Here is a 72,089-nt window from a genome sequence, read left to right on the forward strand (position 1 = left end):
ATGATTTTTTCCTCTCGTACTTTCCTTGACCACCTCTGACAGCCCGAGACCGACGCCCCAGAAGATTCCCCCGTCTATTCCGTTTCCGTCGTGTGATTAGTTTTATTCGTTGCATCGTCGTGTAGTTTGCATCATCGCATCATGCATGACATCATGTCATATGTGCTTGTCTGGTGTGGCTAGTTGCACCTCGTTGGTTGAGTGTGAGCGCATGTGTGTATGTGCCCTAGGGCCTTGCAACGTGATTGGGTGCAACAAGTTCAAGCTCGCAACCCCTGTTGCACCATGTTTTCAACTCCGTTCTTTCCATTAGTTGAGGCAGATTTATAAGTTCATGCTCTGGTTCAAAACAGATGTTCCTCCTCTTCAAAATTTCTTTCTATTAATTGTGGGGCGCAACACTCATTTATTTGATTTTTTCCCTTTTGGCTTCATTCAAAACAGAGCCCCATTTCATTTAAAAGTAATTTATTTATTTTTTCCTTCTTCTAAAAATGCCCCACTTACTTTCTTATACTTTGGCACCATTTTAGTAGCCCAAATGTGTTTCTATTTTTTTTGTTTTACTCCTTTTATTTTGTCTTCTGAATTTATTCAAAAAAATCCATTTATTCTATTTTTTTTTGCAAAATGTTTTGTTTTAATTTCGAGAGAGAGGAGAAAACGGAGTGGGCTTCCTGGCCCATCTCCTTTTCTCTCTGGCGAGCCCACCTCCCTCTCCTCTCCCAGCACGTGCCTCCTCCTCCTCCCCTCTCGATCCAGCAGCCTCCTCCCGATCCCCTTCTTCCCCGCAGCTCCCTGCCATGGCGATCCCCCTCGTTCCTCCCTCCGCTCGCCGGCCTCCTCCTGCCCCCGCGCTGCAAAGCCCCTCCAGGCCCTCGTCGACTGCGCGTCTCCCCTCTCCCTCTACCCCCGCGTGCCCGCGCCGCCTCGCAGCTCCCCTGCCTGAACCCCTGGTCGCCGCGCCGCCCGCCATGGTAGCTCCTGCCGCTGCGCCCCGCCTGCAGGTCCCCTGCGCCGCGACCCTCGCCGGGCCGCGCCCCACTGTGCTCGCTTCCCTGCCGGAGCCGCGGCCCCATGCCGAGCAAGCCGCCGCCGACCTTGCTGCGTCGCCTGCTGCAGGTGTCGTCGCCGCCTCCCCTGACGAAGACGAGCCCGAGCGCGCCTTCCTGGTTCCCCTCGACCTCATTCCCCCACTCACCGGATGCTTGCTTGCCGCTATGTTGCTACCGCCTAATGATGTTGATGCCTTGCTGCTACCGATGTGCCTGCTGGCCTACTGCTGCGTGCTGTTGCCGTTTTGCTGCCTGCTTGCCTGCTTAGCTGTTGTGCCTGCTGATGCTGTTGCTTAGCCGCCGATGCTCTTGTTGCTGCCTAGTTGCTTGCTGCTGCTAGATGTTGATGTTTCTTGCTTGGCTGCTAGTTGCTAGCCGTTGCTGCGTGTAGATGATGCTGCTGCTTGCTTGCATTGCCTGATGCTGATTGCTGCTTGGTTGCCTGCCTGCCGCGTGCTGCTAGCTGTGGCTTGCTGTAGCTGTTGCGTATTGCTGTCGCTGTTACCTGCTGTAGCTTTTGCTGTTAGATGCTAGTCTAGGTTGCTAGTGGCTTGCGGTTTGTCCGCTTTCGCTAGCCGTGTTGCTGCCGCTTGCGTCGCCGCGTGCACCAACCCCCCTCCATGGAATCGATAAGTTCGTCGCAGTACCACGTCATCCTCGACGACCCCGGAACGTGTTCGACTATCGACGCCGAAGACCCGTGTTCAACTACCGAGGTAATTCGTGTTGCTTCGATGTCAAGTGGTGATTTCAGATCTTTCCTAATCTGTGTTCTCATATTTTTATGTGAATGCAAATTCTTTGCTCAATCAGACCGTCTTATCAATTTCTTTCAACCGGAGTCATCGTATCAATTCCATTCAACCGGTGTGCTTCTCTTCAGTGAATTCAATCTTCTCCAGTTTTTGCAGATCATTCTCTCAATCCTTTCCGGAGTTCATCTCATCTGTCTCAAGTTGTCTTTGTTTTTCCCCGCCCTCCCACCCTTTTTCTTCAGTGATCCAATTTTTCATCCAAGAGTTTCTTTTCATTGTGCTTCCGCTGTCTGTCCTTTTCTCTCTTACCCGGTGATTCATTGTGAAGATTCTTAGGAACTTCGTGTTCATAATTATTCAACCTGGTTATCTTCTTCCGGCGAATTTAATTCAGTTATCCGTGTTCATCATATCCTTTTCATCCTTGTAAATTCTTCCTATGTTGGAGTTTCTTGTCAGCCTATCTGGGTTATTCATTTCTCTCTATTCTATCCGGAGTGTTGAAGATATCTCTGAGTTTCTTGTTTTCGGATCTTTCATTATTTCGAGGTTCTGAACTTCATCTAGTTCTCTTCATACCGGTGCAATATCTTTCTTTCTAAGAAATCCTTTCAACGGTGGTTTCTTTGAGTGGGCCCATAACCCACAGGTTCTTTCCCACGATCTTACCTGGCTCTTTTAATCTTCTCCGGAGATCTCTAAATCGTTTCAATTATGACGTAAGTATGAATTTCATCAGTCATATTCCTTCTTCAAGTTCAATTTGAATTAATTCTCATATTGGTTCAACCTTTCATTCTTCTTTATCCCGGAGTGTCTCATTAAATTTTGGTGGTGTTGTTCTCGTCATCATTCTCAGCTTGCAAATTTGAAGGAGTGTTTCTCTCAGTTTGTTCCATTCTTGTGAAGACTTTCATCTCAGCTTCGTGTATCCTCTCATTTGTTGCCAATCATGAGTATCCCTTTCTTGCGATCCGATGCATTTCTGAGTTGTTTTCAATCTCGATCATTCGAAGGCCATCATTTCAGACGATTCTTCGTTCTCAGCTTTCAGCTTTCATCCTCAATTCTTCTCCATTGTTGTCTCTTCGTTCGTCTCTCGGTTATTCCGGTGCCTTGTTCTAGTTTTTCTCTCAGGAGGCTCATGATCTCTTCGTTCTCATGTTTCTCCATTGATTCTTGGTTTTCCATTCAACTGTGAATTCTTACCGGTGCTTCCTTCAATTATGCCTCAAGTGGTGCTTATCTCTCTGCCTCTTCAAGATTCATTTCTAGAGGAATAAGTGTTACGCTAAATCCGTTGCTTGTCATCATTTAAACTTGATGAAGGATAAGCATAACATAATTCTTATTCTTGTTGTTCCTTCTTCCAAGAGATTTCAATTCTTCTTCCGGAGTGGCTCATGATATCGATTCTTTTCTCAGGTGCTTATCTTTCTTTTCCGGAGTTCCAAGTTCTTTTAAGTATCTCTTTGTGAGGCTTCATCTTAATTTTGGCAAGGTCATAATCTTATTCTTTTCTACCTTCATATCGTTGCATCATTCATACGGAGGTCCTTCATGGCGGTTCATCATCATATCAATTCATTCTCAAAGTGTTCTTCAAGATTCTTGTTGGAGAACCTCAAGTATCCGTTCTCTTGCATTCCCAAGTGCATTTGTTCTTCCTTTATCCTTTGAGGTGGTGTTATAGCATTCTTGTTAGTGTAGGAGCCTCGAAGAGTTTTCCTTTCAAGAATAAGATAATTAAATCCACCAATTCTTTGATCATGAGATATTTCAACCCATGATTTCTTCATTGAGCTATGTTGGTTTGGATTTCACCTAAAGCTTTTCCTATGGATTGTTGCTATTATCGTACTTATCATTTATCCAAGTTCTCAATGTATCCTCTTGGTGTAAGAAATTGTCCATATCTTGTTTTCCCAATCTATCCTTGTTTCTTTTAGTGGTTGGTTGTCACCTCATATATGTTGAGATGATCTTCATAAGCCCACTACTATCTTGTTCTTTTTGTTGTTGGTTTTCCAACTACTATGTCAATTCTCTGTCCGGAGGCTCTTCAACTCTATTGTGATGATAGTTGTCATTATTTTCTTCCTTCTCTTCTTCCGCTTGAGCTAGTTCCTATTCTATTGTTCCAGAGGCTTTGTGATATTGCTCTTTTGGGTCAATCTTGTTGTTCTATCAAGATCATGGTGTTCCCTTGCTCTACTTAGTTGTTTGTTGTGCATATTGTCTAATTCTCTCTTCTTATCGAATTTTTTGTCCCATTTTCCTACCGAAGTGCTGCCGAAATTTTCCGTGAATTCTTGCTTGTTTCTCATTTCATTCCTCATCTCTTTGCAACCTTCAAGGACCGTTGGTTTCACTCGTTTGTCAAAGAAGCAACTAAGTTTTACCTGTTGTTCTTTCTCATCCTCTCCCCCTTTCTTTCCTGGATCTCGGGGCGAGATCCTCTTGTAGTGTAGGAGAGTTGTGACAGCCCGAGACCGACACCCCAGAAGATTCCCCCGTCTATTCCGTTTCCGACGTGTGATTAGTTTTATTCGTTGCATCGTCATGTAGTTTGCATCATCGCATCATGCATGGCATCATGTCATCTGTGCTTGTCTGGTGTGGCTAGTTGCACTTCGTTGTTTGAGTGTGAGCGCATGTGTGTATGTGCCCTAGGGCCTTGCAACGTGATTGGGTGCAACAAGTTCAAGCTCGTAACCCCTGTTGCACCATGTTTTCAACTCCGTTCTTTCCATTAGTTGAGGCAGATTTATAAGTTCATGCTCTGGTTCAAAACAGATGTTCCTCCTCTTCAAAATTTCTTTCTATTAATTGTGGGGCGCAACACTCATTTATTTGATTTTTTCCCTTTTTGCTTTATTCAAAATAGAGCCCCATTTCATTTAAAAGTAATTTATTTATTTTTTTCCTTCTTCTAAAAATGTCCCACTTATTTTCTTAAACTTTGGCACCATTTTAGAAGCCCAAATGTGTTTCTATTTTTTTTGTTTTACTCCTTTTATTTTGTCTTCTGGATTTATTCAAAAAAAATCCATTTATTCTATTTTTTTTGCAAAATGTTTTCTTTTAATTTCGAAAGAGAGAGGAGAAAGCGGAGTGGGCTTCCTGGCCCATCTCCTTTTCTCTCTGGCGAGCCCACCTCCCTCTCCTCTCCCTGCGCGTGCCTCCTCCTCCTCCCCTCTCGATCCAGCAGCCTCCTCCCGATCCCCTTCTTCCCCGCATCTCCCTGCCATGGCGACCCCGCTCGTTCCTCCCTCCGCTCGCCGGCCTCCTCCTTCCCCGCGCTGCAAAGCCCCTCCAGGCCCTCGCCGACTGCGCGTCTCCCCTCTCCCTCTTCCCCCGCGTGCCCGCGCCGCCTCGCAGCTCCCCTGCCTGAACCCCTGGTCGCCGCGCCGCCTGCCGTGGTCGCCGCGCTGCCCGCCGTGTTTGCCGCGCCGCCCTCCGTGGTAGCTCCTGTCGCTGCGCCCCGCCTGCAGGTCCCCTGCGCTGCGACCCTCGCCGCGCTGCGCCCCGCCGTGCTCGCTTCCCTGCCGGAGCCGCGGCCCCATGCTTTGGGTAATCTCAGAGTTGAGGTTTTCCACTAAGGAGTCTGACGAGATTGCGAGCTTCGTGATCGAGGATTTCTATGCGGCTTGTGGTAATTTGTGATGGACTAGTTGGAGCACCCCTACAGGGTTAAATCTTTCGGAAAGCCGTGCCCGCGGTTACGTGGCAACGTGGAAACTTTGTTTAACACTAGATCTAGATAACTTGAAGTTAACTTAATTAAAATATGCCAACTGTGTGCATAATCGTGACTGTCTCCTTCGTGAGTTCTTACTCCGATCGAGGACACGTTGGGGTTATGTCTGACGTAGGTAGGTGTTCAGGATCATTCATTTGATCATCAGTAGTCACGTCCGCTATGCGTAGATCTTCCCCCTCTTATTTCTTGTACTCGTAAGTTTAGCCACCAAATATATGCTTAGCCGCTGCTGCAACCTCACCACTTAACCATGCCTCACCCATTTAGCTTTGCTAGTCTTGATACCTTTGGAAATGAGATTGCTGAGTCCCCTGTGGCTCACAGATTACTACAACACCAGTTGCAGGCACAGGTAAAGGTTACTTGACGCGAGCGCGTTGATTGTTCATTTGGCGTTGCTTCTTCTTCTTCTTCTTCTTCATCGTTCTAGGATGGGTTCCAGGTCGGCAGCCTGGGATAGCAAGGATGGACGTCGTTCTTCTTTTGTCGTTTGTTTTCGTCCGTAGTTGGACCCTGCTCTTACTCTTGATGATTATGTAATGTACTGATGTGACTCTGATGTAGCTTGTGGCGAGTGTAAGCCAATTCTATTATATATTTCTTTTTTAAGTACATGTACTTGTAACGATATCCATTCTTGCGACACGACGAGATGCGCTTCTATCCCTGACGAGGCCCTCGTGCCAAATTGAGAATAAGGTCGCATCTTGGGCGTGACACCACCCTCGAGCTTGTTGACTGCCTTAAATTTTTTGTTTACCTCCTTGGATATTATTGAGTACCTTGAACTTTTGTTTACTTGCCACATAGGACTAAGTGAGAGCCACAAGTATAATTATTTATCCCGCCCCGAACAAGATCACTTTCATTTTTGGGGGAGCTGTAGTGATGGACGATTTTGTCCACATGAGGACACACATAGATACCAAACTAGTGCCAGAAAACGCGGCGCACGCCGCGCCCGTGGTAATGATCGTTCAAATATTTTGTGAGGAAGATGATATTGCAAATAACAAAACATCAAAGTGCAGAAATCACAACATATTGAAGTGTAAAATAATTTATTGGCTGCACTAACGCTAGTTTCAAAAGTAATAGATGGCCAGCTAGGGGATATCTACCCAAAATAAATCACACCCAGCGGATGATGAGTTACAATATTAATTTTAGAAATACAGAATAGGGTCAATGTCATCTCTCTACATCACCAATTTCCCCTGTTATTTGCAAATTATGCAAAGTAGTCAAATAAGGCAAAAGTTCCTCAGTATCCGGATTGGCGCAGTCGAAACTTGCTGATGGAAAAATCATCCTAACACTCTTGCTGATAACAACAATTGTTTTTATCCCGTACATCAAATGTTGATCTAAATTTCCGAAGAACAAAGAAATTATATCAGAATCAAATTCATAGGTACCTGCAGATTACTACATGGCTATGGCTTTATGGATGTATGTACAGGTTGCCTGGAAGGAATAGTAATTTGAGTTTGTAATATGTGTCTAGAAATCTAGAAACTGAGAGGTACTCTGATAGGAGAGGAAACAATATGAAAAAAAACAATAACTATAGAAATATAAAGATTCACCAAGAAACTCAGATAGCTGCATCCATTGTTGATTTTGCTGAACTAACTACTTTTGCAATATTTGAATAGCTTAAGTAATGATCACATCACATAACATGACGTCAAAATTGCAGCCATAAATTGGTGATACAAAATCAAAGTTACGCATAATCAAAGATAAAACTACGTCATCTCTAAAAAGTTATTATTCGTATGTTCATTCAATGTTTTCCCCAGTTTTTACCATTGAAGGGAGCACATAAACACCATAGCAAGAAAAAGTAACAAAGTTACATGCAGATTCCAATGTTTTTCCAAGAAAGAATACGCCTATCTGAAAACAGAATTTACCAACAAAAAAAGAAAATCACCTTGAAACAGAACCAAAGGCTGTGAATTTCTTGCCGACAGTGACGCGCGTGTCTCCATTGAACATGCACCCAAATAGCCTGCACAAAATATATGTGTATACCTTTTTCTCTGCCCAAGATTTGATTGACATTAAGAACCAACGGAAAAAAAAAATCAAAGAGTAAACTAATACCAGGAAGCATCTCATCCAATATCATAATATCTGAGAGCATTGTAAATTAAAATAGTACTTTCCAAATCATGACATGAATCCACGGAAGCATCTCACAAAGTATCACAATTCCTGCTGGGCACATGATACTGGTTGATGCAGATGGTGTGCAAGCGATGTCGACAGGTATCAAGCTACCTCCGACGCATCTAGAGATGTGGGTGCTCGGGATGGGGATCTTGCGCTCGCGTATGACAACCTTGCCGGAGATCTTGTCACGCCACCACTTGAGGAGGATGATCTGGCCAACTACGATTGTTGGGATGACCGTAGCAAGCAGTCGCCAGTCGCCAGTCGCCACCATGCATCCACCATCTTGGTTGCAGACATAAAAATGGGTAAATCAAAGTGCCAAAAGATATATATTTCATCGAGTCCATCACAACGAAATCAAATTGTAAGGACAGAATCCAGAAACGAAACGAACAAAAAATAGAGACGAAAAGTAGAGGAGAAGCTGCTAAAAGTCCCTTGCTCTGGTCGCTGCAGGTGTGGAAGGCAGCCACAGAAGAGATGTGAGGGTTAGACGGCAGACGCGCGCCCGAAGGCACATAACATGTGGACCGATGAATCGAAGAGAGGAGAAGCAGGCAAAGAGACCAAGCCGGAGGCGCGAGTGCCCGACGGCACAGATAATAGGGTTTCCGCAGAAGGCATGTCAAGTCTAGAACGGGGAGAGGATTGAGGGATTTGAAAAGGAAAAGACCAGGGTAGAGTCCTGCCGGCAGGTGACGGCACGGGAGACGGCCAGCGTCCGCCGGAATCGGAGATGGTGGCGCTTGGCTATGAGGTTGTCGAGAAAGAAAAAAGACGGGTCAAGAAAGAGACTTGGGCGAGCAGGAGACATCAAGAAGCAAAGCGTTGGGCGAGTGGAAGAGAGAAAATCTGTTACGGCAAGGATGAGAACTGCAATAAAGACAGGCACGTAATTGTTGGATAGGCCAGCCACGTAAACCTAAGAAAAACTCAAAAAAAGGAGAAAATCCAAATGCTAGCCGGTTTAGTATAGTAATAATAACTTATGTCGCTACCCAAGGGTTTTTGCATACAAGAAAACAATTGATATGTTGCCTTAACTCATGGGGTTTCTTTTCCCAATAACCCCTCTTAAGTTGTTTATGAATAATTGGATCACATTGTCAACTGTAGATTTGATACCACAAAGTCTCGTTTCTGTTCCCTTTTGCCTCCAGGTGCATCATGGAACCAATGTAAAAAAACATGTTACAAGAGGTGATGATATGCAGAAGGACCTAATGGCTACTTCACACACGAGAGAAAATGGGATATAAAGGAACTTAAAAGAAGAAATCCAGAGTACGATCCTTGTAGCATAGAAATCCTGTGTGCACCATTATTCTCGGCAACATGCAAAAACTATGTTGCAACATTTGAAACACACACATATAGTTGTGTATGCAACAAATCACTCTAATCATAACAACTTTTCAAGGAAAAAATTTCAAGTATGCAACATACAAGATAACACGTAACAACGCGAAAACACTGACATCATGAATGCAACATTTGCAGTAGATACCGGGGGTCATTCCACCCCGTCGCCCACGTGTTTGCTACAAAAAACACACATAATGTAGTAGCATGCCGAAACAAATGGAACATAAAAAATATTCAAATTAGTAACCTTCATATGCAGCACAAATTCCGCTGCCTTAGGCTTGTAGGATACTAATCAGGCTCACCGGAGCCTAGTGAGCAACAGATTTTTCTAGATATAATACCCATAGTTCAGTGCTTCCAAGAGGTCTTACAACAAATTCTTATCTTTTGAGAACCAGCTCGAAGTCATGGCAATTAGCTCCACAAGATCGATCTTGCGCGAGGGAAGCAACAAAGATAAAGTGGGGGGGGGGGGGGGGTATGGGTTGCTAAGACGGGAGGCAGATGGGCAACTGAGGTGATGTGGGCGAGGAGAAGCTCTCGTGGTGGAGAAATGGAGGAGCATCACATCGTCTATGTGGTGTAGTGGAAGATGGAAGAAGGGAACAACGGTAGGGAGCTGATGGAGGGTGGGTGGGCAGATGAGCATGAAACGGATGAAGAGATGCGCAAGAACAATTTGACCAATGTATAGATTGGCCATACCATATTGTTTCCCTTATTAAAACTGCTTTGAGAGGCTCCCATGTAGTTTCAGTAAAAAATATGCTATGTGTATGTGAAGTACACATATGGAAGTTGGCCATCAAGTTTATTGACGGTGTGCAACGTTTAATATAATTACCAAGTCATAAATGCGTTGATTACTTGGTTATTCAAAACTTTCAACTACAAGATACAACACATTGCTATCAGAATTGGTTGCATTATTTTCCATGATATTTGGTTGTACTTGTATAGAACATGGATATTTAGATTGAAATACGAGAACTAAAATTGCAAATAAATATGGTTTCTTGGATAGTTGTAATATTAATTGAATATATATAACTTCATAGAATAAAGATGGTTGGGAATTTTCCATGCATGGTTGCATGTGAAGGTCAACCTTTTATCATGCATAAATCATGTTGATGTGACATGTTTGGATTCCAAGATAAACATGTTTGTGGGGATAGTTATATAATATTTATTTTATATTCGCAGTGTATTAAAATGACAATGAGTAGTATTTTTCAATGTGCTACTACATGTAGAGATATGTCTTCTCGATGGATGATTACATGTTGACCCAACATGTTTACATGTTACAAGTATATAAGTATATGATAGTGAGTTGTAAGTATATATAATTTTTAGAAAGAGGCCCACCAGACAGAATAGATACTCGTCGCCTGCCTCTTGCCAGCTGTTGGCGCAAAAAAATTTCTTAAAAAGTGAGGGGGGGGGGGGGTTGGCATGCAAAAAAGATGAGATATAATTGAAGCAATGCCCAAGCGCTTTGTCAACACAAATTATTCGGCTTGGCGGGCCGTAGGGGCGGAGCTTGGACCACATTTTAGGGGGTGCAATGGGCGCGGGGGTGGGGGGGACCAAACAAGGCTTGGGTTAGACTTCATTCATGTGACAAAGTGATGCATGAGAGGTGACAGTTTGACATGTCGCCGAAAATGACTGTTAGTGACAAATTTAGGTTTTCACTGAAGACATGATCTTGCCCGACAGAAAAAACGGCACCGTCAGTAATTTATTTTCTATGACGGTGCTTCAGCAATGGTGGAGGTAATGTGGAAAATTTCACCACACCATATTTGATGTTGAAAACCGACTTTACATTATACAAGTGAAACGTCACATAATAATGTAACTTTTGTGGTGGAAGCAGCAAAGTTCCTCCAAGGAGGGAGTTTTGCAATAGTGCATCCCACGATAAACTTGTCAGTAACTCACACTTCAGAAGCTCCACCTCCTTTGCTATGCGATGTATCTCATGAGATGGGTCCAATACAAGACTGTTATTAGGCATCTTGTGAACATGGAACTGATCCATGACACAAAGCTCGCTTCCAGCATTGGTTGTGTCGAACTTAACTTTGAGGGCATCCCAGAAGTTCTTGGCAACCCGCATATGGAGATATACGTTAACCAACTTATCTATTATCACACTTAGAATGGCTCCCGCAAAGACAACGGTGGGCTCCCTAAATGCCTTCTCCTGATCCGGAGCAATCGTTCCCACATGAATGCCACCAACGATGCTCATCGCTAGAGCGAGAAGGTAGTCTTAGACTGCCAATGCTTAAAATGTGTACCCGTAAACGGGGCCTATTTCAATGTTGGAACAAAGCCTTGAATCAGTAAGTGTCTATATAGAAAGGTATACATGAGATTACCACTTTGAATCTCATACCAAAATCTAAACATGTGAGCATATACCGAACAAAAAATCGAAATATCTATGAACACAGTAAATACGGTACCACATGAACAAGTAAATAGGGGATGAACGGACCTTACCCTCCCGCAGGCCATGGAAGGGCAGAGGCAGAGGCAGTTGATGTGGTTTCCTCCTTGCCTACTTTTTGATAGCGCTGTCGGCCGCCGCGGCGTCGATGTTAGGGAAGTAGTCAAAGAAGAGGGCAAAGAAGAAGACGAACGGGAGGAGTCACGTCAAGACACTCCTCAAAAGGCTTATCATCCTTCTCTCGGAGTAGGATGACAAATGATGTGGTTTAGAAGGCCTTCTTTACCAATCGACATACACACTGCCGAGGGATGGGATCGCCGGAAGTAGCTACAGTGAGTGAAGCAGTAGATGATGGCTAGGGTTGCACGAGGAGGAACTCAGTGTGTTGGCTGTACTAGCTAACACGTGTAATATATAGATCGTTGGGTAGGGAGTAGTGGGCCCACGATAGATTCAATAAACAACCCACGGTCCAAAGTCTCAAACAGTGACGTATCCATTAACGACTCATAATTAATCCGATATTAATTAATCATTCCTGAACGATAAAAATAAAAGGCAAACATGTCATAGGTCTGAGCTCGACTCGTCTCATTCACAAAACACGACACACGCGTGGCGAAGGAGGAGCGTGGGTATAATATTCCTTTTTTCAATGCTCGAATAGCATGTAGAAGAGCAAGCCTTATAAAGGGGTCCCAACTCTCTTCAACTTGTGAGGTGGTATTAAACATCCCACCACCTTTTTATGCACGTACATGAGTCTTAGAGATTAACGAGAAAATTATTGTTTATATGGGCCAAGGGCCCATTTATAATTTCACAGGGGCTCTCAACCAAACAACCAGTAATGGCACTCTATATTATTTTTGGATACCATTAATTACTGTAAAATCTATAGGCAATGTAAGATCTTGAGCCGATATACATATCTCTCCCAGCTATTTCCTTGCTGTATGGTATTAATTGTATATACATCGAGTCAAGCAGGTGCATGAAGAGAAAGGACTCTCTTTTTGTTAAGGAACGCGGTTGATATTGTCCTATTTTGGGCATGGAAACACGGTTCATATTGCCTGGTTGATAAGATCATGTTTATATATTAATTACTTCTGCCAGGCTGGCCTATCCTAATTAATTGCCATAATTTGTTGCTACTTATTATTCCCTCAACCTTTGGCTATATATGCTCGTATACAGCAAAGGAGAATCATATAGCCACAGCCCAAACTAGTATAGGAGTACAAAAAATATAAGAGAAAGAATGGTCAACTCGTCAAGCACCCAATCTGAGCGAACCAGCGGGCTGAATATCCCCACGAGGAAATCCCCTCCAGCGGTGATTCATTTCGAAATGGGGGAGGCCTACGACTCACCAACCAAATCGTCCTCAAACACAAAGGACGAGGTAGTTCATGAGGGCATGAGAGAGGAGGAAGAAGCAACGTGCAAGTACTCGTCCAATAACCTCAAGAAAAAGCCCACAAAAATGAATTGGAAGGAGGTTGATGTTCCCACCTGGTTGAAGGAATTCAAATCATACAAGAATGGCGAGTGGAAGGTCCTCGTCAATAAAAGAGAAAACGGCACCACAGACTGGGTAAGTTGTTCTCCGATCCAAATCTGGGTAAGAATAGCGAACTAATTTATCTGTCCATTTAATTTGATTGATCTTAGGCCCTGTTTGGTTCCAAATAAGTCACCAACTTATAAGTTAAAAAGTGCAAAAATGACCTATTTTACCAAAAGATCCAACTTACAAGTCACCCAACTTATAAGTCATAAGTTGCTTCACCCCAACTTAAAACTTATAAGTCACCCACTTTTGCATGGAAAGGTGACTTATAAGTCAGATGACAACCAAACAGGCGTGACTTATAAGTCACTGGTTTTAAGTCACCTGACTTATTGAAATCAAAGAGGGCCTTAGAAGTACAGAGATATAGGGACTGTACTGTACGAGCTAGTGTGGTATTAGAATTCACATAGAGTAGGCAGGTGAGATTCTTTTCCATGGATGCTAGCCACGCAGGCCAGGGTAATCATAAATGTATTGATCCATCGCTTCCGCTGCCATAAATGAAGGGTAATCATGTATTGATCCATTCTGTGGTTGAATCAAGAAGATAAAACCAACTGCTGGACGAGGTATTTCTCCAATAAAAAATTCAATTTCCTTGCTAAAGAAATTGTGTGTATGGTCTCATACAGTACGTCAGTACGTATATGCAATAGTAATTAGAAGGTGCTTTTGTTCAGCGAGGTTATAATTTCTCCTTGCAGTGATATAGTTCACATGCGCATCCATCGGGTCCTCCTGCTTATATATCCACAAAGAATAAGTTTTACAACTGACCTTGATTGTATTTATCTGACTTATCCTACAGAGAAAAAATAAATCCTAATGTGTTCAAAATCTCATGTGACGGAACCCTATATAACCAAGTTCAGCCACAAACTGATCTCGACCAATAAAATTTAAGTACATACTGTAATTTCTAATTCATACCTAATAACGGTGTTACCTGAACGGTAAATTCGAGTTTCATCTTGACCAGTGGCTTCTTCTATTTTATCAAACCAATCAACCCTTTTTAACTGCATTGAAAAAGATAATAGCAAAAAAGTTGTATTTCCATTGTATGCATATTTTTCCACTTTATGTTCCATTGTATCCTGAGTCTCCTGACCCCTCTCTCGTGGTTGTAGATGCTGTTATGTTAATTCTATATGTCCAGCGAATACTTTGTGTTGATATTTGTTAAATTAACATTGAATAATCTGTAGATATCTATGTAATGTAAATACTTACTATTACATTAAAAATGATTTACATGCTACTATACTTCGGATTTGTAGCTATGTAGTACCTTTGTTTTTGCGGGGGGCTATGTAGTACCTTCTTTTCTTGTAGCTTTGTAGTACCTTCAGTTTGGTTAATTAGACCATTTATCTTTCTAGAGTGTTTTGTTGGTAACATGCCATCCTTATGTGTTTCGCGGTTGGTGTTATGTCTTAGAAATAACATGTTTCTTAGCTTTTTTTTTCATTCAGATACTAGCGCACACACACATAGAAGAACAAAAGTAAAATAACAAATTTTCAGCTTGATCTTTCTACTCTAGTTGCACAGGGTTGATGCATGACTCGTACCTTTTTTATGTTTTTTTTTTGCAGAAATATATCCATCAGAGATATCAGAAAACATTTCGCTCAGCACCTGGTGTCCGTTTCTTCCTGGATGGCAGCAAGATGAACCGGGTGTTTGAAGGAGAAAAACTACGAAATAAGGTAACCATGTATATATATTTTATTCAAACAATTACAGTACGAATGTAACATTATCTATAGTCATGATATCTTAGTATTTGGCATTGAAGTTTGTCATGTAGGGTATAAATTGATGTGCCCTATATTTCTTTATTTTTTTGAGTCGAAAGATTGCAATTGTATTATCATGTCAGCACAATCATTACAATGAGATAGCACGAGCAGTGCCAAATCCAATGGTAGTTGGCCCATAAAGACTGCCGCCCTACCACCGATCGGAGAATGCTTGCCTAGTTCATGAGCACATTTGTTGCCATCTCTTCCTATCTTTCGAAAAACAATGTCCAATCTAACCTGTAGAAGCTCGCTAATCACTATATAATTTTCTCTACAAGCTACTAAAGGGGTAGCAGGTGACAAAATGTTCAAAATGTTTTCATTTCCAAAGTCAAGAGCAGCTTTCAGCCATGTGACACACGCTCAAGCTTCAACCTCTTTGACACTTGCACAAGCATGGATTTTTACGCTGTCAGATCTTACAAGTCCGCACATAGAATCTCTTATAATGAACCCAACACTAGTTTCTCCAGATGGCTACAAATGCAGCATCCATGTTAACTTTGAGCCATCCCATAGAGGTTCAGTCCATCTAGACATTCCTGCCAGACTAGGTCCAGGTTTGTTCAACACTGACATATGGCACTTCACGGGAGCAGTAGCATGAACCGACTTCTTTCCCTTATCCTCATAGTTTTAAATGGCCCGCTATAGCCCCACTATAGCCTCGCTATAGCCTTTTCAGCAAGGTGCCGCTAAATGGTATCATGTACAAATATGCCGCTATAGCCCGCTATAGCTGATTTAGAGGCTCGCCGCTATTTGTCGTAGCCCGCTATTTAAAACATTGATCCTCAGTAGCGAGGCACTCACCCAAAAAAGTCACAACATAGTTTTGTAGGAATCTAATCGAGTCTATAAAGGAGTGGTTCCCTTGGTCGTGGATCACGTTATTTCAGAGGAACCAAGCACGCCAGAAAAGTACAGGTACCAAATCCCTCTGCCTTGGTTTGATTTCTGAAAGGTGTATTAGAAGCCTGTCAGGCCCACTGTAAATAAAAGTCCTTTCCTCCGAAAGATCCCACACTACACGCATCTGATCTCGCAAGGCACGGGCTTTGGTGCAATCCACCACAACATGAAAACTGTTTTCATCCGCCATCCCACAAATATTCCTTTGCATTTGTTCTGCTTTGTAGCAAGGTTATCAGAGGCCAGCCTCCAACCAAAGGAGCGGACCTTGTTTGGGATATCATATTCCTCACCAGTTTCCACATATTATTGTCCCCTTAGGAGCAGTGCTACTTCGAGTGTGGTTGTCATCGCAGTGCTTAAAATTATATGCCAACTTGTAAGCACTACGGACAGAGAAATGCCCGGACGATTCATAGTGCCAAGCCATAGCATCCTCCATCTCGTGAACAAGGATCTTTATCTTCAAGATCACCGCCGCATCATTTGTCCAAAATACCTCTCTCACCAACTCCTCACTCCATTCCTTACTCTCAAGCAAGAACAGATAACACACTCTACCCGTCCTTGACCGTTTCCTACTACCAATAATTTTTAGGGACGATTGTGTAGAAATCCAATTATCCCTGCAAATACGGATGCAATTTCCATTTCCAACCCTCTAGATTACTCCTTTCCTCGATAGCTCCAAAGCAAATCCGATTCCCCTCCACGCTTGTGACGCTTCAGGAGAAAACACTGTATCAAGGACATTGACATTAGGGTAGTACCTTGCTTTGTAGAGGAGAGCACACAAACTCTCTGGCGACAGGATTAGTCTCCATGCCTGCCACGCTAAGAGAGCATGGTTGAAGCAACAAGTGTCGTGGAAACCCATTCCTCCCTTCTGTGCTTCCTCCTCCCCCCCCCCCCCAAAAAAAAGAATTGCCGAATAAGTTTCATATAATCTTCGTGGAAACTCATCGATGTCTTAAACAGACTCATCGTGTAAGTGGGAAGTGCTTGAAAAACACATTTGGTGAGAACCTCTTTTGCAGTCAGGGCCATATATTTTTCATTCCAACCGAGAGCCTATTGCTGAACCTATCGTCGATAGGCTGAAACTTCTCCGCCTTCATCCGCCCTTCTAGCATGCGGAGCTACATGTATTTCTCCTCGAAAGTACAATTTTGGACACCCAGAACATCCTTCAGTTTTTCCAACCTAGCTTCAGGGGGATGTGCCCTATATTTCGACTGTACGTTTTATAGTAAATAACATTTTGAAATATAGATGGATGTATGCAAAAGCTGAAGACAACGAGTGTATGTGTGTGTGCGTGTCTGTGTGTGGGTTGCCTACACACACATCAAATGACATCCGTTCTGGTCCCTTCCCTTCTCTGATTTCTTTTATCAGCCTAAAGTAAAGCTTATTGGGTTGCCTACCTTTCCCACTCGACGAAAGGGAATTAACTTCCTTTCCTTGGTGTGGCCCATGCAATTTCCTCTATTTATACATATACTGTTTAACATTTTTGTTTTGAAGATTTGTCTTCACACCTTTTCATTTGTTTACTCTATGCAGAAGAAGAATAATCCCCATTTTCAAGAAACTGGTAAGAACCCCAACTATACAACTTAGACTGCTTGTGTTCACACAAAATTTCCGGCTATTTTGTATTTTAACTCTAAAAATTTACCTCATATAGATACACAGTTTACCCATTCCATTGTTTTATATTGAAATACTAAATTTCAATCATTTTGTTTATTTAAAGTGTTTCCTTATTCTAGAGCGTTATATTACTAGCTTCAACTCACGCAATATTTTGTAAAGTAGGTGCAAGTAAAACTGGAAGAGGAAGGAAGGCTGCTGATACTAGGACAAGGGCTTTAACGCATGGAAAACCATTCCACTATGTGCCAGAGAACCTCCCAGTAGGTTTCATATAACCTCCGAAATATCCCAGGAGACGAATAATAGCAGTTCTTCTAGTACTAGTAGTCTAGTCTATGAAGCTAGCTACACACTATAACATGTATCTTGTTGCATGGCATGACAACAATATGAACTTCATGGAGGAACATGCCTGTTATGATGATTTTTTATATGCTATTATGTAAGATCGATAGTTACACACCGGAAATTATCTCCCTGACTTTAATAATTATAGACCGATACTTTTCACACAGTAGTATGTTGCTGTATCATTTGCGGAAACCCAATTTGGCTCCCGGGTGCAAATCCTCCTACGCACGGAAATAACTTTTGAAATGTCAAGAAAAGTTCAAACGAAATTGTATGCGTCCTTAGTCACACCCTAATGCTACCTGTAAATTTTTAGGCAAAAAGCTTAAGCATTTGGCCTTTGCAAAAACCAAAAAAAAATTAAACACCAAATATAACCCCAAAATTGTTTTTTCACTCCGTTTTACATGAAATTTACCAAGCATGCTTGCCACACTAGCAGAACAACTAGAAAAAAAAAATCAGAATTTTCTGAAATCATTTATTTGGTTTACTGTTCAAACGGGTGTGAGTATGCTCCCTTTTTATGCATGTTCGTGGTGATATTAGCTAGTGTTAATGAGTGTCTGATGTTGGAGTTGAGCTAATAGAACAGTTTCGTATAACCATGTACTGTTATATGGTTATGTGCCCTTTAAATATAATTGCATAAATTCAAATACTAGTTGAATTCCAGCTTATGTAACTAGATTTAACTTAGATATATATGTGAAGAAAATACACTTCACATGTTGTTGTTCAGCTTATGCTATGTTTCAATGTGAAGGACAAATTAGAAGAACTACATATTTATGTTATCATTTTCTCATGCTGTTTTCTGTGAATATAATTATTATTATATTACTGATGTAAATAAACCACATCTCAAATGTTTATTTAGAAACTGGAAAGTGGAAATAAAATAATAAGCTTACTCGATCTAAGAGGACACCATAATCTAAAAAATGGCATTTCCCCAGTTAACTCCTCACATAGAAACCTTTGTGGAAACTTATATGCGCTATGGACAAAAATAAGCTTATTTTTATAGCTAATGAGCTATGTACCTCATGATCTGATTCAGACCATCGTATCGTTTGAATTTCAGAATCTCATTGAATCAGAAGGACTAACTAATATCTGATTGTTTATGTGTCCCATCCATTTGGGCCTTGCACATCATATATAAGTTGTGATACCCACTTGAGTCTTTGGCAAATTAATTCTCCAAAATCCAGTACTTCTGTGAACATGGACATATCTTATCCATTAGCAATACATCAAATAGTTTATTTCTTCAATAGATCAAGTTCATTATCAAGACCTTTCCATGCCGAAGAAGCATCTGAATAAACACATAAAATATCTTCACCTGATAGTGCCATATTTGCTTTCATACCATGCACACAAAATAAATATCCGAGGTTATATGAGTTTTGGCTAACCTCTAGGTGTTCGTGCTACTATATTTCTATGTTACGTTCGTGCTAATATATGTATGTTTCGTGCTTATTCTTTATCTTTACTCCTTGAATATTTATGTATGTATGAATGATGCAAGTAACCCCACATGGAACAATATTTTTGTAGGAGTAACAAATATTTTGATTTACATTTTTCCATGAACAAAAACAAGTAACAAAAGTAGTTTTAAAACATTAAAGAAGTAAATTTTGTATGAGCAAACAGATGTTCATGCTTATTATTTATCTTTGCTCCTTGAATTTTTATGTATTTATGAATCATGCAAGTAACACCACATAGAACAACATTTTTGTAGGAGTAACAAATATTTTGATTTACATTTTTCCATGATAAAGAACAAGTACTAGAAGTAATTTTTTAAATGTCAAAAGAAGTATATTTTCTATGAACAAACACAAGCGGGCCTAAGTAAAACATGAGATAGTTATTTGCATCTTGCCGCATTTTTATGTTAAAAGAAGTAATTTTTGAAATGATAAAAGAAGGGGCGTATATGTTTGTTAGAGGTTTATTTACCGAAGCAACGTTATATTTAGACATTTTAGCCGAAGCATTTTTCGCTAAACATGGGTGCCTTTGTGCTATAAAAAAGTGTTGGTGCCCCTATGCAGGTGGGCTGGTTTCTCTTTGGGGCTGGTTATTTTCTCATGGCCCAACATCTATTCGGCAGCCCACAGCGCAATAACATTTTTTTATCCTGAACTCTGCACTGCACTACACTGCACTCTATTTTAACTGAACAAATAATCTATTGACTTTAAGTGAAAATATCATTAGAAGAATTCAGGCAAGTTATGCTTCACACAACTTCAGCTAGCAAATAACCCCTAGAATAACTAAAACTACTAGCTAGACACACTAATTGAAACTAGGGACCCCTGAAACTAGCTTGACACAAGGAAAAGAAATGCATAGGAATGACACAACAATAAAATGCTCTAGCCATCATATTTGCTTGCTGCTTCAAATCGATCAGCTGCTTTAGTTCCTTGCTCATTTTCTGCAATTCACACTTCAGTTCAGCATTGTCCACCATCGGATCTGCTTTGTCTACCAAATGGGGGGCGTGTTCAACAACAAGTGGCCCCCGAAAATTGAGCTCTTTGGTTGACGCGTCCAATTTCAACCTCTCAACGTACTCTCGAGCCTCTCAAAATGCCCACATTTCTTCAGAACCTGAAAAACCAGGGTCAGCGGAGAATGAACCCTAGATCCACTTCTCAAATTCGACGAAGAAAAGAAAGAAATCGGGTGAAATTAGACCATGCGATTGACAGAAGACATATATCTGACCTGCCCCGGCTGTGGCCTTCTCTAACATTTCACGAACTCACGCCCATGGTTACCATTTTGTTCCTTCACACAAGTCAAACGCTTCAGAGGTTCCATGCGCGCGCAATCGGGGCATTTTTTCAACAACACCGGGCCGTACTGCGGCCGGGTCCATGATTGGCGGGAGGATGAAGTCGAACTAGACATCCCTCGCCGGCGGCACGCTTCATTGTCGGAGAGGAGGAAGAACAAGAAGGGGAAAGGAAAGGGAAGGAAAAGCAATGGGGTAGCAATGGGGCTGGCTCGGGCTCGTGGCTGGCTCGGGGCACACTGATGAGCACGGGTTGCTCATGTGGATAGGCTGTGGGTCCTGCACGCATGTTAGTAAGTGGTGGGTCCCATGTTGATGTGGATAACTGATGGATCCCATGTGTCATAACTCAAATCGCTAACCCCTAGTGTCTTGCATTTCATGGTTAAACAACCCATGTCGCATAGGAGCTATAGTTGGATTCAAAAATGACGCACAAAAGCTATTTTTGTCAACTACGTCGTACCCTTTCCAATTCACCTCAAATACGTCCCTACGAGCTATTGACCCACCTGAAACACACACTACTAGCAGTGCAACCCGAGTGTCCTTGATTTTAATACCCATACATATAATGCATTCATATCAATATATCATCATCACACACACATGCACATTCCATACATATGATTACAAACAAACACATCGTACATTCATCAACAACAAAACGTAACTTTATTGCTTTTCAGCCTCATGCCATAATTTCCCGGAGAATCCAGTTGAAGGAATATGTTGCATAATCCACCTCAACTTTTTTTAATTGTCACTAAATAAAGACATAACAAATTTAACACAAATTATATGCAATTATGACATATATACTAAAACACAAGTTATACCCATCCCAGCACCTCAGCATGTGCGAAGGGTGTCATGGAAGTTGTTGAAGTAGACTCAATTGGGCCTCCCGTCGCTGTGGGAGTGGCTGCGCAGTCGTGTGCGTGCTTGGGCTGCCATGGCTCGACTGCGGGCTGGTTGGAGTTGCCGGCCTAGACGAGCTTGTGTGGCGGCGACCGTCCATGGCCACCACATCCTTGACACTAGTAGGAAAAGGGGCTATAGCCCCGGTTCACGAACCGGGGCTAACAAAGCGGGACTAATGCTAGCCCCGGTTCGGCCCCGAACCGGGGCTAATAGTCCTCCACGTGGCGGGGCTGGGGGCGAGGGGGGGGAGGGGTATTAGTCCCGGTTCTAATTACCAACCGAGACTAAAGGCTCGGTCTGTTTATTTTGTTTGACCCGAAAAGGTATATTTTTTTTTATTTCTTTCAAATTTAATTTTTGAATAATTTTTGATTTTTTTAATGTTTTATTCCAATTTTCAAATCTTTGAATTATTTGACAATTTAATCTCTAATCACTCATCCTCACTGCTCTAGCGTGGATCACTCATTCCAAATCGTCTAACTTCCCAGCCGGTCACTCATCCTGTCACTGCTTCAGCCCGAGCACGCTTAACTTTCGGGTTCTATTGCCCCTGGTTTCCAAGTGTGCACTTGTTGTTTCCCTAACAATAGTAAGTTATCAATCCTATTAACTCTTAGTTCTTGATGTCACATGATTTAATTTTTTGAAATCCAAATAATTATTAAAATAAAGAAAATAAGTAATATTATTATTGAATTTCAATGAAAATAAAATAAGTAATAGTATTATTTTATTCGTTTTTTTGCCATTTATTCATTTAATATGGCATAGTCAATATATTTAAATATGTAAATCGAAATGTGACAAATAATATTGGGATGTTACCGCAAAAACAGGATACACTTCGTGTACAAACTGGATCATCTCCCTTTAAGTATCAAGGTTTCGGACGAAAACTCGTCTGTTACAAAGGCATTTTTTTTGAAAACTATTTCAACTCCAGACTTTTTGTGCATTCAATATGCACCATACTACAACAAGTTAAAATATACAGAAAGAACTAACTAAAAATAAAAATAAAAACAATTAAAGGACTAAAACAATTATATAAGCAAAACGGTATTGTTTTAATTAAAATCCTAATTGAAATTATTCTGAAAATAACCAAATAAATCTTAATGTGACAACAATCTAACACATGACTAGGAGTAAAAAGAATTAAATTAAAAACTATTTGTAAACTCAAGTTATTCACAATCTGGGTTTGAACCAAATTTGAACAAATTCGGATTTAAACCTTTCAAATTTGAAAACTAATGGCACAAACAAAAACTAGACGAATATTTGAATCCAATGCAAAAAGGAATCACTCAAAAACATAAAATATCCTAATAGATATAAGCAATTTAAAACAGAAACTACAAACAGAAAAAATAATTAAAAATGAAAAAAAACAAAAATTCAGAACCCCACGAACCGGGATTAAAGGGTTTGGAGGCTTTAGTCCCGGTTCGTGTCCCGGTTCGAGAGACGAACCGGGACTAAAGCCTCCAAACCCTTTAGTCCTGGTTCGAGACACGAAACGGGACTAAAGGTCCCATTTGAACCGGGACTGATGCCCGACCGGCGCCCTTGCCGCTCGAATCGGGACTAATGTGTAAATCGAGCTGGGCGAAAGCCCTGTTTTCTACTAGTGTGAGATGCACCTGAGAAAAAGCGGCGGATTCGATGCAGGATTTGACACCAGAGTTGGTCTGTGGTGGCGGCGGCGCAAGGGGATTGCGGTGGACGGATAGTGTTGCGACCGGTAAAAGGGAGACGAAGGTGTATATATAGCGCTGACTTGGTCAGTTTGCGGTCCGCTTATAAAAAGTTTATGCGTCGAGCTAATTCTAGTGACATGTTAGGGCCGCAAAAATGCTACATCTGATAAAACGGCCAAAATTTTACAGACTGTTGAGGTTTTGCGTGATCTGTTAGAGATGCTCTAAGGAGACATTAGTTGCGCCCTATAATAGTTTGGTTCTCATTTATTTTATATTTTGGAGATCGGATATCATTTATTAGTGCAAATCTATAGTCAATAATGTGCATGGATGGGGGCGGTTGTAAGATCTTCAACCGATATACATATATCTCCTAGCTATTTCCTTGCTGTATAGTATTTATTATATATACATCCAATCAAGTACATGCATGAAGAGCAAGTACTCTCATTTTGGTTTGTAACACGTTTAATGTTTATCCCATTTTGGGCGAGGAAACACGGTTCATATTGTCTGGTCAATAAGATCATGTTCGTATCATGTTCATTAATTGCCATTATGTATTGCTAATAACTCCCTCAACCTTTGGCTATATATGTTCGTATATAGAGCAAACGAGACTCATATAGCCACAAGCCCAAACTACAAGAAAGCAGAATGGTCTCCGTAGAGTCAAGAACCCAATCTGAGGGAAGCACCGGGTCGAAGACATCCTCGATGGAAGCCCCTCCAGCGGTGATTCATTTTGAGATGGGAGGTATGAACGAATCACCAACCAATTGGTCCAAGAACACAAAGGACGACGCAACGAGCAAGGACTTGTCCAATAACATCAAGGGAAAGCCAAAAAAGATGGATTGGAAGGAGGTTGATGTTCCGAGCTGGCTGCAGGAACTAAAATCATACAACGATGGTGACTGGAAGGTCCTCGTCAATAGGCAAAACGGCAGGAATGACTGGGTAAGTTTCTTGAATCCAAATCTGGGCAAGAATGGCCAACTGATTTATCTGTCCATTATATTTGATCGATCCTAGACGTGCATAACTAGAGGGTGTACGTATACCTCCCCTGCAAGGTACGAGCTAGTGTGGTAATAGAATTCACATAGGTAGGCAGGTGAAAATCGAGATCCGTTTTTTTGTGTGCGATGGTGCGTGCAGAAATTGAGATCCTGTCCGTCTCGTCGTGTCACGACCGCTGTCATAAATGAACGGTAATCATCTGTTGATCCATTCCACGCTTGAATCGAGAAGATAAATCCATCTACTGGACATGGTGTTTCTCTGGTAAAAGTACCGATTTCCATGCTGAAAGAAATTGTGTGGATATGTTCATAGTATGTGTATATGAAATTAATTAGAAGGTGCTCTGGTTTAGTGAGGTTGTAATTTATCCTTGCAGTCATAGTTCACATACACACTTGCCTCAGTTCCTCCTGCTTACCCACATAAAATATTTGTACTGCTGACCTTGATTGTATTTATCTGATTTTTTTTTTTGCGATGGATTGCATTTATCTCATTTACTCAGACATAGTATCCCCTGCGATATAAACCTAGATATTCCATTTCAGCCACAAACCGATCTCAACCGATCAAATTGAAGTACATATTGTAGTTTCTAATTCGTACCTAATTACGTTATTACCTTAACTTCATCTTGACAAATAACTTCGTTTATTTTATCAAACCAATCAACACATTTTGATGGCATTGAAAAATATAATAGCAGTAATGGTATATTTTCATCGTATGCATATCTTTCTCCTTATATTTTATTTTTGTATCACGGCCCCTTTTTAGTTAGTTATATAAGTTTATATATTACATCCATATGTCCAATGAATACTTTGTGTTGAAACTCTTAAAATTAATACTGAATAATTTGTAGATATTTATGCAAATACTTACTATTACATTATGAATGATTTACATGTCACTATACTTTGGATTTGTTGTTATGTAGTTTTTACCTTCAATTTTCCTAGACCACTTATCTTCCTAGATTGTTTTGTTGCCAACATGGCCATATTTATGTGTCTCACAGTTGATGTTCGGTCCTAGAAATATTCTGTTTCTTAGCTATTTTATTATTTTTCATTCAGATACACGCTCGCACACATGGATGATGTTCTTAGCTTGATCCTGCTATTCTAGTTGCACATGCATGGTTGATGCATGACTTCTACCTTAATTTCCCAAATTATATTTTTTTTCTTGCAGAAGTACATCCATCAAAGATATAAAAAAACATTTCGCTCTGCACCTGGTGTCCGTTTCTTCCTGGATGGCAAAGAGATGAACCAGGTGTTTAAAGAAGAAAAACTACGAAAGAGGGTAATCATGCATTATATTTTCTTCCAAATTTTACAGTAGAGATGTAACACTATCTACAATTACTTCCCTTAGTACTTGCACATTCAATTTGTCCAGTAGGGTACACATTCATGTGCCCTATATATTGACTGTACGTTTTACTTCAAAACAGCATTTTAGAATATAGATGGATGTATGCAAAACCTCAAGACAACAAGTGTGTATATAACTATATGTACAGCTTTCAAATTAAATGACAGCGGCCGTCGTCTCTTTCCTTCTTCCATGCATCCTATTCCGTAATCGTTTTTTGGGAGTCTAAATTAAAGCTTATGTGGTTTGCCTACCATACCTACTCCATGAAATCAAATGAACTTCTTTTCTTTGGCGCCCATGCAATTTTCTTTATTTGTAAATGTACTGTTTAATATTTTAGTTTTCAAGATTTGTCTTCTGACATTTTCATCTGTTTATGTTATGCAGAAGGAGAATGATACCAATAGTGAGGCAAGTGGTATGGACCCCAACTATGTACTTCACAAAAAACAAATCCAACAGTTTTGTATTGTAACTCTAGAAAATTATCTCATATAGATACACAACTTACCCATTCCATTGTTTTATATTGGGATACTAAATTTCCATTTTTTTAATCGAAGTGTTTCTTTATTCTAGAGAATTACTAGCTTCAACTAACCCAATATTTGCAAAGCAGGTCCAAGTAAACCTAAAGGAGGAAGGAAGGCTGCTGATACTAGGACAAGGGCTTTGACGATTGGAAACCCAGTCCAGTATGTTCCGGAGAAGCTTCCAGTAGGTTTCATATAACTTCTGAAATATGCCAGGAGATGAATAATAGCAGCTTGTGTAGTAGTCTAGTTTATGAAGCTAGCTACAAATTACAATATGTATCTTGCTGCATGACATGAGAACCATATGAAACTCATGGAGGAACATATCTATTTTGTTGTGATTTCTTATATGCTATTATGTAAGCTCAACAAGTATAGACTGAAGATTATGTGCCTGGATTTCATAAAAGGACCGGTATTGTTTACAAAGATTTATGTTGTGGTAATGTTTGTTGTGTTTGTTCGATCAAGAATATATATTTTTTGGATCTTCCTTTATTTATTCCATAAATTACTTACTTCAGCATGCATGCCTCTTGGTTGAGCTGGGGGTGTGAGTATTCTCCCTTTTTATGCAAGTTCGGGTGATGCTAGTGTTAATGAGAGTCTGATGTTGGAGCTAATAGAATTTTTTTTCATATAGACATATAATATTATATGCTTAGGTTTCCTTTAAATCTAATTGCATTGCTTTATATATAAGTTGAACCGAGCTTTTGTACCTTGCTAGATTTAGCTTAGATATACATTTCAAGAAAATACACTTCACATGCAGTAGTTAAGTTTATGGTATGTTTTCTCCCCACAAAAAAGAGCTATGCTATATATGTTTGCATGTGAAGGACAAACTAGAAGAGCTGCATATTAATTTTATAATTCTCTCATGCTCTTTTTTGTGATTATAATTATATTATCATTGATGCAAAGAAATCCCATCTTAAATGTTCTCCAAAAATTGGAAAGTAGAAACAGAAGAATAAGTTACTTGATCTAAGAAGAAACCATAACCTGCCACTGAAAATCGTTATTTCCCCCTATCGCAGAAAAAATCGTTATTTCCCCAGTTATCTCCTCACATATAAAACTTTGTGGAACAAGCTGGCCGAAGTTTTTGCTGCGGAAGTTTTTGCTATGTCACACGCTGTTGCACTTCCTGCACAAAGGGGCGTGGTTCGTTTCATATTTGGGACTGATTCTCAGCTCTTAATGGAGACTGTGGATGTGGACAAGGTGGACTCGTCGGTGTACGCAACAGTCATAGAGGATCTAAGTACAAACTTAAGATGCGGTTCTTCCAATATGTAACTTCAGTGTGTAGGCGTAGTGCCAATTCATCGCTCACGAGCTAGATACCATCGGTCGTGCTTGCAAACCAAATATTGTTGTAGAATAGGAGTATGATTTACTAGTCAAGTGTCTTCTTGTGTTTTGCGTGATTTTTCTCGAACGCCGTTCAGTTATAAAGTGTCTTCTTTAGACTCAAATCAAACAAAAAACTTTGTGGAAGCTTTATGTGCGCTATATACATAAAACAAGTCTGGTTTTATAGCTACCGTGCTATGTACCTAGTGTCTCTTTCACACTATCATGCCGCTTTAATTTCAGAATCTCATCATATCAGAAGGAATAAATCACTAGTAGAAAAAGGGGCTTCCGTCCCAGCTCAATTTACACATTAGTCCCGGTTCCATTACGAAGCGGGACTAATGTTAGCATTAGTCCCGGTTTGAACGGCAAGGGCGCCGGTCGGTCATTAGTCCCGGTTCAAAAGGGACCTTTAGTCCCAGTTCATGTCTCGAACCGGGACTAAAGGGTTTGGAGGCTTTAGTCCTGGTTCGTGCCTTGAACCGGGACTAAAGGGTAGACCTTTAGTCCCGGTTCGAGACACGAACCGGGACTAAAGGGGTTTTGTATTTTTATTTTTTCCAGTTTTTAAATTTTATTTCTGTTTGTAGTTTCTGTTTTAAATTGCTTATATCTTTTAGGATATTTAAATTTTTTTGAGTGATTCTTTTTGCATTAGATTCAAACTTTTTTCTAGTTTCTGTTTGTGCAATTAGTTTTTAAATTTGAATGGCTTAAATTTGAATTTGTTCAAATTTGCTTCAAACCCAAATTATGAATAACTTGAGTTTACAAATAGTTTTTAATTTAATTCTTTTTTCTCCTAGTCATCTGTTAGATTGTTATCACAGTAAGATTTATTTGGTTATTTTTAGAATAATTTAAATTTGGATTTTAATTAAAACAATATTGTTTTGCTTATATAGTTGTTTTAGTCATTTAATTGTTGTTTTTTATTATTTTTAGTTAGTACTTTCTGTAGATTTTAACATGTTATAGTATGGTGCATATTGAATGCATAAAAAGTCTGGAATTAAAATCATTTTAATAAAATTCCTTTGTAGCAGATGTGTTTTCGTCTCAAACCTTGATACTTCGAAGGATGATCTAGTTTATACACGAAGTGCATTCAGTTTTTATCGTAACTCTCTCAACTTTTTAGCACATGCCATGCGGGTGAAACTATGATACCATACCAACTTTCAACCTTTTAAGAGTTCATTTGTAGTGCTTTTCAATTTCAGGGTCAATTAGCTCAAAAAAGTAAGTAAATGCATGAAAAATACCAAATGAAGTCAGAAAATATTGAAAATTTATGATGTGGCTTTAAATGGTGTATTTTAAACACACAAAAGGTATGGAGTTCAAATCCCTTTGCAATAGATGAGTTTTCGTTCGAAACCCTGATACTTCGAAAGAGATTGTTCATTTTGTACACAAAGTGCATCCAGTTTTTGACGTAACCCTCTCAACTTTTTAGCACATGCTATGTGGGAGAAATGATGATACGATGCCAAGTTTCAACCTTTTCAGAGTTCATTTGTCGGGCTTTTCAATTTCAAGGTCATTTAGGTCAAAAAATCATTAAATGCATGAAAAATAGCAAATTAAGTTATGAAGGGTCGAAATTTATGATGTGGTTTTGAATGGTTTATATTGAATGCACAAAATGCATAAAATGTTTGAAGTTGAAATAAGTAAAAAAATAAAATATCTTTCTAGCAGATGAGTTTTCGTCCGAAACCGTGATACTTCGAAGGAGATGGTCCAGTTTGTACACGAAGTGCATCCAGTTTTTGTCGTAACCCTCTCAACTTTTTAGCACAAGCTATGTGGATGAAATGATGATACCATGCCAAGTTTCAACATTTTCAGAATTCATTATAGTTCTTTTCAATTTCAGGGTCATTTAGCTCAACATAGCAAATAAAGTTAGAAAGGGTTAACTCTAGCTTGGTTAACCTTAGTTGTGATTCTAGCGGGGACGGTGCTAGCAAATGTAGTCGACGGGTATGATTGGACTCTTGGCTAAAGGGGGATTCTGAAATTTTCAAACTCTACCCTCCCTGGACCGTCTTTTTTAGTTTTGTAGAAAATAAACAAAAATGCTAAAATCTTCAAAAAATAAAATCCTTTGAGATGTCACTAGTGGGGACAAGGGCTTTAGTCCCGGCCCGTAAGGGGCTTTAGTCCCGGTTCACCAACCCGGACTAAAGGCCTAACCTTTAGTCCCGGCCCTGTTCCAAGCCGGGACCAAAGGTGCTCCACGTGGCCGCCTCCGAGGGAGTACCTTTAGTCCTGGTTTTACTTACGAACCGGGACTAAAGGATCCGTCTATTTTTTTGTTTGTTTGACCCGAAAAGGTAGATTTTTTTTATTTTTTTTTTAATTTTTTATGTTTTATTCCAATTTTCTAATCTTTGAATTATTTGACAATTTAATCTCTAATCACCCATCCTCACTGCTCTAGCGTGGATCACTCATTTCAAATCGTCTAACTTCCCGACCGATCACCCATCCTTTCACTACTTCAGCCCGAGCATGCTTAACTTTCTGGTTCTATCGCCCCTAGTTGCCAAGTGTGCACTTGTTGTTTTCCTGACAATAGTAAGCTATCAATCCTAAACAACTTGGGTCTTGATGTCATGTCACATGATTTAATTTTTTGAATTACAAACAATTATTAAAATAAACTTAATAAGTAACAATAATAGTGAATTTCAATAAAAACAACCTAATATTTTGAAATAAAATTGTTTTTCTTTTTTTTGGAAAAAACTTCTTTTTGAAATAACTTTTTTTCCATTTGGATTTTTTGAGCATGTGAGAAAACTTCACCGGGCAAGCCCGGGTGAAATCGAGTACCAATTTTTTCTAGTTTTTTTTTTATATATTAATTTTTTTTGGACGTCGTATGCAAAAGTTATGGCCATTTATTTTTTTCCTTTTTTTGCAAAAATGGTCAAAATTCATATCTCAAAATTTCTATACCGACTAGACACTAAAACCTAACAACATCTCAAAGGATTTTATTTTTTGAAGATTTTATCATTTTTGTTTATTTTTTGAAGATTTTATTATTTTTGTTTATTTTCTACAAAACTCAAAGTATCAAGGTTTCAGACGAAAACCCATCTTCTACAAAGTCATTTTTTTAAAATTAATTGAACTGTAGATTTTTTTGTGCATTAAATATGCACCATACTACAACATGTTAAAATCTACAGAAAGAACTAACTAAAAATAATAAAAAACAACAATTAAATGACTAAAACAACTATATAAGAAAAACAATATTTCTTTAATTAAAATCCTAATTTAAATTATTCTAAAAATAACCAAATAGATCTTACTGTGAAAATAATCTAACACATGAGTGGGAGCAAAAAGAATTAAATTAAAAACTATTTGTAAACTCAAGTTATTCAAAAACTGGGTTTGAAGCAAATTTAAACCATTCAAATTTGAAAACTAATGGCACAAACAGAAACTAGACAAAATTTTGAATCTAATGCAAAAAAAAATCAATCGGAAACATCAAATATCCTAAAAGATATAAGCAATTTAAAACAGAAACTACAAACAAGAATTTAAAAACAGAAAAAAAAATCTGAACACCTTTAGTCCCGGTTCGTGTCACGAACCGGGACTAAAGGTCTACCCTTTAGTCCCGGTTCAAGACACCAACCGGGACTAAATCCTCTAAACCCTTTAGTCCCGGTTCGAGACACGAACTGGGACTAAAGGTCCAAGACACGAACCGGGACTAAATCCTCCAAACCCTTTAGTCCCGGTTCGAGACACAAACCGGGACTAAAGGCTCCTTACGGGGCGGGACCAAAGCCTCGTGCGATTTGGGGCGACGTGGCCGGGCCTTTAGTCCCGGCCCAGAGGCAGGCCGGGACTAAAGGGTCCAGGCCAAAGGACCTTTTTCTACTAGTGTGTAGTTAGGTTTTAGTGCCTAGTTGGTATACAAATTTTGAGATATGAATTTTGACCGTTTTTTAAAAAAAGGGAAAAATGTAAAACGGCTATAACTTTTGCATACGACGTCAAAAAAAAAAGTTTAATATATCAAAAAAACTAGAGAAAATTGGGAATCGATTTCACCGGGGCTTGCCCGGTGAAGTTTTTTCAGATACTCAAAATTCCAAATGTAAAAAAAGTTATGGCAAAAAGAAGTTTTTTCCACAAAAATAAGAAAAAATAATTTTATTTAAAATCTTTAGGTTGTTTTCATTGAAATTCACTATTATTATTACTTATTTTGTTTATTTTAATAATTGTTTGAATTCAAAAAACTAAATCATGTGACATGACATCAAACCTAGGTTGTTTAGGATTGATAGCTTACTATTGTCAGGAGAACAACAAGTGCAGACTTGGCAACTAGGTGCGATAGAACCAGGAAGTTAAGCGTGCTCGGGCTGAAGCAGTGAAAGGATGGGTGACCGGCCGAGAAGTTAGACGATTTGAAATGAGTAATCTACGCTAGAGCAGTGAGGATGGGTGATTAGAGATTAAATTGTTAAATAATTCAAAGATTTAAAAATTGAAATAAAACATAAAAACAAATCAAAGAATATTCAAAAATAAAATTTGAAAAATAAATAAAAAGGTACCTTTTTGGGTCAACCAAACAAAATAAACAGACGGATCCTTTAGTCCGAGGCGCCCATGTAAAGCACCTTTGGTCCCGGCTTGAAACAGGGCCGGGACTAAAGGTTAGGGCTTTAGTCCCGCCTCTTTGGTCCCGGTTGGTGAACCGAGACTGAAGCCCCTTACAGGCTGGGATTATAGGCCCTGTCCCACTAGTGAATTTATATCTAATGGTTTATTTATCTCATCCATTCGAGCCTTGCACAACATCCTCTGTGATAAATGAAGGGTAATCAACTGTTGATCCATTCTCCGGTTGAATCCTGAAGGTAAAGTCATCTACTCGACGTGGTGTTTCTCTGGTAAAAGATCCGATTTCCATGCTAAAAGAAATTGTGTGGATATGCTAATACTGTATGTAGATAAACTAAGAGCATCTCCAACTGCGGTGTCAAAAAACAGGTGCTTGGTAAACAACGTTTTTAGCGCGCGCGGGACAGAAACGCGCGCTCCAGCGGAGGTGGAAAATTAACGCGGCTGCAAACGATTGCGCGCGCGGGAAAAGCGGATGGCCACGCGCTAGATTTGGCGCACCGTTTTCGGCGCGCTTATAAAATGCGGCGCTCGCCACGCGGCTGCCCATTGCCCTCGATACTGCCACGCGCGCTCTGCCGCTTCTTCGTCGCTGCCTTTGCCACCCCGCCACCGACGCGCCCTCACCGGGCCACCATGCCGCGGTGCCGCCGTGAATCCTCGGGCTACCGCAGCGTCGCGAGCGCCCCTCCGACGCCAACTATGCCGAGATCCGGTCCGGCGAGGTCCGCCTGGGCCTCGGCACGTTTGAGATCTCGCACGAGGACGTCCGCGCGTACGACAGGACGGTGTGGTACCTAGGGAGGCCTCGCGCGCAGATGAATTTCCAGGACGTCTACACGCATGAGCAGGCGCAGGACCTCGCCCCTCCGCCTTGTCTGATAACAGACCAGGACTGTGAGGACCACCGTCGAAGGAGCGCTGCCTCCTCGTCGTCGAGGAGGACGAGCGAGCCATGGCGGAGTGGCGCCGGCGCCACCCGGGGGACGTCGCCGCTGAGAACGCCTTCTGGGCGGAGAGGACGGCAAGGCACCGCGAGGAGCGGGATGACAGGCGTCGGCGCAAGGCACTGGCCATATCGCAGTGCGATGTCGTCAACAACGGTGGGACGTCGTTCTTCGGGAGTGATGATGAACGGGATGATATTTGGCTCGATACCTCAGACACCGAGGATGATGATGATGAGGAGGAGGAGGACGACAGGGAGTAGGTTCTAGTAGTTGCACTGTAGTTTTTATCTAGTTGCACCGTAGTTTTTTATCTATATATGCGATGTATCATTTTATCTATGTATTGTGAAATGTCTATGTATCGTTATTTATCTATCTATCTATGAAATAACTATATATATCTATGCATTTTAGCGCGCATGCTGAAATTAGACGCGCGCTGTATTTTACATCGGCTGCTGGCCGCCGTGCCAAAACAGACGAACGGTGCGCCGTAAATTTAATTTTAACACGCCGCGCGTTGGGCGGCTGTTGGAGATGCTCTAATGAGACTCTGCTCTTGTCTTGTGAGGTTTAATTTCTCCTTGCCGTTATAGTTCACATACACTTCCCTCGGTTCCTCCAGCTTATCCACAGAGAATATTAATCTGTACACCTGACCTCGTATTTATCTGATTTGTCCTATAGGGAAAATATCCTTGTGCATTTGTTAAGAAAAATAATATCCTCATGTTATATGAACCTAGATGCTCCATTTTAGCCACAAACTGATCTCAGCCAATAAAATTGAAGTACATACTGTAATTTCTTATTGATTGTTTTTACAGTACCTGTACTGCTGTTAGGGGAGGAGCAGTATATCAAAATCCAACTACTCATGTCCGGAAGGTAGGATTGGCATAGATTTTTTGTCATGGGAACCTTAGTGACGGTCGTCGGTTGATGACCGGAAATCAAGACGCCGAGCCCTGATGTGATGGGTCAATAGCTCATGTGTAACGTTTTTTCTGTGCGAATTGGCTGCAAAGCGACATCGTTCATAAAAATAGCTCTACTGCGACACCTCTGTGCGTACAAATAGCCAAGACACAATATGGCCCTTAAGCATAATCTCTCTCAGGATTAGGTGGAGCCGGGCGAGACACACAACTTATCGACGTCGGTGTGGGACCCAAATGGCGGCGACTACGGTTAAACAGTTTTCTCCTGCGCGCATCCTCCCTCTTCTTCTTCTCCGACGACGAAGCACGACACCGTCCGCGAGCTCCGATTCAGAAAGAGAAATTTTACGGTACATTATAATACTCCTCGTGGTGTGTAGTAATAATCCAATCCAACGGTTGATATAAAGGGCATTTTAGTCAATCTCGTTTAGTTGCAATTTCTTTTTTTCAATCGATCGAACTAGTCACGGCGTCTTCTTCCTCGCGGTCACAACGGACAGTGCACGGCAGCAATCATGTCCCACCTTTCCCTCACGGCATCATCATGCTGCTCGGCGACTTCCCCATCATCCCTACCATCGTCAATCGTTCGCCCCACCGTCTCTCATCCCGGAACAGCCGTGTACGCATTGGTTCCCAGGCCCCTTCACCGCTGGCTGCGCTGCTCCTCGCCACGGCCATGAGCTATAGCTTAGGTAACTAGCACATACCAGCAGCGAGCCCAATCACCCACATGAGTTAGCTCTGCTCTATTTCTGGGACACGTAGGGAACTAATCCGGCAGTCATTTTTTCTGCATGGTAGCCGGCGACGCATGTTGTAGCAGCAGCTAGCTGGGTGGGTCGGTGACACATGCACTAGAGAGCTCAGTTCTGTGCAGGTTCGACCGCATCGTTTTTGTTGTGTTGTCTCGGTCTGAGGCATGGCGCGCCAGTCGGAAGCCATCGACGGAGGCTGGTTTGCCTTACTGGCATTCCTCTTGTCGGCCAGCTCTGCTCTTCTATTCAGTACGATTCTCTTCTCCTCGAATCTCTGCCCGTCGCCGGGATGCTCGACAACGTCCTATGGTACTACATCCCCGTTTATGAACTTCTGCAGTTAGCTCTTGCTTTGTGGCTCTTCCTATTTTGCCCTTTTTCTCTCGAAAATGCCTTTCGGGGTCTATATAATACACGTGACATTAGCGTATTGCATCAGATCTGGATCGTCGAATTGACTCCGACGGACGGTCCATATCGACCGAATGCACTGTAAAATGCCTCAGAAAAGCAAATTTACAAACATTCAACCGAAGTCGACCGAATTCAAACAACATAGATACACTTTAGGAAACATAGTGGTTCGATTACACACGGAGTAGTAGTGGTTCGATTACACCTAGTTCTAATGGCGGGCTCGTCGGTCCAAAAGCCACACGAAGTACTTCGATTACATAAAGCTCCTGGGTACCCCTAGATAGATCTCCAAAATTGGGCTCACTTCAGCCCCAGGGTGCGGCCCCGACGAGGCGGCGGCGCTGGCTAGTCGGAGGCGCCCCACCCCCTGTCGGCACGGGATTTCTCGATGGCTTAGCGGAGGCGGAACTCGTCGAGCTCCTCTTCCATCTGCCGGCGCACGACGAGCTACTAGGGCTCGTCCTTGGTGCGCTCCATAATCTCGGCGATGACGCCATCGTCGACGTAGTCTCCCGACAGAAAGCCGAGGCGCCCGGGGCGCGGTGTCAACCCCTGCTCCTCCCCTTCCCACTTCGGAGTCCGCAGCGGTGCGGGTGCAATGGCGGATCTCCCCGCGCCACCGTGGCAGAGGAGCTACCTCGCGCCGCCGCCGCCTCTGACGGTCGTACTGGTCCACCTCGCCTGAGCGAACGCACACGGCGGCGCGAGCCCCCGGCTCGTGTACTTGCACGCGCCGCACTTCCAAGCAACGCCGAAAGCAACCCGCGCCACCCATTCGGGGTTAGTGTCGGGCGCCGGCCGCTTCGCCACATTCCCCTTGTCGGAGCGGTTTCCGCCGCCGGAATGGCCGCCGCGCGAGCTGGAAGATCCGAGCCTCATGATTATCACACGGGGGTGCTTGATCTGCGGCGGGGGGGGGGGGCAGGATTGTGTGGTTTTGTTGGTCACCGGTGGCGAGAGTGGCGCGGATCTGGATGTGTAAATAGCTAGGGTACGACACATTTCACCGTATAAGTAGCTAGGGTGCGACACTGAGGTGACTTCCCTGGCCCACGGGTCAGATTGACCGGTCAGCCCCCCACGTCAGCACGAATAAACTAGGTTTGACCAAGTTCGAAATGAGCATAAAAAATTAAAAAAAATTAAAAAATTGGAAAACCAATGCATATTTTCTTACTTTGTCATATACTAACAACACAAATTTATTTGGCTGTTTTAGACATGATGGACAAAAAAACTTGCTTAGAAATGGGGTATTTACCCCCTTTGGAACTAATTTGAAACTCATGTGTGAAGACAAGTGGTTTTGGGGTGTTGAACTTCAAACTTTAAAAAACCTCACAAAAACTTCATTTTGAAGTGACTAAGAAGGATCCAGGCTTGGTTTATTATTTCCATGTTTGAAACTTGTTTAAATATTGGTCAAACTTAGGTTTGACCAAGTTTGCAATGAGCATAATTTTTTTTTTAAAATATAAAAATATAAAATCAGTGCGCATGTTCTTACTTTGTCATATACTAACAACTCAAATTGATTTGGCTGTTTTAGACATGGTGCACAAAAAAACTTGCTTACAAATGGGGTATTTACCCCCTTTGGAGCTAATTTGAAACTCGTGTGTGAAGACAAGTGGTTTTGGGTGTTGAACTTCAAACTTTCAAAAACCTCACATAAGCTTCGTTTTAGAGTGACTAAGAAGGATCCAGGCTTGATTTATTATTTTCATGTTTGAAACTTGTTTAAATGTTGGTCAAACTTAGGTTTGACCAAGTTTGAAATGAGCATAAAAAATAAAAAAACATAAATTTTTTGGAAAACAAGTGCACAAGTTCTTACTTTGTCATATACTAACAACACAAATTTATTTGGCTGTTTTAGACATGATGGACAAAAAAACTTGCTTAGAAATGGGGTATTTACCCCCTTTGGAACTAATTTGAAACTCATGTGTGAAGACAAGTGGTTTTGGGTGTTGAACTTCAAACTTTCAAAAACCTCACATAAGCTTCGTTTTAGAGTGACTAAGAAGGATCCAGGCTTGATTTATTATTTTCATGTTTGAAACTTGTTTAAATGTTGGTCAAACTTAGGTTTGACCAAGTTTGAAATGAGCATAAAAAATAAAAAAACATAAAAAATTTGGAAAACAAGTGCACAAGTTCTTACTTTGTCATATACTAACAAATCAAATTAATTTGGCTGATTTAGACATGGTGGACAAAAAACTTGCTTAGAAATGGGGTGTTTACCCCCTTTAGAGCTAATTTGAAACTCATGTGTGAAGACAAGTGGTTTTCGGTGTTGAACTTCAAACTTTCAAAAACCTCACAAAAGCTTTATTTTGGAGTGACTAAGAAGGATCCAAGCTTGGTTTGTCATTTTTATGTTTGAAAGTTGTTTAAATGTTGGTCAAACTTAGGTTTGACCAAGTTTGAAATGAGCATAAAAAATAAAAAATAAATTGAAATATTGGAAAACCAGTACACATATTCTTACTTTGTCATATACTAACAACTCAAATTGATTGGCACCAGTTTTTATTTTTTTTATTTTCTTTGAATTACTTATGCTCACTTCTAAACTTTGAAAACCCTACAACCTCGTTCGTGATAGCCAAGTTTGTGAATGTTTTTTCATGAAAAACTCCATAGTCCAGGTTTCTTATTTTTCCGATCGAGTTAGTCACATAGAACGATGATTGGCACAAGTTTTCTATTTTTTATTTTTTTGAATTACTTATGCTCAACCCCAAGCTTTGAAAACCTTACAACCTCGTTCGTGATAGCCAACTTTGTGAAGGTTTTTTCATGAAAAACTCCATAGTCCTGATTTCTAATTTTTTCAATCGACTTAGTCACATAGAACGATGATTGACACCAATTTTCTATATATATTTTTTTGAATTAGTTATGCTCAACCCTAACCCTTGAAAACCTCTCAAAACCCCTCAAAACCCCGCACCTGTCCGGACCATTGGATCGCCGTGAATGTACGGTCTGGATAAGGAAGTAGGGCGCCAGCGATCCGTGGGCTGCGCTTTCATTGGTCGGGCCAGCTCCACCGAAACGTTACGCTCCTCCCCATCGATTAACTGAAGAATTGTTGCACTCTGTTAACTGAAGAATTGCCGCACTCTTCGGCTACACCAACACCAGACTGTCGACAAGCTTAAGCGCTACCAGAGAGTGCATCATTGTCATGCCCAAGGTCGCGGACGAGGGGAAGGACGCCGTTGGGGGATGCCATCGGGGAGTCCGTAGACATGCCAAAGAAGAGGGGGAGGGCTCAAGGACGTCAATTCCATTCCATACGACAAGAGTGAGGGGACGCAGAGGAATTGCTTGAGTCTGCCTGCTGAACTTGCTTGTGCTCACTGCCTGCACTCTGATGTATGCATCGCAGACAAAGCTTCAGACTTGAACCAATGGAACACATCTGCAGACAGAGCTTCAAACTACGTATGCAAAATCGATAGACAAGTCTGGCTTGGTTAAGGCATTTTTAAGATATGTATTTTACAAGATTGTGTTTGTGCGGCTAGTATGCAAAACAGCCATAAATTTGATTTGACTTTCCACGAAGAGCCGACGTATAATCGAATTACCTCGAGCTGAGTGTGAGGAAGATCTTAAACAAGTATTGGAAGAAGAAGGTACCATGCTATTAAAATAAGAGCTTAAACAAGTGTCAGGACTTTGGTATAGAACAAAACAACTGTATTATATATCTATGCATTGTTTCAGAGCTCGGAACCAATGGAGAACTTTGGTACGCGCAAGTGGAGTCAGACTGCCAAACGCTCGTCAAGGCGCTACAAGGCTCAGAATTAGACAAGGCACCGGAAGGCATCTTGTTTAAAGAAATCAGAGTCTTTGCTCGTCAGAATTTTAATGTTTGCTCGTTCTCTTTTGCCCCAGGGCTTGTAATGATCTTCGCATACTGTGGCTGCTTTTGGTCCTAACCTACAGGTTTCTTCTGAGATCTGGCCGGATGACCTGCCAAATGATGTAGTCGTTCACCTAAGTAGCAATCTGGATCAAATTGATCAAAAACAGAGGGAAACAGAGGCGATGCGGTGAGATCTAACTCAACACGGAGGAGAACATGACAGGGTTTCGGGTTCACTCATCACAGTCGTTGTCGCCGCCAAGAACGAAAGCTCCGCCGCTGCTGTCAACCAGAACAAAAGCTCCGCCGCCGCCGCCGGCTCACCGCCGGGAACGAAGAGGATGGAGCAACATAGGTTCAGACAGGGGTACCCATTCGGACAGGCATGGGGCACGTTTCACCTGATGCACTGACAAGTGGGGCCCGTAACTAGACGCACTGCCAAGTAGGCCCCGCGCTTACGTGGATAAGTTGTGGGTCCATCCTCTAAGACACGTTTCACCTGATGCACTGACAAGTGGGGCCCGTAAATAGATGCACTGCCAAGTAGGGCCCGTGCTTACGTGGATAAGTTGTGGGTCCACCCTCTAAGACACGTTTCACCTGATGCACTGACAAGTGGGTCCCGTAACTAGATGCAATGCCAAGTAGGGCCCGCGCTTACGTGGATAAGTTGTGGTCCAACCCCTAACACCTAATCAGGACATGAGTTCAGATTAAGGGCCATGTCGTGTGTGGGATATTTTCTTGCTCAAAAGTGTCGCACCAAGGCAATTCGAACGAAAGACGTCTCACTTCTTTCAATTCACCTCAAAGATATCGCATAGGAGCTATTGACCCGATGTGATGTTCCACGACTCCTGCATGGTCTCCTTCGCTCTCATGCTCCGGTAGCTAGACAAGTCGACCACGAGCTCTGCCTTGAGCTCAGCTTCTTCGTCACACTCGAGGACCACCGTCGGCATCAGCGCGCTCCCATGTGGTCTTCACTGCATCTCCGGCCATTTCCTCGCGTCCATCGAGCCCGTGGTGAGGCGCCGCTCCTTTGCGCCTCCATTCCCGTTGTTTTCGTCCACCGTAGCTTGGTGTCGCTCAAGCCGGCGCCCTGTCCACCATAGACGAGTCCTTAGAGCTCGTCCTGCACGCACACACCCAGTCACGTGCATGCCCGTTCGTGAACAATGCCCTCAGCAACACCCGCATCGCACGGACCACAGCTCCGCAGTGATCACTCCCGCCTCCGGCATGCAAGCATCCCCGCAGCCTCGCGTCGCCTTGCCTCCGTCCGCGACAGCTCTATCCTTGAAGGTAGACCGGGGCAGGCAGTTGTCATGATCTCACCTGCCAGGCATGGCCAGCGGCCTTCGGGAACTATCAACGTGCACCGACATCGATGTCCGAAAAGGGACAACGTTTCGGATGTGCTGCACCTTGCCGGCCAGCAGGCCTATCCGCGGCAGTCCAGTCCCCGGAGGGCGAGACGGCGGAGGTGAGCTGCTGAAGTCCGCGACGCGGACAAGCAATGGTGAGGCGGCGCCTGCTGCCGGAGTGCAGGTCTGCCGCCAAGGACCTCTTTGGATACGAAGACTAGGTCGACACGCTGACAGGCTGAAACTTTTACTTCCTAGAATGACCTCACGACTTGTATACTGGAGGACGGAGTCAAGCGGTGCAAACTATACCGCTCGTGGTTTCATTGCCAAATGGGAGCAGTATAGATCAGTGGCTACAATTAGATTTGACAAATGGACGACCAGTATTTATCTCAGGGTAGCATAAAAGAGTTCTTTCTGATTTGTACCTAATTACGGTGTTACCTTAACAGTATATTGTAGCTTCATCTTGACAAATGGCTTCGTCTATTTTATCAAATCAATCGACCCATTTTAAATGAACTGAAAAATATGTAATAGCAAGAGAGTTATATTTCCATTGTCATGCATATGTTTTCTGTTTTTATTTTTCATTGAATCCCGACGCCTCCCTCGTAGCTATAGACGTTGTTATATTACATCATGTTGATACTCGAAAATAGTGCTGTATAATTTACAGATATTTATACAAATACTTATTATAACATTATGAATGTGTTACATGCCACTATACTTTGGATTTGTATCTAGTACGTACCTTCAATTTTGCTAGACCACTTATCTTTCTAGAGTATTTTGTTCGCAACATGGCCATAATTATGTGCTTCGCGGTTGGTGTTCTGTCCTAGAAATATTATTTATCTTAGCTATTTTATTTTTCATTCAGGTACACGAGTACAGTCACACATAAAAGAAGAAAAGTAAAAGAACAAAACTTTAACTTGATCCTGCTATTCTAGTTGAACATGGTTGATGCATGACTTGTACCTTAATTTCTCAAAGAAACATTTTCTTGCAGAAGTACATTTATTAGAGATATGACCAAACATTTCTCTCAGCACGTGGTGTCCGTTTCTTCCTAGATGTCAAAGAGATTAATCAGGTGTTTGAAGGAGAAAAGCCACAAAAGAAGGTAATCATGTGTTATATTTTCTTTTAAAATTTACAGTAGAAAACAGTATCTACAATTATCTTCTGTTAGTATTGGGCATGGAAGTTTGTCAAGTAGGTTACACATTCAGAAGCTCATGACCAAACGTTTTAAAATAAACCAGCATTTTAGTGTATAGATGGATGTATGCAGAAGCTCAAGACAACAAGTGTGTGTATATATACAGCTTCCGCATCAAATGACGGCCGGGCCTCATCCCTTTACCTTCTTCCATTCAACCTGCTCCGTAAGTTTCTTTGTCAGTATAAAGTAGAGATTGTGTGGTTTGCCTACCTTACCCACTCGATGAAAGGGAATTAACTTCGTTTCCTTGGTGCGAGACATGCCGTTTTCTCTATTTGTACATTTACTTTAATATTCTTGTTTTAGAGATTTTTTATCACATGTTTTCATTTGTTTATCTTATGCAGAAGAAAAATGATCGCAGTGGTCAGGCAAGTGGTATGAAACCCCAACTATACAACTTTGAATTCTTGAGTTCACACAAAATTTCCAGTAATTTTCTATTGTAACTCTAGAAATTTACCTCATATTGTGATACTAAATTTCAATCCTTTTGTTTAATTGAAGTGTCTCCTTATTCTAGAGCATTATATTACTAGCTTCAACTCACGCAGTATTTATAAAAAGGGTGCAAGTCAATCTAGGATAGGAAGGAAGGTTCTGATACTAGGACAAGGGCTTTGATGCTTGGAAAGCCATTCCACTATGTGCCGGAGAAGCTCCGAGTAGGTGAACAATAGCGGTTTGTCTAGAACTAGTAGTCTAGTGTATGTAGCTAGCTACACACTACACTTATGGAGGAATATGTGTGTTAATTTTAATGGTTTTTCTTATATGCTACTCCCTCCGTTCCTAAATATAAGTTTTTTAAGATATTTCACTAGGGGTCTATATACGAAGTAAAATGAGTGAATCTACACTTTAAAATATGTCTATATACATCCGTATGTAGTCAACTAATGAAACCTTGCTTTAACAAATGGACCGGTATACTCTTTAATTACACAGTAGTATGTTGCTGTATTGCTTGGATCTTTTTTTATTTGTGCCTTGAATTACTTACTTCAGTTTTCATGCCTCGTGATTGAATGGGTGTTAGTATGCTCCCTTTTTATGCAAGTTCGGATGATACTTGTGTTAACGAGAGTCTCATGTTGGAGCTGAGCTAATAGAACATTTTTCATATATCCATGTACTGTTATATGCTTATGTGCCATTAAATCTAATTGCACCATTGAAATACAGTATGAAATCTAGCTTATGTACCAAGTTTTAGATTAGAAATATCTGTAAAATAATACACTTCACATGTAATTCTTCAGCTTATGCTATGTTTTGATGTGAAGGACAAATTAGAAGAACTGTATAATTTCCTGATGCTCTTTTTGGTGAGTATAATGATATTCTTAGGGATGCAAACAAATCACATCTGAAATGTTTATCCAAAAATTTAAACATAAAAACAAGAGAGTAAGCTTACTCGATCAAAGGGGAAACCATAACCTGCCACTGTAACTTGTTATTTCGCCAGTTATCTCCTCACCTAACAAACTTTTGCAGAAATTTAACCGTTTTGGGCCAGCCGAATGACCATTTTCAGAATTCCTAATAAATATTAGAGATCCACTTAGCCCATTCATGCAAGACAAGAGGTGGAACTAAAGTTTAGTCCCACATTCATAGTTTGGTAGGAGTTGGACTACCTTATAAGGTATGATGTTTCCACACATGTATGAGCATGAGAACAAGAGAGACATACACGCACGCTCCTCCTCCGTTGTCCACCTCATCATGATGCGCCGCGGGTTGCGGGAATGAGCCGAGCCTATTCGCCTCCTTCCCTTGTGCCTATAAAAGACCCGCCACTTTGAGTCCTGTAAGGGAGAAAGGTGATAAGGTTTTTGGGGAGCGTGCTGCATGACTACTGGCTTCTTCGTCACGGACACTAATGCGCGTCAAGGCCAATCCCACTACTTCTGCTGCAACTCAGTATGTGTTCATGTTCTTCTTGTTTCACTTCCTGCCGCAACTTTTTGTTTTAGTTTTTGTTCTAGATATGTTTCGTTCATACTCATCACTTTAGATGGTACTTGCATACTCTCTATATGGTTGCATGTCTTGTCTTATAATTGCTATGGTAGTCATGATTTATCTACTATTTCTGCTAGAAAAATCACATGGTAAATCGCTCGTATTTCCAACAATCCAAAAACCTTATTATCAGCAATTTACCCCGAGTTGTTTTGCTGCTTCCATGAGGCCTCCTATATTTGAGGGTGTGCACTATAAGAGGTGGCGTGTGAGGGATGTTCTATGGTTTCAAACCATGAGATGCTATGACGCCACTCTTGGCAAAGTTTAAGGAATTCTTGATCCTCAACAGGAACTCGCTTTTCAGAAAACTGATACCTTGTTCAAGACTGCTATTTTGAGTGTTCTTGGTGAGAACACAGTTGATGCTTATGCATCAATTGACAATGGAAAAGATATGCGGAGCGCACTCGAGTACAAGTTTGTAGTCTCGGATGCTAGCACTGAGTTGTATATCATGGAACAATTCTATGATTATAGGATGACTGATGAAGGGCTTTGTGGTTGAGCAAGCTCACGAGATACAATCATTTGCTAGAGAACTTGAGCATTCCAACTGTATGTTATCGAAGAAGTTTGTTGCCGGAGGTATTATCACAAAGCTTCCTCCCTTGTGGAGTAACTTTGCTACCTCTCTGAAGTATAAGAGGCAGGAGTTTCCCATTCCAGATCTCAGTGGTACTCTTGATGTGGAAGAAAAGGCAAGAGCAAAAGCCATACGTGCTCGAGGTATGGAGGGAGGTTCTATTGCCACAGAACAAAAACTTACAACCCCTCAAGTTCAAGAACAAGGGCAAGTTCGATGGTAAGGGAATGTTTGATGGGAAAGACTAGGCTTCGCAGCACACGAACTTCAAGAAGAAGACTGACAAGAAAAGTGGTGTTTATCATGTCCGTGGAGGTCCTTATCATTGGGCACCTAATTGCCCTAACCGTTACTACAAGCGTCAACATGGGAATGTCGAAAAGATCGCCAATGTTGTCATTGGTGACGCTGAGATGCAGGATGTTGGGTATGGTATACTTCCCACTATTCTCTCAGTATGTCGTTCCCCTGATTGGTTGATTGGAACGGGTGCTAATGTGCATGTATGCGGTGATATTTTCATGTTTTCTTCATATCAGGCCGCAGGGGCTACTTCTGTCCTGATGGGCAATGGTTCAAGTGCTTCTGTTGATGGTGATGACACGGTCAATCTGAAGTTTACTTCGGGGAAGATCATGCGGCTGGTGAACGTGCATAATGTGCCCTCCATGAATACAAATATTGTTGGTGGATCTCTTCTATGTAGAGATAGCTACAAGATTGTCTTTGAGTCCAATAAATTTGTAATATCCAAGTATGGAACTTTTGTTGTTAAAGGCTATGAGTCACGAGGCTTGTTCAGACTATCCTTGTCAGATGTTTGTAATAAATGTTTTAATCATGTTTGCAATAATAGTGAATTAAATGTGTGGCATTCACGTCTCCATCATATTAATTTTGGTTGTATGACGTGGCTAGCCAAATTTAACTTAATCCCCAATTTCACTTTTGTCAAGGGATCTAAGTGTCAATTTTGTATGCAAGCTAAGCAACCTCGTAAATCTCATACAATTGTGGAAACAAGAAATCTTACGTCACTAGAACTCATACTTTCAAATCTTCTTGAAATGAATGGTGTTTTGACGAAAAGTGGAAAGAAATAATTTATGACGTTAATCAATGACTCTACTAGATACTGCCATGTGTATCTTTAAAATTGATAGATAAGGCTTTGAATTTCTCTAAGATCTATAAAGTTGAGGTGTAAAACCAACTTGATCGGAAAATCAAGATGCTTAGGTCCGATCGTGGTGGAGATTATTTTTCCAATGAATTTGATTCTTTTTGTGCGGAACATGGTATAATCCATAAGAGGACGCCTCCCTCTTCACTTCAGTCAAATGGGGTAGCCGAAAGAAAGAACCGTACTCTAACTGATTTGGTTAACACCATGTTAGACACATCGGGTCTCGCCAAAGCATGGTGTGGGGATGCGATATTGACCACATATCATGTCCTAAACCGAGTTCCCACAAAGAACAAAGAGATAAGTCCATTTGAGGAAGGGGATACGAATAGTTTAAAACTCTCTTACCTACGAACTTGGGGCTGCTTGGCAAAAGTCAATATACCAATTCCAAAGAAGTGAAAGCTTGGACCAAAAACTGTGGATTGTGTTCCTCCTGGTTATGCTTTTCATAGCATTGGTTATAGGTTCTTGATTGTAAAACCTGAGGTATCTGACATGCATGTCGTTACAATCATGGAGTCGGATGATGCAACTTTCTTTGAAGATATCTTTCCCATGAAGGATATGGTTAGCTCATCAAATCAGGAGATGCCTAGTTCATCGAGCCAAGATGTAGTTGCAATTTCGGAACCTACCATTGCAAGGCAACATCTTGAAGATCCTGTGGAAAACAACAATGAGACTCCTAAAAGTTGCAAGAGACAGAGGACTGCAAAGTCCTTTGGTGATGATTTTCTTGTACATCTCATAGATGAAACTCCTAGTTCTATCTCAGAGGCTTATGCATATGAAGATGCTGACTACTCGAAGGAAGCGTTCCATAGTGAGATGGATTCCATCCTGGCAAATTAAACTTGGAGATAATTGATAATCCTTATGGTGCAAACCTATAGGGTGCAAATGGGTATTCAAGAAGAAGCTTAGGCCTGATGGTACTATTGAGACGTACAAGACACGTCTTGTGGCCAAGGGTTATACCCAAAAGGAAGGTGAAGACTTATTTGATACTTACTCACCCGTGGCTCGACTGTCCACTATTCGAGTACTACTTTCATTAGCTGCCTGACATGGTCTTCGCATTCATCAAATGGATGTTAGGTCTGCTTTCCTAAATGGAGAATTGGACGTGGAAATTTATATGGAATAACCAGATGTGTTTATAGTGGACGGTCATGAAGGAAAAGTGTGCAAATTGTTGAAGTCTTTGTATGGACTTAAGCAAGCACCTAAGCAGTGGCATGAGAAGTTTGAAAGAACTTTAATTGTTGGAGGCTTTCTTGTAAACAAAGCTGACAAATGTGTGTACTATCACCATGGTGGGGGTGAGGGAGTTATCCACTTCTTATATGTTGATGACATTTTGATTTTTGGAACAAATCTGAATGTTATTAAGGAGGTCAAGGATTTCCTATGTCGTTGTTTCGAGATGAAGGATTTAGGGGTAGCTAATCTTCTTTTGAATATCAAGCTGCTCAGAAGTGATGATGGTGGGATTACATTGCTTCAATCTCACTATGTGGAAAAGATCTCGAGTCGCTTTGGTTATAATGACTGCAAGCCCTCTCCAGAACCTTATGATGCTAGTGTGTTGTTTCGAAAGGATCGAAGATTTGCTAGAGATCAATTGAAATACTCTCAGATAATTGGCTCGCTTGTGTATTTAGCGAGAGCTACGAGACCTGGAATCTATTTTTCTCTTAGCAAGATGAGTCGGTTTGTCTCAAAACCAGGAGATGATCATTGGAAAGATCTAGAAAGAGTTATGTGCTATTTGAAGGGCACTACGAGTCATGGAATTCACTACACTGGGTACCCAAAGGTACTTGAACGGTATAGTGACTTAAACTGGATCTCTGATGCTGATGAGATAAAGGCCACGAGCGGATATGTATTCACTCATGGTGATGGCTGATACATCCATTTTGCATCATGCTTTCATGTTGATATTTATCACTTTTTGGGCTATTATTTCACTTCACGGTACAATACTTATGCCTTTTCTCTCTTATTTTGCAAGGTTTACATGAAGAGGGATAATGCCGGCAGCTGGAATCCTGGCCTGAAAAAGGAGCAAGTTTGAGATGCCTATTCTATGCAACTCCAAAAGCCGTGAAAACCAACGTGGATTTTTTTTGGGATTTATAAAAAATACTGGGCCGAAGAAGTGCCAGAGGGGCGCGAGCAGGTGGCCACAAGCCTGCTAGGCGCGGCCACCCCCCTCGCCGCGCCTAGGGGGCTTGTGGGCTCCCTGCTGGCCCACTGCCCCCTCTTTTGCTATTAGAAGGGTTTCGGTCTGGAAAAAATGAAGAGGAGGCTTTTCGGAGGATTCGCCAACGCCACGAGGCGGAACTTGAGCAGAACAAATCTACAGCTCCGGCAGGACGATCCTGCCGGGGATACTTCCCTCCCGGAGGGGAAATCGTCGCCATCGTCATCACCAACACTCCTCTCATTGGAGGGGACTCATCACCATCAACATCTTCATCAACACCATCTCATCTCCAGACCCTAGTTCATCACTTGTGACCAATCTCCGTCTCGCGACTCCGATTGGTACTTGTAAGGTTGCTAGTAGTGTTAATTACTCCTTGTAGTTGATGCTAGTTGGATTACTTGGTGGAATAGTTTATGTTCAGATCTTTGATGCTACTCATTACCTCTCTGGTCATGAATAGGATTATGCTTTGTGAGTAGTTACTTTTGTTCCTGAGGACATGTGATAAGTCATGCTATAAGTAGTCATGTGAATTTGGTATTCGTTCGATATTTTGATGTGTTGTATGTTGTTTTTCCTCTAGTGGTGTTATGTGAACGTCGACTACATAACACTTCACCATTATTTGGGCCTAGAGGAAGGCATTGGGAAGTAGTAAGTAGATGATGGGTTGCTAGAGTGACAGAAGCTTAAACCCTAGTTTATGCGTTGCTTCGTAAGGGGCTGATTTGGATCCACTAGTTTAATGCTATGGTTAGACTTTGTCTTAATTCTTCTTTCGTAGTTGTGGATGCTTGTGAGAGGGGTTAAACATAAGTGGGATGCTTGTCCAAGTAAGGGCAGTACCCAAGCGCCGGTCCACCCACATATCAAACTATCAAAGTAACGAACGCGAATCATATGAACATGATGAAAACTAGCATGACAGAAATTCCCGTGTGTCCTCGGGAGCGCTTTTCCTCCTATAAGAGTTTGTCCAGGCTTGTCCCTTGCTACAAAATGGATTGGGCCACTTTGCTGCACCGTTCTTACTTTTTTTACTTGCTGCTTGCTACGAATCATCTCACCACACAACTACTTGTTACCGATAATTTCAGTGCTTGCAGATATTACCTTGCTGAAAACCACTTGTCAGATCCTTCTGCTCCTCGTTGCGTTTGACACTCTTACTTATCGAAAGGACTACGATAGATCCCCTATAATTGTGGGTCATCAAGACTCTTTTCTGGTGTCGTTGCCAGGGAGTGGAGCGCCTTTGGTAAGTGGAACTTGGTAAGGAAACATGCATATAGTGTGCTGAAATTTATTGTCACTTGTCACTATGGAAACTAATCCTTTGAGGGGCTTGTTCAGGGTATCTTCACCTCGAACGGAAGCACAAATAGTTTCTCCTCAACCTTCTGCACGTACTGAAAATATTTGCTTTGAATTTCCTTCGGGTATGCTTGAGAAACTGCTGGCTAATCTTTTTACAAGAGATGGAACATCACATCCAGACTTGCATCTAATCTATGTAGATGAAGTTTGTGGTTTATTTAAGCTTACAGGTTTGCCCGAGGATGAGGTCAAGAAGAAGGTCTTTCCCTTATCTTTGAGGGATAAGGTGTTGACATGGTATAGGCTGTGTGATGATACTGGATCATGGAACTACAATCGGTTGAAATTGGAAATTTCATCAAAAGTTTTATCCTATGCATTTAGTACATCGTGATCGGAATCATATTTATAATTTTTGGCCTCGTGACAGAGAAAGCATCGCTCAAGCTTGGGGGAGGCTTAAATCAATGTTATATTCATGCCCCAACCATGAGCTCTCTAGAGAAATTATCATTCAGAACTTCTATGCTCGGCTTTCTCATGATGATCGCACCATGCTTGACACTTCTTGTACCGGTTTTTTATGAAGAGAGATATTGACTTCAAATGAAATTTACTGGAGAGAATTAAACGCAGCTCTAAAGATTGGGAGCTTCATGAAGGTAAGGAATCAGGTATGAATTTCAAGTTTGATTGCGTTAAATCCTTTGTTGAAACAAATACTTTTTGTGATTTTAGCGCTAAGTATGGACTTTACTGTGAGATAGTAGCTACATTGTGTGAATTATTTGCTGCTCATGTTGATCTCCCCAAAGAGAAGTGGTTTAAATATCATCCTCCCTTAGAATTCAATGTAGTTAAACCCAATCCAGTTGAAGAGAAAGTCATTGCCTATAATGATCCTTTTGTTCCGAGTGCTTACATTGAGAAACCACCTTTCCCTGTTAGGATAAAGGATCATTCTAAAGCTTCAACTGTGATACGTAGAGGCTATATTAGAACACCTACACCCCCTGAGCAAATTAGAGTTGAACCTAGCATTTCTATTATCAAAGATCTCCTGTCCGACAATGTTGATGGCCATAACATTCACTTCTGTGAAGATGCTGCTAGAATTGATAAACCACACGCTAGAGACAAACATAGGCCTGTTGTTGGCACGCCTGTTGTTTCTGTTAAGATAATAGATCATTGTTATCATGGTTTATGTGACGTGGGTGCTAGTGTTAGTGTAATACCTCAATCCTTATATGTTAAAATCAAAGACGAGATTGCACCTGTTGAGATAGAACCTATTGATGTCACTATTCAGCTTGCCAATAGAGATACTATGTGCCCTCTGGGAATTGTTAGGGATGTTGAAGTCTTGTGTGGTAAAACGAAGTATCCTGCTGATTTCCTCGTTCTTGCTACCACTCAAGATAGCTTTTGTCCCATCATATTTGGGAGACCTTTTCTCAATACCGTCAATGCTCATATTGACTATGAGAAGCAAACTGTCACTGTTGGCTTTGAAGGCATGTCACATGAGTTCAATTTCTCCAAGTTTGGTAGACAACCTCATGAAAAAGAGTCGCCTAGTAAGGATGAAACTATTGCCTTAGCTTCTATTATTGTGCCTCCTATTGATCCTTTAGAGCAATACTTGCTTGAGCATGAAAATGATATGCATATGGATGAAAGGGATGAGATAGATAGAGTTGTCTTAGAACAATATCCTATTCTTAAGACTAACTTGCGTGTTCAATGCTTGGGGATCCACCCCCACCAAAGGGTGATCCTGCGTTCGAGCTTAAACAGTTGCCTGATACTCTTAAGTATGCTTATCTTGATGAAAAAGAGATATATCCTGTCATAATTAGTGCTAGCCTCTCAGAACATGAAGAAAAGAAGTTACTAAAAACTCCGAGGAAGCACCGTGCTGCTATTGGATCTACTCTTGATGATCTTAAGGGCATTAGTCCCACTCTATGCCAGCACAAGATTAAAACTGATCCTCATTCCAAACCAGTTGTTGATCATCAAAGGAGATTAAATCCTAAGATGAAAGAGGTAGTAAGAAAAGAAATACTAAAGCTCCTGGAAGCAGGTATTATCTATCCTGTTGCTCATAGTGATTGGGTCAGTCCGGTGCATTGCGTCCCTAAGAAGGGACATATTAACGTTGTCCCTAATGATAAGGATGAATTGATCCCAGAGAGGATTATTACTGGCTATAGGATGGTGATCAATTTTAGGAAATTGAATAAAGCCACTAGGAAAGATCATTACCCTTTGCCTTTTATCGACCAAATGCTAGAAAGACTGTCTAAACACACACACTTCTGCTTTCTAGACGGTTATTCTGGTTTCTCCCAAATACCCGTTGCACAATCTGATCAGGAGAAAACCACTTTCACCTGCCCTTTCGGTACCTTTGCTTACAGACGTATGCCTTTTGGCTTATGTAATGCACCTGCCACCTTTCAAAGATGCATGATGGCTATATTCTCTGACTTTTGTGAAAAGATTGTCGAGGTTTTCATGGATGACTTCTCCGTTTACGGGTCTTGTTTTGATGATTGCCTCAGAAACCTTGATCGAGTCTTGCAGAGATGTAAAGACACCAACCTTGTCTTGAATTGGGAGAAGTGCCACTTTATGGTTAATGAAGGCATCGTCTTAGGACATAAAATTTCCGAAAGAGGTATTGAAGTCGATAAGGCTAAGGTTGATGCAATCGAGAAAATGCCATACCCCACAGATATCAAAGGTATAAGAAGTTTCCTTGGTCATGCTGGTTTCTATAGAAGGTTCATTAAAGACTTCTCTAAGATTTCTAGGCCTCTTACCAATCTCTTGCAAAAGGATATTCCTTTTTTTTTGACAATGATTGTGAGGAAGCCTTCGAAATACTTAAGAAGGCTTTGATAACCGCACTTATTGTTCGACCACCTGATTGGAACTTACCTTTTGAAATCATGTGTGATGCTAGTGATTATGCTGTTGGTGCTGTCCTAGGACAAAGAGTTGATAAGAAGTTGAATGTTATTCACTATGGTAGTAAAACTCTAGACAGTGCCCAAAGAAACTATGCTACTACGAAAAAGGAGTTTTTAGCAGTCGTGTTTGCATGTGAAAAGTTCAGGTCTTACATAGTTGACTCCAAAGTCACTATTCACACTGATCACGTTGCTATTAAGTACCTCATGGAGAAGAACAACGCTAAACCTAGACTTATAAGATGGATTCTCTTGCTACAAGAATTTGATTTGCATGTTGTCGATAGAAAGGATGCTAATAACCCAGTAGCAAATAACTTTTCTAGGTTGGAGAATGTTCTTTATGACCCACAACCTATTGATGATAGCTTTCCCGGTGAGAAACTGAATGTCATCAATGCTTCACGTAGTGCACCGTGGTATGCTGATTATGCAAACTATATTGTTGCCAAATATATACCACCTAGTTTCACATACCAGCAAAAGAAGAAATTCTTCTTTGACTTGAGACATTACTTTTGGGATGATCCTCACCTTTATAAGAAGGAGTAGATGGTGTTATTAGACGTTGTTGTAACGACCAAAATGCGGTCCTTTCCGATCTGGGGGTCGAGGCCCCCGAATAGGAAAGAAGCGCATCTAAGCGTTTCGCAAGCAAGTAACATAGCACAAATAATAATAAAAGTAGACAATTCGGGATTCAACTGTCTTCTTATTAATAACTCAGAGTACATCACAGATACCATCAAGGTAGTTCTCTACGGACTACAAAACATGGAAATGCTATGCTACCCTGCCTGCAGGCCCACGATCACGACCACGCCTCAGTCCTCTGGATAGTTCACATAGAGGCGGTCTGTCTCCTCGTCGTACTGCCACGCCAGTTGGGCACCGTCGGGATCATCTGTCTGTGGGTACCTGTACCTGCTGGGAGTTTCGGAGGAATCCGTGAGCCACGGGGACTCAGCAATCTAAGACCTTGGTGCCAGAACTAGTCATGTTATTAGGTAAGGAAAGGGTGAAGTGTATCAGGCTGCAGCATCCTAAGCTTGATTAAGTGGCTAACTTACGCAAAATAGAAGTGAAGGTGGTCTACACTAGCGGTCGGAACTACTTGATCACTAAGTGATCCTGAACACCTACCTACGGCATTCATAACCCCACCTGTTCCCGATCGAAGAGAGATCTTCGAAGAGACAGTCACGGTTACGCACACAGTTGGCAGTTTTTATTAGTTTATGTTTAAGTTCTCTAATACCGGATGTTAACAAAATATACCAAGTTGCCACATAACCGCGGGCACGGCTTTCCGATAGATTAAACCCTGCAGGGGTGCTCCAACTAGTCCATCACAAATGAACACAGGCCGCAAAGGCATCCTCTATCACGAATCTCGTGATCTCGTCGGATTCCTTAGGGGAAAACCTCAACTCTGGGGGAAACCAAAGCTTCACTGGTGTAACGACCAAGGTGCGGTCCTTTCCGATCTGGGGGTCGAGGCCCCCGAATAGGAAAGAAGCGCATCTAAGTGTTTCGCAAGCAAGTAAACATAGCACATAACAATAATTACAGTAGACAATCTGGGATTCAACTGTCTTCCTATTAATAATACAGAGTACAACGCGGATACAAACAAGGTAGTTTCGGTACGGACTACAAAACAAGGAAAATGCTATGCTACCCGCTGCAGGACCATGATCACGACCACGGCTCAGTCCTCTGGATAGTTCACGTAAAGGAGATCTGTCTCCTCGTCGTACTGCCACGCCAGCTGGGTGCCGTCGGGATCATCTGTCTCCGGGATACCTGTACCTGCTGGGAGTTTCGGAGGAATCCGTGAGCCACGGGGACTCAGCAATCTAGGACCTTGGTGCCAAATCTAGTCACATTATTTGGGTAAGGAAGGGATGAAGTGTTTCAGGCTGCTGCAACCTATGATTGAATAATTGGCTAACTTACGCAAAGATGGAGTGAAAGTGATCTATGCTGACGATCGAGAATGTCGTGGGTATAAGCCTGACAGTAGATGTGTAGGGTACGAATGAGATGGGCAGATTCCTAGCTACGGCGAGGTTGTATGAGTTCAGGCCCCTCTACGGTGGAGGTAATAGCCCTACGTCTCAGTGCTCTTGGAGCTTGTTACCGAGTGTAATCTGGAGTACAATGTTTTTCTAACCCTTTTACCAGTGGGGGAGGGCGGCTTATATAGAGTGCGCTGCCCTCCACAACGGTTCTGATTCAAGGGTGGAGTAGTGGCGATTGAATGCATGCGTTACAGGTAACGTATGCTATAAATGCTAGTTAATGCACCCGGAAACGTACGGCAGTTTCCCTCCAGGGAGGTTACGACGCACCGAGTGTATCCAGTCGGTAGGTCCGGTGTCCTCCGAGTCTTAGTCTCCGACTGGATGATTCTGGGCCCGTTACCGACTGGATGATGGGGGCACCTTAATACAGTCGGCCATACTTAAGGTCTTGTCCCTTGCGTGGGGTAGTCCTTGGGTAGGACCTGTAGGACAGGCCTATGACCCTACCCTAGGACTATGACCCCATCATTAGTCCCCGAATGGATTGGGGTTGAAACGTCAAAGCAGTGCTCGATGCTCAGATCCGACTGGACTAGGTTTGGCTTGGGCGTTGCTTGCCTCTATCCATTCTGTCTCTCCTGGCCAATGATCCGAGTGAATGTGTTCTGCGGAACGGACTGTCGGTAACCAAGTGCCTTCGCGGCATCTTTCGACACGACCGGTCAACTGACAGCGGCGGATTTTCCGGGATCTCAAATTTCGGGTTCCGCGCGCTTAGCGGGGGCAACGTCAGCGCGCTCGAGTAGCGCCTGACTCCTCGATCCTCGTGCCTTCAACTCCTCCGCCGATATCGCCGCGGCTGGTTGGGCGGATAAGATTTCGGGCCCGCTCGCCAGCGACCCAGTCGGTGTTCTATTTAACTCCGGCCGACGAGACCCTTCGGTTACGCTCGCCGAATCCTCTGCTCTTGCTTGCTCCGTCTTCCTCGCCACCTCTTGCGCTCATACACCTTTCTCTTCCCAACCTCCTCGAAAGCTCGCCATCGCCGCCATGACCAAGGGCCAGACCAGCAAGATGGAGGCAAGGAAGAAAAAGGGCAAGGCGGCGGCTGCTCAGCGGCGGCAACGGCCATTGCCAGCGGGATGGATCCAGGGAGACTTTCTCCCCTCCACAGTGACGGAGGGGGACCTGCTGGAGTTGGTAGAGCACGGCCAGCTCGTGCATAAATCTTGGAGGTTGCCGGCGGACGACGAGGTTGAGCCGGCGCCACGGGAGGGGGAGCGCGTCTTGCTCCTCAGCCACGTTTACCGAGGTTTCTCTCTGCCCCCCCACTCTTTCTTCAAGGGCATCATGAATCATTTTGGTGCTCAACTCCATCACTTCCCTCCGAATGCCATTGCCCACCTTTCCGCCTTCATTGTTCTGTGCGAATGCTTTATCGGTTGCCCCCCTCATTGGGGTTTATTCAAACATATCTTCTCCGCCCGCTCTCAAACCATCAAACGTCTTAGTCAGTCGGATGACAAGACGCATCTCCTCCAGCTCTGCGGGCGTTTAGGGTTTCAGAAAAAGAGTCGGAGTAGCTACCCTGCTCTCCAGCTGAACGAGTCGGTTAGGAACTGGCAGTTGACGTGGTTCTACTGCCAGGACATAGCCTGTCCGAACGCGTCGACTGGGCTGCCTCCATTTAGTTTAGACCGCCCTGCTCCACCCAAGCAACTCGCCCTCTTGAAAGCTGAGAGGAATGACATCCAGCCCTTGGTCGAGGAACTCGCGGATGTTGTCAGGAGGGGGGGTCACCGGTATTGACCTGTTGGAAGTCTTCATCGGTCGACGGATCTAGCCTCTACAAGCTCGCCACCATGCTATGTGGCTCTACACGGGGCCCGAGGATTCCACTCGGACCGTAGTGGTGGGCATACTCGAGGAGAAGGTGACCTCGATAGTGCTCCAAATCACGGGACCTTGCGAGAACCCTAAAGGAGCTCGCCGAGTGGTGCCTTACAGCGCGGACAACCCGCCACCGAATCAGGTGAGTGGCATTAACCGAATATATCGAACTGTTTTGATTTCAGTCGTTCATTTATATCCTTGTGTGATGCTTAGTGTTTCCGACTGAATCTCATGTAGGAATGGACCAACTGGTCCTCCCCTGTCTCGAACGGGGATCTGGAGGAGGAGGAGGAAGAAGGTAGCCAGGAGGGGAGCGTGGATAGCGCTGAATATGTCTCTGACAGCAGGGAGTCGGAGGAGGAGGACAGCAAGGAAGAGGAAGAAGACGAAGAGCGCGACTCTCCGCCTCCACCGCCAGAACAGCGGAGTAAGCGTCGACATGAGCCTGTCGTTCCTTCGGCTCCCCCCGCGTTGTCGAGTGCTCTACCTACCGCTCCGGCAGCCCCGAGTGCTCGAGGCACAAAGAGGTCCAGGGACGCCTCCGCTGAGCCTGCAGGCCAATCTCCCAGGGCGCCCAAACCGAGTGGGCCTAAACCTCGGAGGGCTCTGCCGCGCACGAGGGTTGCCATCCCCGTCACATCCACGTAAGCGAATCCAACTCTCAGCTTTTTATGTTATCCGAGTGAACTCCCGCTTTACAAATCGAATGGGCTTCACTTGACAGGGTCGCCACTTCTACAATCTCTCCGGTCCGCCAAGGGGATGACCCCATGGACACAGACAACGTCGTCTCGTCCCAGCCGGGTATGTTGTAGGAGAGTCGGGTGTTTTATTCCTGTAGACTGTACTATCCTTTTCTTTTTCTGAATCATCATGCTATTCGGCTTGTCAGGGGCGATTCACCCGGACGAAGACGGGCAAGGGAGAGCCGACCCGGCAGCGGAGCCTGTCGTGGGGCCTGTCCTTGAGGCTGCTCCTCCTGCTGCTGCCCCTGCCGCCGACGCTCCGCCGACTGAAGTGCCTCCACCGACCGAACCAGTGCCGGTGGGCGACGAACTGACTGGGGCGAACCTTGGGATGCCCCAGGATCTTCCCACGGCTCCCGGTTCGTCGAATGTTGAATTCAACATTCGGTGTGTCCCAGAGGAGCAGGTGGGAGCGGCCAAGGGAGCCATGATCCAAGCGGAGCTGATGACCGGGGAGGCCAAGAAGGCTTATGACTCCGTTGCGGCTTTGTACCAGCGGAGCTTGGAGCTGCGCGACGACATCCGAGTAAGTAGTCTAGTAAGTACTTACTTTTCTTTTGTAACCCACTGGGTGTTGTAGTCTGTTGTTTGCAATGGGTTCACTCCGAGTGAACCCAGTGGGTGTAGTCCCCGAGACTTCTGTCGAGTGCTTGCACCGACAGTTGTCTTTATACATTTGGTCTTTATTTTTGTCGTGTCCGTAGACAAGATTTCTGAGTGCAAGTACTTACTGCAGTCGGAGCACTCTTGTGGTAAGAGTTCTCTAGAGTAAACTGCACACAGGTGGAGTAGCTTTAGCTTCGGAGGCGTAGGTGAAAACGTGCACCTCAATAGGGCAGACCTGCTTGAGGTGCATGCCAGTGGGGTCACTCTTAGTGAACCCACTGGGTGTAGTCCCCGAGACCGCTGTCGACTGCTTGCGTCGGCAGGGGTCTGAAGAACGTAGTGTGTATTGAGAAAAGTGCTGATAACCCTTTGTTTCGTTTTGTAGAAAACTTGTGAGATGGGGAGCGCTTATGAAGCCTTGAGGGCTGAAAAGAACCAATATGCTGGTGAACTAGAAGCCACAACGCTCGCCATGGCTGGCATGAAGAACGCGCTGGAAGTTCGAGAGAAATCCTTGGAGGAAGCGCTGGAGGCAAACAGGGCATTGGTGGCGGAGGTGGAGAGGTTGAAGAAACAGAGGACCGAAGTGTACGATCAAATGGCTGCTTGGAACAAACGATGGACAGCTCAGGAGAAGTATGTGAACGACTGGGCTGTCCAGATGATGAGTCGTCTGGCTGGTAAGTCTGATGATTTGTCGAGTGGTTGTATCTTGTGACGAACACTCGGTTTGTAATTTCTATTTGCTCGTTTGTTGCAGATTTTTGTGGTGACGCCGAAGCTAAAGCGGCGGCCGTGGAACGATCCATGAAGGACAATGTACCACTCAGCGAGGACGCCAACCGGAATCTACTCCGTGCTTATATCCGCGTAGGCAAAGTGGGTCCGTTCATCAACCGACTGAGAGAAATATTCGGCCGCATTGAGAAGGAGCTTTGGCCGGAAGAGGAGTCGCAGGAGAAGATGGAGACTCTGTTGGGGCGACTGGGGGAGATTCCGGCCCGAGTGCAATCTTGGAAGAAATCGGCAGCGCGTTGCGGTGCTGATGTGGCGCTGTCCTTGGTCCGAGTCCATTGCAAAGAAGTGCGGGAAGATAAGCTGAAAGCCTTGAAAGTTGCCAACACGAAGAAGCTTCAATTCGAAGACTTCATGGAGACATTCCTGGAGACTGCGACCCGCATTGCTGATGGAATCGACCTGGATACCTTTGTGGAACCCTCCAGTCCTGACGCGAGCCCAGCTGAGTCATGATCGAACTTTATCCTCGGTATGCCGAGTGTTTGCCTATAAGATATTCTGGCCACTTCTGTTGGCCGTCATACTTTTAAATCGGTGTGGGTAAGCGTGATCCGCACCGAGTCTGTTATCGTTTCTAGACTGCTGATGTCACAACGAAAACAATTATTCTTTTGCTTGAATGTTGTTTGGAGTTGAACACTTAACGTATACTCGTAGAATATTAGGACTTAGGTGATTCTTGATCAGAACGCAGACTCCAAGTGGAACGTATAGGGTACACTCGGAGGAAGGTATTACTTAGGCGAATCGGGATCGCAGCTAAGTCTCCGAGTGCGACGTATAGTGCACATTCGGAGGAGCGATTAGTACTTAGGCGATGCATGATCGCAGCTAAGTCCCCGAGTGCGACGTAAAGTGCACACTCGGAGATAGTGAATACTTAGGCGATGCAGGATCGCAGCTAAGTCCCCGAGTGTGACGTGAAGTGCACACTCGTTGAAAGCTAATACTTAGGCGATGCAGGATCGCAGCTAAGCCTCCGAGTGCGACGTGAAGTGCACACTCGGAGATAGTGAATACTTAGGCGATGCAGGATCGCAGCTAAGTCCTCGAGTGTGACGTGAAGTGCACACTCGAAGGAAGATTAGTACTTAGGCGATGCAGGATCGCAGCTAAGTCCTCGAGTGTGACGTGAAGTGCACACTCGAAGGAAGATTAGTACTTAGGCGATGCAGGATCGCAGCTAAGTCCTCGAGTGTGACGTGAAGTGCACACTCGAAGGAAGATTAGTACTTAGGCGATGCAGAATCGCAGCTAAGTCCCCGAGTGGAACGTATAGGGCACACTCGGAGGAAGGTATTACTTAGGCGAATCGGGAGCGCAGCTAAGTCTCCGAGTGCGACGTATAGTGCACACTTGGAGGAATTAATACTTAGGCGATGCATGATCGCAGCTAAGTCCCCGAGTGCGACGTAAAGTGCACACTCGGAGAAAGTTAATACTTAGGCGATGCAGGATCACAGCTAAGCCTCCGAGTGCGACATGAAGTGCGCACTCGGAGATAGTGAATACTTAGGCGATGCAGGATCGCAGCTAAGTCCCCGAGTGCGACGTGAAGTGCACACTCGGAGAAAGTTAATACTTAGGCGATGCAGTATCGCAGCTAAGCCTTCGAGTGCGACGTGAAGTGCACACTCGGAGATAGTGAATACTTAGGCGATGCAGGATCGCAGCTAAGTCTCCGAGTGTGGCGTAAAGTGCACACTCGGAGATAGTTAATACTTAGGCGATGCAGGATCGCAGCTAAGCCTCCGAGTGCGACGTGAAGTGCACACTCGGAGATAGTGAATACTTTGGCGATGCAGGATCGCAGCTAAGTCCCCGAGTGTGACGTAAAGTGCACACTCGGAAGAAGTTAATACTTAGGCGATGCAGGATCGCAGCTAAGTCTCCGAGTGCGACGTAAAGTGCACACTCGGAGGAAGTTAATACTTAGGCGATGCAGGATCGCAGCTAAGTCTTCGAGTGCGACGTAAAGTGCACACTCGGAGGAAGTTAATACTTAGGCGATGCAGGATCGCAGCTAAGTCCCCGAGTGCGACGTAAAGTGCACACTCGGAGGAAGTTAATACTTAGGTGATGCAGGATCGCAGCTAAGCCTCCCGAGTGCGACGTGAAGTGCACACTCGGAGATAGGTGTTACTTAGACGATTTGGGATCGCAGCTAAGTTTTTTTTGTGACCGTAGTCTGCAACCACGGAAGGACTCTGAATCTGCAAAAGAAATTGAATCTGCTGTATATTATTTCTCCAAAACTTGTTCGTTACACTGCTTCAGTCGGCGATCACGTATAAAAACGCTTGAGGAGGTCTCCGTTCCACACGCGGGGTTCGTCGGTCTCCTTCTGAATGTTGTAGAGTCAGTATGCTCCGTTGTTCAACACCTTTGAAATGATGAAAGGACCTCCCCAGGCCGGAGCCAACTTGTGTGGTCTTTGCTGATCCACTCGGAGCACTAAATCGCCAGCCTGGAACGTGCGGCTTCTGACATGTCGTGCGTGAAAACGTCGCAGATCTTGCTGATAAATTGTTGAGCGAGTAAGTGCCATCTCGCGCTCCTCTTCTAGAAGATCGACTCCATCTTGCCTTGCTTGTTCTGCTTCGGCTTCGGAGAAGAGTTCGACTCGCGGGGCATTGTGAAGCAGGTCACTCGGAAGGACTGCTTCTGCTCCATAGACGAGGAAGAACGGTGATCGCCTTGTTGATCTGTTCGGAGTGGTGCGGAGGCCCCAAAGTACTAAAGGTAACTCGATTACCCATGCACCAGCAGCATGTCCTATCTCTCGCAAGAGCCGAGGCATCAAACCTTGAAGGATAAGTCCATTTGCACGCTCAGCTTGTCCATTGGATTGCGGATGTGCTACGGAAGCAAAATCCACTCGGATACCTTGACTTGCGCAGAAACCTTTGAATCTGTCTGAGTCAAAGTTTGTCCCATTGTCCGTGATTATGCTGTGAGGCACTCCGAATCTGGAGATGATGTCTCTGACAAACTTCACGGCTGTGGAGGCGTCGAGTTTCTTGATGGGCTTGGCTTCTATCCACTTTGTAAACTTGTCGACTGCCACCAACAGATGTGTGTAGCCTCCTTGGCCTGTCTTGAATGGTCCGACTGTGTCTAATCCCCAAACTGCAAACGGCCACACAAGTGGGATTGTCTTTAGTGCAGATGTTGGCTTGTGGGACTTGTTGGAGTAGAACTGACAGCCTTCGCATCGATCGACCATAGCTTTGGCCATTTCGTTAGCTTGCAGCCAGAAGAATCCAGCCCTGAATGCCTTGGCGACGATTGCTCTTGAAGAAGCATGATGGCCGCAGGTTCCCGAGTGGATATCCTCTAGGATCAACTGCCCTTCCTCTGGGGAAATGCAACGTTGGAGAACGCCTGAAACACTCTCCTTATACAGTTGACCGCCAATGACAGTGAACGCCTTCGACCTGTGAACTATCTGTCGGGCTTGGACTTCATCCTCTGGAAGTTCGTGCCTTAGGATATACACCATAATCGGCACAGTCCAATCGGGAATGATTACCAGAATCTCTATGACCAGATCAACCATAGCAGGCACATCGACTTCAGTCGGGTCTGTTGCGCTCTTGGGTTGTACTAGCTCTTCCGTGAAGGGATCTTCTTTGACTGAAGGAAGATGGAGGTGTTCGAGGCAGACATCACCCGGGACGGGTCTCCGAGTGGATCCGAGCTTCGCCAGCTCGTCCGCCGCTTGGTTCTTCAGTCTTGGAACATGATGAAGTTCTAGACCTTCAAACTTCTTCTCCAGCTTCCTGACTGCATTGCAGTAGGTTGTCATAGTGGGGTTCCTTACGTCCCACTCTTTCATCACTTGGTTGACCACCAAATCTGAATCGCCGTATACCATCAGGCGACGGATGCCGAGTGAGATGGCCATGCGCAATCCGTAGAGAAGAGCTTCATACTCTGCCTCATTGTTAGAGGAATCAAAGTGTATCTGAAGCACATACTTGAGCTTGTCACCCTTTGGTGATACGATCACAACACCAGCGCCGGATCCATTCAACATCTTAGACCCATCGAAGAACATTGTCCAATGAGCCGAGTAGATGTGAGTCGGTTGCTGTTGTTCTACCCATTCTGCTATAAAGTCAGCCAGGGCTTGAGACTTAATAGCTTTCTTAGCCTCGAACTTGATGTCGCAGTACAACATCTCCATCGCCCACTTCGCCACTCGGCCTGATGCGTCCCGATTGTGGAGAATTTCCGACAACGGAGCATCGGAAACGACAGATACCGAGTGGTCTTGGAAATAATGAGCCACCTTCTTTGCAGTCATATAGATCCCATAGATAAGCTTTTGATAATGGGGATACCTCTGCTTGGAAGGTGTCAGGACTTCGGAGACGTAATACACTGGCCGCTGAACTTTGTATGCTTTGCCTTCTTCTTCTCGCTCGACTGTAAGAACAGTACTTACGACTTGATTTGTAGCCGCGATATACAGAAGAAGGGGCTCTTTACTGAGCGGAGCAGTAAGAACCGGCTGGGTGGAGAGTAGGACTTTGAGGTCGTCGAACGCGACTTGGGCTTCGTCTGTCCACTCGAAGGTATCTGATTTCTTCATGAGTCGGTACAGTGGAAGTGCTTTTTCGCCGAGTCGACTGATGAACCTGCTCAAAGCTGCTAAGCAACCTGTGAGTCGTTGAACATCGTGTATTCTGACCGGCCTCTCCATTCGGACGATGGTCCCGATCTTTTCGGGGTTAACATCGATCCCTCGTTCGGAAACGAAGAAACTGAGTAACTTTCCGCTGGGAACACCGAATGAACACTTGGCAAGATTTAGCTTGATATCGTACCTACGAAGGTTGGCGAATGTTTCTGCCAAGTCAGTCAGCAGGTCGGAACCTTTGCGGGACTTGACTACGATATCATCCATGTATGCCTCCACATTGCGACCGATCTGGTCGAGGAGACATTTTTGGATCATGCGCATAAAGGTAGCTCCTGCATTCTTCAGACCGAAAGGCATGGTGATGTAGCAGAAGCACCCAAACGGGGTGATGAAAGCTGTTTTCAACTCATCAGGACCATACAGACGGATCTGATGATAACCCGAGTAGGCATCAAGAAGTGATAAACGCTCGCACCCCGCAGTCGAATCGACAATTTGATCTATGCGGGGGAGCGGGAAATGGTCTTTCGGGCAGACCTTATTGAGGTGCTTGAAGTCAATGCACATTCGGAGTGACTTGTCCTTCTTGGGCACCATGACTACATTGGTGAGCCACTCGGAGTGGTGAACGTCGCGAATGAATCTGGCAGCTAGCAGCTTAGCCACCTCTTCTTCGATTGCCTTCCTTTTGTGCGCGGCGGACCGGCGCAGGCGCTCTCGGACGGGCCGAGCAGCGGGATCCACATGCAGTCGGTGCTCAGCCAACAACCTAGGTACACCCGGCTTGTCAGATGGCTTCCATGCGAAGATGTCCCAGTTCTCACGGAGGAATTGGGTTAGCTCGGCTTCCTATTTGGGATCCAGGGTGGTGGAGATGTTCGTCGGGGCGGCAAACTCGTCCGTCGGGTGGATGCTGACCTTCTTAGTCTCTCCTGCCGACTGGAACGCGGACTCAGAAGCTGGCCTCTTTGAGCGCATTAAGTCGGCGGGATCGACTGTCTTCTTCTACTCTTCGAGCTCGAGTACAGCCATCTGCTGGTCGGCGATCCTCGACCCCTCTTGCAGACACTCCTCGGCTCGCTGGCGGTTGCCGGTGATGGTGATAACGCCTTTTGGACCCGGCATCTTCAGCTTCAAGTACACATAGCACGGGCGTGCCATGAAACTCACGTATGCCGGGCGGCCCAGAATTGCATGGTAAGCACTCTGGAAATCCACCACCTCGAATGTGAGCTTCTCCTTGCGAAAGTTCTTGTCGGAGCCGAAGATGACTTCCAATGCGATCTGGCCGAGTGACTTAGCCTTCCGCCCTGGGACGACTCCGTGGAACTGCATATTGCTCTCGCTGAGTCTGGACATCGGAATGCCTATCCCCTTGAGAGTGTTGGCGTACATAATATTCAATCCGCTGCCGCCGTCCATTAGGACTTTGCGCAGTCGGACTCCTTCCACCACCGGGTCGACGACCAGAGCCTGCCTTCCTGGGGTGGGGACATGTGTAGGATGATCCGACTGATCGAAGGTAATCGCAGTCTGTGACCATTTGAGAAACTTGGGGGCAGTCGGAACGGCCATGTTGACTTCTCTGTTTACTAGCTTCAGTCGACTCTTGCTTTCGACGTTAGCGAAGATAATGAGGGTTGCATGGACTTGGGGGAACGGATCCTCCTTGTCCTCCTCATCCTGTTCAGGACCCTTCTCACTCGGCTGCCCTTCATTGAAACCCTAGATCAGGAGACGGCACTGCCGAGTGGTGTGCTTTGCATATATGGGGTTACCTTCCTCATCCATCTTCGTATGGATTGGACAAGGCTGGTCCAGGATGGGATTGTTGAAAGGCTTTTTCTTGGGGGTGAACTGCGCTTTCCCTTTGCCGTTGAATTTGGCACTGGTGACAGCTGCAGCTTCTGCTTGCGGTGTGGGCGGAACCTTCGGTTTCTGCTTCCGAGTGTTACCGCCGTCGGCGTCGCCGACTGTCTTGTGTTTACCGCTCCGGATGCGGTCCTCTTCTTCGCCATTTGCATAGCGAGTTGCTATCTCCATCATCTTGCTCATGGAGATGTCGCCGGTCCGACCAAACTTCAAGTACAGCTCCCTGTACCGCACGCCTGCCTTGAAGGCGCAGACTGCTTGATGCTCGGTGACATTCTCCACCGTGTGGTAAAGAGTCGTCCATCGCTGGATGAAATCGCGCAAGGGCTCATTCGGCTTCTGGACACAGTGCTGAAGCTCCACAAGACCTGCAGGGCGCTTGCACGTTCCTTCGAAGGTTCTGATGAACACTCGGGCTAGATCTGCCCAACTGTAAATGCTTGAAGGGGCCAACTGGTTCAGCCAAGCTCGGGCCGAGCCATCCAGCATCAGAGGGAGGTGCTTCATAGCGACATGGTCGTCTCCTCCTCCGATCTGGACCGCCACTCGGTAGTCGTCTAGCCATGTTTCGGGCTTGGACTCTCCTGAGAATTTATCGATTCCCGCAACCAATCGGAAGTTGGGCGGGATATCAGCCGAGCGGATGGCTCGACTAAAACACTCGGGGCCAGATACGATGGCCCTGCTTCCACTCGGACGGTCCATATCGCGGCCATCGCGGTGGGCTCGACCCCTGTCAACTCTTCGCTGAGCGATTCGGCCCCTTGCGTCGGGTCTTGGGTCGTAAGTGTCACCGACTGAATGACGATCATCATGATGCCGGGACCCGTAAGGTCCACCCCGCGGAGGGGTGCGTGAGCGACGGCGATACTGATGAGATCCAGGGCTGTGAACTGATCTATGCGTGTTTGCATGGACGGAACTATTGCGGATCCGATTGTGCGACTGGGAGACTGCCGAATTCTGCTGCTCCGCCGTGCACAACAGGGCTCGGATTTGTTCGATTCCCCTTCCTGCCTCTGAATCAGTCGGCTGGAGGGAATCGGCAATCTGGGCAGCCGCGGCCAGGTTGAGGAGAGGTGTGCGGAACACCTCCACGTTGCTCCGCCGAGTGTGTCGGCTGGCAGAACGACGAGGCGGACGACGCGCACCGGATGCTTCGCCAAATTCACCTCGGTCGGCTTGGCGAGGATCTTCATGGGAGTTGGCCATGTGTACTTCTGCTGCAGGCCCACGACCCACGTACTCGGTAGGAAGCTCAGTCGGAACCGAGTCCGAGCACTGGGAGCGTGGGGCAACCACAACAGACTCCAGGACTGCCACCTGAGAGGACGCGAACTGGCGCGCTCGGGCATGCTGTACCCAACGTTGTAGACGCGGACTGCGCGATCGCCTGCTGCGGCGCGTGACGAAGGTGCAAGCCGTCAATGGAGCAGATTGTTGGAGAAGAAGAACGCCACGAGTGCCAGCACGGAAGTGCGTGGCCCCACGACGGGGAAGCGCCTCGACGTCGAGAGGTGCATCCCGAAGCCACGTCGAATCGTCGACGACGAAGGAGAAAGTGCCGAAGAGGATCTGGTGACCCATGCTCGAACCTCCACCGGACGACATGACGAAAGGAAGTAGTTGCAAACTCGCCGGAAGTCGCTTAGACGCCTGCCCCAAGGTGGGCGCCAACTGTCGTGGGTATAAGCCTGACAGTAGATGTGTAGGGTACGAATGAGATGGGCAGAGTCCTAGCTACGGCGAGGTTGTATGAGTTCAGGCCCCTCTACGGTGGAGGTAATAGCCCTACGTCTCAGTGCTCTTGGAGCTTGTTACCGAGTGTAATCTGGAGTACAATGTTTTTCTAACCCTTTTACCAGTGGGGGAGGGCGGCTTATATAGAGTGCGCTGCCCTCCACAACGGTTCTGATTCAAGGGTGGAGTAGTGGCGATTGAATGCATGCGTTACAGGTAACGTATGCTATAAATGCTAGTTAATGCACCCGGAAACGTACGACAGTTTCCCTCCAGGGAGGTTACGATGCACCGAGTGTATCCAGTTGGTAGGTCCGGTGTCCTCCGAGTCTTAGTCTCCGACTGGATGATTCTGGGCCCGTTACCGACTGGATGATGGGGGCACCTTAATACAGTCGGGCATACTTAAGGTCCTGTCCCTTGCATGGGGTAGTCCTTGGGTAGGACCTGTAGGACAGGCCTATGACCCTACCCTAGGACTATGACCCCATCAGAGAATACTTGATCAGAAAGTGATCCTGAACACCTACCTACGGCATTCATAACCCCACCGTGTTCCCGATCGAAGAGAGATCTTTGAAGGGACAGTCACGGTTACGCACACAGTTGGCATTTTTATTAGTTTATGTTTAAGTTCTCTAATACCGGGTGTTAACAAAATATTCCAAGTTGCCACATAACCGCGGGCACGGCTTTCCGAAAGATTAAACCCTGGAGGCGTGCTCCAATTAGTCCATCACAAACGAACACAGGCCGCAAAGGCCTCCTCTATCACGAATCTCGTGATCTCGTCGGATTCCTTAGAGGAAAACCTCAACTCCGGGGAAAACCAAAACTTCATTGGGATTCCTATACGCAAGATATACCGCTAAGGTAAGACACGACCAGCAGGACCTCCCGTCGTGTCGACGACCCTGATAAGAGCCGCGTATCTCAGTCTCAGGACACGACGGATGAGCTAGACGTCGGGATGGCTAAACCTCTGGGTGACCAGTGGGGCCCCGGACATCGCTCAGGTGGGGCCAACACTCATGGGGAGCACTGGCCCGGGTTGTTGATTAAATTCCTCGGGGTAGCTATTCCCTATGCAGATTATTATGTGATTAGCAGCTTAAAACCAAAGTTGGGTCCTGCCGGACAAGCCTTAGCACTACGCGATTTATCAAGGGGGTCCCCATAACAACCCCGAACGTGTTAGGAGCGATCATTATGGAATCAAACACCGGTAACCGGTAACTAAGGCGGCAACAACGGAACAAGACACCCGGCTAAAGGCTAGGCCTCCCGTCATTTACCAAATATATAGATACATTAATTAAATAACAGAAAATAATATAATGATATCAAGCTCATGTCATCACATGAGTTTAAAACACCTGCAACTAACAATGCTAACATTAGTAGCTGAGCAAGCCAACCTAGCCATGCAAGTTTGGTATGAAAGAGTAAGGTGTTTAGACTCATGGCATATGAAGAGGCAATATATTTTCAGTGGTAGGCAGCGAGCAATTTGACATGGAATCGAAACTAACATAACAAGTCTAGAGATGGGATCAAGGTCATATCATCTTGCTTGTGATATCCTCAGCTTGGAATGGTTCTGGATCGTCCTGCACGTACTCTCCTGACTCCACGTATTCGTTCTCTGCTCCCGGTGCTACCCAACACAAGAATAACAGACAATGAACAGCAGCACCACAAAATGCAACAATCACGTGATGCATGAGATGAAAGTTGAGCATGCACCACTATATCTAACACTAGCACAAGCAAAATAAACTACAACATGTTTCTGGACAGAACTTTGCACTAAACTATTTGGACATGCATGGGAATGATATGAGCAGATGTAGCTCATAAAAACGGTGCAAACCCATATAAAGAACTTTGCAAGCGGAGCTACGGATCAACGGGAATCAACGATACAAGATATGAAGCTCTACGTGAAAGATTCAACACCACACACACGATTGGCACAAATCTGGTATTCCCAGGTAGACAAGACACATATCAACCCAACATGAATGAAATGGAGCAAGGTAGAACAACACAACATCAATCGAGCACAAACTTTGAATAAAATGGCAAAACTACGCAATCTGCCAGTTTCTGCATCTTAGCTGTTTGTGAGCAACATGCAACATAGCTACAGATCTTCAAATATGACAATTAATATATGTGGCTGTTGCCAACCAAGAACACTACAAGGCACAGCAAGAATCACAGCAAAAGGAATTAAACTCTAGACGATACAAGGCCACAAACTTTCCCAAAACCATCAGATCTCAGGGACTTAGTGAAAATTCCTGCACCTGATTTTCTGTTTCTGTTCTGAAGATTTTTGACAGCAATAAAAACACAAGCTACTGGACTCCAAATGACTTGAAAATTGACAGGAAGCTTCACAAACATGCCAGGTTCCAAACACTAGCACTGAACTAAGTCAAGTTCTCAACAGAATGACCAGCACATCCTCATCTACAGGGGACGAAAATGTTTCCAGCATTCCAAACTTGGTGAAATTTTCAGAGTTCAAAAATCTGGAATTTTCCAGCCACATGCCCACTTTGTCTAGGCATAGTTTGCACACACATGTCACCAAGAGGTGTTTGACACCACTATGGTGTTGAGCACAAACCCCTACTACTAACACACAAAGATCCATGCCCTTGGGCTCCATCTATACCATGGAAACAAGCCCAAACTTTCAACAAAATGTAAATGCAACTCCATAAGTTATGCTTCTAAGATGACAAATACAGAGGTGAATTTTATGTGCACAATGAAAAAGTGACATGGGGGTTTGAACCCCATGTTTGTGTCATGCACATCAACAACACCAACACACACAATACCTCACAAGCACTAGCATCAAGCTCAACACAAGATAACTCTAAGTTAACAAGAGAGTATGCACACCCCCACATATGGGCATGTGATGGTGCACACTCTCACATATATTCCACTTCATTCACAACAACATCATGCTCTTAAACCTAAGAACAACAAGAGGGGGAAAAAACCAAGCAAGTAACTTGCTAGCATCACCTCTCAAACACTTTTAGTAGGTACCACAAGTGGTGTGCACTCACAACAACATCATCTCCATACCTACACCATCAACTCCACTTACAACCTCTATGCACAAATGCCTATTTGCAAACACACCAACAACATGAACTACAAGACCACATACACATTCATGCCCTACATACATGCTCTCTCTCACCCTCCATCAAACAACAGGGAAGTAAAGATATATAAGGGCATCTGCAACCCTTTGATCTAGGCTTAGAGTAGCAAACAAAGCAAGGGAAAAACAAAACAAAAAAAAATCAGCAAGAAATAAAAGGAAAAAAATATGGGGTTTCTCTAGGATTTGAACCCCAGATCCCCTGATACAACACCCCACAACACATCCATTGCGCTGCTGCTACTGTTGTTAACAGGAGAAGAGAAAATGGCAAGGTAAGTTGCCTGCAGGCCACTGATACGAATAAATCAAAACAAACAACAAAAGGCGCCGAGGGGGGGACTCGAACCCACGCCCTCCTACAGGCGCATGCATATGACAGTGCAATACTACCATCAGGCTACGGATCGATGACTCGCTATGACAGGAAGGAAAAGTAGAAAACCAACTCCACTGCAGAGAAGAGCTCCGCCGGCGGCCGGACCAGAGAGAGCTGGCGGCGCCACTCCCGTCTACCACCGGCAGGGGGAGCTCTCGGCGGGGAACGCGGGATCCTCAGGGGTTCCATTCCCGCCCTGAGCACGGGAAAAGGTTCCCCCTTGGCTGCCCGGAACTACACCGGCGTTCTCTGCTGCGGCTGCTGCTAAGACTGCACCGGCGGTGCTGCTGCTGCTACGCCTAACGCTGGCAACCGGCTGCTGCTGCTGCACTTCTGGCGTTGACCTCTTGCTCACGACGCTGCGAACCGACGAGGGAAGAGCCTGCACCTGCCGAACACCCAACTACGCGGGTAGGATCCCCTGCTACAAACGCACACGCGCTCAAACTCGCCCGACTACCACCACGCCACGCAACTGCTGCCGGGGTAGCCTACCACGGCTCACCAACAGCGAGGCCAGCCTAGCCATAGCGCGGCTACCACGAGGGGAGGGAGCCCCTCTGCGTAAACACGCCCCCACGCCCTGTTGCTGCAGATCCTACGCATACCGCTGCACCCTACTGCAGTTCTACTCGAACAGAGGAAGCACGTCGTCTACACCGGCAGGTCCAACCGAGGAGAAGGGAGGAGGAAGGTCGTCACCTCGAGCAGGAAGAGGGGCGTCGATCTGTGACGGGAGAAGCGCCGGAGAGAAGAAGGCGAGCTGAAGAAGTCGTCCTGCCGTAGACCGAAGCAGGGGAAGGAGTTCGCCCGGTGCTCGTCGAAGACAAGGACGGTCTCGACGGGAGGGTCGCTCCCCGGGCCTCCTAGCGCCGGGAATGGGTCGCGGGGAACCACCCCGAACCCCCGGACATGGCGGCCGTGCCGCCCGACGACGCACGCGGGGTAGACGCCGACGAACTCTCTCCTCTCTGCACTCTCTGCTACCTACAGGAAGCTTACCTGGGGAGGAAAGGAAGAGATGGAGGGGGAGGAAGGAGATGGCGGCGGCAGGAGGAAACCCTATTCGAGGGGAGGCTCGGACGCCCAGATATATAGGGGCCCTCGACGTCCGTGCCACGGCACCGTCAGCTCCTCTCTCTCTCTCACGTGCTGACGGAAAGAAGAAAGCGGGGGAAGGAGAAGTAACGCCGTCAGGGAAGAAAGGAAAGGAGGGGCTCTAGCGTGGGCTCTCGCTGGAGGGGAGAGCATGGGCCAGCGAACAGGAAGGAGGCCCATGTTGTCCAGGGAAAAAGAAAAACGCAGGGGAGAGTTTTTTTTTTCTGTTTAGTTTAAAACACACAGAGGGAAAAAAAAAAATAAACCACAAGATAAGCTACTGAGACAAAAATCAAAAGGAAATATCTGCTGGACATAAGGAATTATGGCCCATTATAAAAAAATAGGAAAGCAATATTTGGAGCCTTTTGAAATAAATGCAAAACAGAAAATAATTTACTGTTTTGGGTTTATCTGCACCTTTAAAATCAAATAACAAGTCAGCAAAAATACTCCTCCTCATAATCACAATTTAGTCTAACCACCAGACATTTTAGAATCATTTTTGGGAAGAAGGAATTTTGACATGGAATAATAGGAGGGAAAAGGATTTTAAATAGCAAGAGCTTAAAATGACTAGCACTCACTCCTACATTACACACACCAATATCACATGAGCACCACAAAAGATAATAACAAACCTCAACATCACACCTACAAGATCACATGCATTAACTCACCACAATACTAACTCCTAGTAAAAACATATGCCACCATGATCATGACATGCAATCATAAGGTATGGCATAGAATCAAGGTATGGCAAAGATGGTATAGCATGGATACATACATGCAAAGAAAACTAAAAATAAGAGTCACATGAAATCACAAGATCAAGGAGATGACATGTTATGTTATGC

At 44.1% G+C, this 72,089-nt stretch overlaps 2 protein-coding genes and 1 pseudogene across 3 annotated transcripts; 2 read left to right on the plus strand and 1 right to left on the minus strand.

The window, feature by feature from the left end:
* Nucleotides 1-7,385: 7,385 nt before the first annotated feature.
* LOC123440820 lies at nt 7,386-8,277 on the minus strand (annotated as a pseudogene).
* A 4,545-nt stretch (nt 8,278-12,822) lies between these two features.
* Nucleotides 12,823-18,024, plus strand: LOC123440821. 2 transcript variants are annotated; one of them, XM_045117366.1, is made up of 4 exons: nt 12,823-13,192; nt 14,770-14,883; nt 17,458-17,488; nt 17,710-18,024. In XM_045117366.1, the coding sequence occupies exons 1-4, from the start codon at nt 12,857-12,859 to the stop codon at nt 17,823-17,825; spliced, it is 597 nt and encodes a 198-aa protein (XP_044973301.1). In that variant the 5' UTR covers nt 12,823-12,856; the 3' UTR covers nt 17,826-18,024. The 2 variants fall into 2 exon arrangements, with proteins under 2 accessions (XP_044973301.1, XP_044973302.1); XM_045117367.1 differs by having other exon boundaries at nt 17,713-18,024.
* Nucleotides 18,025-24,002: 5,978 nt separating this feature from the next.
* Nucleotides 24,003-26,614, plus strand: LOC123440822. Its single transcript, XM_045117369.1, has 4 exons — nt 24,003-24,321; nt 25,585-25,698; nt 26,161-26,191; nt 26,393-26,614. The coding sequence occupies exons 1-4, from the start codon at nt 24,019-24,021 to the stop codon at nt 26,503-26,505; spliced, it is 561 nt and encodes a 186-aa protein (XP_044973304.1). The 5' UTR covers nt 24,003-24,018; the 3' UTR covers nt 26,506-26,614.
* The last annotated feature ends 45,475 nt before the right edge of the window (nt 26,615-72,089 follow it).

The sequence above is a fragment of the Hordeum vulgare genome, chromosome 3H (assembly GCF_904849725.1).
Source record: "Hordeum vulgare subsp. vulgare chromosome 3H, MorexV3_pseudomolecules_assembly, whole genome shotgun sequence".
Classification (NCBI taxonomy): domain Eukaryota; kingdom Viridiplantae; phylum Streptophyta; class Magnoliopsida; order Poales; family Poaceae; genus Hordeum; species Hordeum vulgare.

Excerpts from the sequence above, each read along its gene's own strand:
- LOC123440821 (XM_045117366.1), top strand. The coding sequence starts at position 12,857 with ATGGTCAACTCGTCAAGCACCCAATCTGAGCGAACCAGCGGGCTGAAT. Across the intron at positions 13,193-14,769 it reads AAAACGGCACCACAGACTGG|AAATATATCCATCAGAGATA; the intron begins GTAAGTTGTTCT and ends TTTTTTTTGCAG. Across the intron at positions 17,489-17,709 it reads TCCCCATTTTCAAGAAACTG|TAGGTGCAAGTAAAACTGGA; the intron begins GTAAGAACCCCA and ends TATTTTGTAAAG.
- LOC123440822 (XM_045117369.1), top strand. The coding sequence starts at position 24,019 with ATGGTCTCCGTAGAGTCAAGAACCCAATCTGAGGGAAGCACCGGGTCG. Across the intron at positions 25,699-26,160 it reads AAGAAAAACTACGAAAGAGG|AAGGAGAATGATACCAATAG; the intron begins GTAATCATGCAT and ends TATGTTATGCAG. Across the intron at positions 26,192-26,392 it reads TACCAATAGTGAGGCAAGTG|GTCCAAGTAAACCTAAAGGA; the intron begins GTATGGACCCCA and ends TTTGCAAAGCAG.